Source organism: Crassostrea angulata, chromosome 8 (assembly GCF_025612915.1).
Source record: "Crassostrea angulata isolate pt1a10 chromosome 8, ASM2561291v2, whole genome shotgun sequence".
NCBI classification, from domain to species: Eukaryota; Metazoa; Mollusca; class Bivalvia; order Ostreida; family Ostreidae; genus Magallana; species Magallana angulata.
The window spans coordinates 11007990-11080078 of record NC_069118.1 but is presented as its reverse complement, the minus strand read 5'-3'; the positions used below and the strand labels follow the sequence as shown (position 1 = coordinate 11080078).

Sequence of the window (72089 nt, the reverse complement as noted above, 5' to 3'; positions counted from 1 at the left end):
CTGATTCATTGAGACAAAATTAAACGGGTCGAAATCGCCGAGAATCAACTGACATCTATACAGGCCTCATTAATAATTGTTATTTAAAAACAGAAATCAACCAAACTGTTAAAACCAATAAACTGAAGATCTTAACATTTGTCTCGATTATTAAAAGTGAATTTTGTTATCAATAAAACTCGACAAAATCGAACACAACCCGAAAACCATTTGGTACGCGATGAAATAGAATTCCGCAGCAATATTCGGTGGGGGGGGGGGGGGGGGGTGATTTTACAGTGATGTGTGAATCTCATTCATTTAAACAATAAGCTCGTGGCAAAGCGCCATATTAACTATAAATATCCTCAACACAATCACGGTGGCTTTTATGGTTAGGTTTGTTTCGGATCTAGTGTTCGCATACTAGTATTTGACAATTGTAAACTTGTATGTGAGTTGTGAGTCTGTATTTCTAAATGATGGTTACGATGATCGATGTGATTGGAGTGTGTTCGATAAGAATAAAGGTATCAATGGAATCATGTGAAGCAGGACAGTTCAAGATTTGGAAAACGGTAGATTAGTAACTATATATAGGAAAGTTCCGAAATATTTGAAAACTTCAATTATACATGTAGTTTACGAGGCAGGATATTATCAGTTGGTGATTAACACGCTAGGTAGAAATAGTTTTGGTTGATGAATTATTCATAATTATGGTTTGGCTGACGAGTAGCTATATATAAAGTATACAAAGTTGACGAATATGACCATTGATAAGAAGTTGATATACACCAGTTTGTGATATTAGGCAGTGTACTAAAATTTAGAATACTAGTTGTTGACGAGTAGCTTGGATTCGTTTGGATAAAGGTTGTTGGCCGGATGCTAGAATAGTTTATATAATGCCAAAATTTTAGTTGTTGATGCCATCCTTAAAAAAAATGTTTGGTTGAGGAGGGACAGAATTTTATTCAAAATTAAAGTTTAACTTTATTAAAAATTGTTAATAAAAAAAATAGATTTTTTTAACCAGCGAGGGGGATTTCAATCAGGCAGGGGGGGGGGGGGGTGTTCCAAACAAACAATAATTTTTATATTGGCCTGATGAGTACATGTATTTTAAATTGATATTTAATGTGTATTCAGGATAGTTGAAAAGTAGTTACGATAGTTAATGGTACATGTAGTATATTTATGTAATGATGTATGTGCATGTATTATCTGTAGCATAAAAGTGGTTATATACGGATTTGTTGCCATCTATTATCACATGTAGTAAACAAGTACGTGTATAGTTATCAAATCGATATTGACAAATTCATTCTCAGGTATTTGACGTTCATCGATATTGTTTGAACAAATACAGGTATTACCTTTACATCTGTATACCTCATCTATTGTAAGAAAGAATGATAAAACTGCATGTATGCGTTATATATATATATTGAAATATATGTCAGCGACAATTAATGATATTGTCATAATTTCTATTTGTTCCTGAATTACGAACATTGTAGTCAGATAACCCCACCCACGTTTTAGGTATGTACGGTGGCGATTGCACAGGCGTTTTCAGCTCACCTGAGCTGAAAGCTCAAGTGAGCTTTTCTGATCACATTTTGTCTGTCGTTTGTCTGTCCGTCTGTCCATAAACTTTTCACATTTTCAACATCTTCTCAAGAACTACTGGGCTAATTTCAACCAAACTTGACACAAAGAACTCTTAGGAGACGGGATTAAAAGTTGTTAAAATTAAGGATCATGCTCAGGGAAGATAATTAGGAATTATTAGATTGAAATTTTTTGAGAAATTTTTTAAAATCTTCTTCTCCAGAATCATTTGGTTTAGAAAAGCTGAAACTTGTGTGGAAGCATCCTCAGGTGGTGTAGATCAAAGTTGGGAAAATCATGACCGCCTGAGGTAGGGTGGGCCACAATGGGGGTCGATGTTTAACAAAGGAATATATAGAGAAAATTAAATCTTTAAAAATCTTCTTCTCAGAAACTAATCAGCCAGAAAAGCTGAAATTTGTGTGGAAGTGTATCCTCAGGTAGTGCAGATTCAAAGGTGTGAAAATTATAACCCCAGGGGTAGGGATTGGCCACAATGGGTGTCGAAGTTTAACAAAGGAATATATATGGTAAATCTTTAGAAATCGTCTTCAAAAAAACAAGTCAGCCAGGTGATTCTTTATAATTCTTTAGACTTTGGCCCCTAGACGATTCATTGGCATCACAAGGAGTTCAAAGTTTGATGTAGGTCTACATCCCATATATAAACAATTTTTAGGATCTTTTTGAGAACTGCAATACTCAACATGTGATATGACTATAAAATCATCCTGTAAGAAAAGGGACTAATGATTATAAACATAAGAATATCCAGGGGGAAATGAATTTTATTTATACAGGATCTACATGTATTATTGTACATTGTTCAGATAGTCTGTATTAATATGACTCCATTAAGCTGTTTTTATCATACCTATTGTTCTTCAGGTGAGCAATATGGCCAATGGGCCTCTTGTTAAGATTTAATAAATGTTTTATGTCACAGAATATCAATCTTTTTTATACAAGATATGTACTATCGATTGAAAAAAATGTTTTTTATTGAAATGATAAAATGTGCTGAACCATGTGCAGATATGCGCAGAGCAATGAAATAATTTGCGAATGTCAATCAAATTAAAAAAAAAACACTTAATGTAACATAAAGAATGTCTCGGGTCGTGTTTTACATACACATATGCTGGTACATGAACTTTTTTTTTTACATTATGTTTGTAACGTTTTTAATCAGTTCATTATAGGTTTTAGCATGAGTACACGTGTTACTTCAAAATGTTGAGAGAGAGAGAGAGAGAGAGAGAGAGAGAGAGAGAGAGAGAGAGAGAGAGAGAGAGAGAGAGAGAGAGAGAGAGATTCTTTTACATGAGTGATTGTTTTAGATTTCATGCATGTAATGAAATTAATTAAATGATGAAAATTTGTAAAGGAAGTTAGTGTTGTGTGTGGTTTTTTTTTTTAAAGTTTGACATACCGTGTAACTTATTGAATTGTATTGCGTTAAGCTGCTAGGTGAGGCGGTATAGTAGACGATCATTATACCTTATTCTAAAATGCATTCTCAAAGAAGGACTCATCTATAATTTTGTCATTCCACAGAATGAATCTTTAAAGGTTTATAGTATATATATTAATGTGATCTTCAGACCGAACTTCAAGCCCTTTACAAATGGGTGCATACATAGTAGAGTTCTACAATGAATATACAGGTAAAATCAAGGATTTATAATGCACTAATACATATGCCCTAGTAAAATCAACCAAAGTTAAAAAAGAGAACATAATACTTTCTTATCAACAATTAACTGTAATAGTTTTGTTATCTAGAAAGATATAATATCATAATTTGAAAACTTTTTTCCCGAATATGACACACCTTGGTTCAGTCGAATAATTCGATGGACGAGTTAATGTGAACAGGAAAAAATGTCAAAACAGAGTTCCACGTGCCAATGTTTATTTCAGAAAAAATGTGAACCTCTTCAAATATTTACGGATGTCAATAATGTGTTACATGAGGTAAGAGATTAGAAAATGTTCCTTGATTAAATTCAATAAATTGCAGTTGTTACTTTAATTTTATTGATACACAATGCAATGTTAAATAACATGATGGCGTAATTTACAGTTATCAGGTTATATATTTTTCAAAATATTTTATCAATAAGTATGATTCTCTGAAAATTGTATTTACATTTTCAACTTATCTCTTCAACAAATGTAGGAAACGGTGCGTTATATAGCATATGCATGCATATCACTTCTTAGACAGACCATATTCTGTATTACAGAGGAAACCTGTGATTTTGAGGGGACAGGATATTGGGAATGTCACAGAGACATGGAGTTCTGTGGATTACCTAGCAGAGAAGGGTGGGACCAAACCTGTCAAAATCCACGTGTCTCCAGTACCTCAAATGGACTTCATCAACAAAAACTTTGCATACAAGTAAACCAGCAGGGTTTTCCTTTAAATACTTCGTTGATTTGTTAATTCATTAGATCAGTGCCTGTTATAATATAAGCTGTAATTTTTAAAATCCGAGTTTATTTATGTTATGTAAAGTCTATTCCGTTAAAATAATAATCATTTACAATATTTACATTTGCAAATATTTTTCCTTATATGAACCTTTAGAAAAGCGAAAACGTTCAATTTTGTATGAACATTTTCGTGACGTCACAATGATCATAGCACACGCTTATCGCTTTTCGCTTGGATTATTGTAAACATAAAATCTCGGTTATTTTAACACTTCTGAACGATATGTCTCTTTCAAATGTAAATATATAAGTAATAAACAGCAATGTTAAAAAGTTCACCGGGATATGAATTGGTTGGTTCATGATCAAATCTACTGAGAAGCCCTTTGGGCTTCACAGGATTTGATCACGTGACCAACCAACTTCATATCCCAGTGAACTTTTAAAATTGCTGTTTATTTCTTAATAAAATTCATAATTATAAAGTATCCATATGTTCCCTTTATTACTTTTACTGTTAATTTCATTTGCGAAGAGTAATTTTGCATTCTAGGATATTCTAACAATGATTATTTGGAAAATATTGGATTGTTAGGAAGTAATTGTAGAAATTCTAACAACTAAAGAAATTTATTATGCATTTTAACATGATAAAAATGTGGATGAAGAATATATTTTCTTACTGCTGATTAGATCACTACCATTCAATGAATTTGTTAAAAGAGCAGCAGAGGAAACCCACAAAGAATTCTTCATATCAGAGGTAAATATATATATAATATTATTTATTCATAAATTTAACCTTAGGCAATACAGCCCATCAGTTTACAACAATCCATACAATACATTACAATACAATACATATAACGGTAGTAGAAAAATTTAATGACAATTCTTGAAATGCATAAAATTTTGAGATCTGAACATGTACACCATTAGACACTCATTTGTCGTGGTTAATTTCAAACTGTATAATTCAAATCTATATCCAGATGTGTTTTTAAATTATAATGACACTTTTGTGGATAATTTTTTCCTAGATTGTTAATTAGTAAATTTGTTAAGCTGTTGAATCTTTCTTGTAGGGAGAGAAGTATTATCTGCGAGCCTTAGGTGATGATGTCAGAAAGGACATAGCCGACATAAAAGTACAGTTTCCAGAGTTGGCGTCAGACCTGATTATTCCAGATCTTTTCCCAAAGGACAGGTTTTTCTCCAGTGTGTTCCGAATAGCATCCAAAGGGCTACAACTCTGGACACATTATGATGTAAAAGAATGCAGATTGTGATAATCATTGCTTTTGTTGAAATTGACAATTTTCACTCTTTTTGACCAGATATACTGATACAGTTTAGATGCTAAAGTCCTGAAAAATGTAGATATTGACGACATCTTTTCTAATTGCGATTTCATCTTAAGCATCATCAAAGAAAAAAAATGTTAACAGACTTTCCAACGGATTAGAAAAATTTGAAGTCTAATTCTAATGACAGTTTAGAGACTGGTTTCATTGATATTCCTGGGCATCTATTTTCATGGATTCAGTAAAATTAACTATTGAGGATAGGTAAATTCATTAACAGCATTCTAACAATTGCTATATATCCTTCAATGAACCACAGGGGCCTGTTATCTGCTCTGCTTTCTATGTTATACTGGGTATACATGTATTATTTATATACAATGTATATGTCATAGAGAGCAGAGCAGATAAGATGCCCCTGTGATTGAATATTTGAATTTTGTGGATCTACAGAATCCATGAAAAAAAATTGCTGTTTGATGAATATTAATTTGATGAAACCACAATATTGTCCATTCATACTAGATGTCCTTGTGACTGGGTGTAAATGGATCCTGCATTTTACTGTGTGTTTCAGGTGATGGACAACATCCTGATCCAGATCAGCGGCAGGAAGAGAGTGGTGCTATTTGATCCGGCTGATGCTCACAACCTATACCTGAATGGTAACTTCCTATTTCGGGTCTTTGCCTTGCCCTACTGGTGTCATACATTTGCAGTAAAATCAGACTTTTTTCTGGGTGCATTTTCATAGAAGCTTATTAATTTTCTTTATTATGAGTTACTAGAAAATTTCACTAAACATTTTAGCAATGCACATTTTTTTTTCAGTTTTCATATTTTGCATTTTTTACAGGTGATAAGTCAGAAGTTCTAGACATAGATAATCCTGACCCTGAAAAATTCCCAAAGTTTTATGCAGCTACGAGATACGAGGGGGAACTAGAGCCAGGGGATATTCTATTTATTCCAGGTAAAATGTTGTTTGAAAGTATTTGTACTAATTGAAATTGCCAAAAAAGTACCCTCATTGTACGGATAACTCCTCCTTCATTTTTCTAGATAGGAAGTAAATGTTGTTCTTTTGGAGATTAATTGTACATATATCAGAGGTGTGCATATTGCTAGGATTTTGATTTTTGATAATTTATGAAAAAAATACCAGCTTTTGAACTTAGTCATTTTTTTAGCAAAATACTGCATATAGGGTACTCAATTTCACTGGATACGGTAGTTATAGTGTTTATCAGTTCAGGGTTGACATGGATTTTGTATACAGTTCACATTTAAGAAAACCCGGTTTGCTGTCACATTGACAGCTTTTCACTTGTTTAACAGTGAAATTGTAATCAATATGTGCCCATTCGCAAGTTTTTTGCAATGAAAACAGAGATAAATTTAGTTCAGATATCGATCCAGAAATAAAATATTTTCAAGCATATATCAAATAAAATTCTTTGTTGAAATCCCAATAGAAACAAGAAATTGCAGGTAGATTCACATCCTCACAATGTCAGGGTCCTGTGTACCACCAAGTGGACTCAAGACCCCTGACATTGTGAGGATGGTAGATTCAGTAAGTGTGTTCATATGTTTCAGCCCTGTGGTTCCATAATGTGGTGTCTCTGGACTTCGGTGTGGCAGTGAATGTGTTTTGGAAACACCTTGAGGACAATATGTACGATAATAAGGACATTTACGGTAACAAGGACCTGCAGCCCGCAGCGAGAGCTATGCAGATAGTCGACCGCGCCATAAAAACCCTAGAGGAATTATCCCCCGTGTATAGAGACTTCTACGCCAGAAGACTGGTGTCTAAAATAGAGAGCAAATGTTATAATAAAACCCATGTCACATAACTATCAGAAGTTGATTTCATTTAATTAATAAATACTATTAGTTATCCAAGTCCAATCAAGGGTGTAGGGGGATTAACCCCGGGTTGTATTCTATACAACCGTGAGGCCGCAGGCCGAACGGTGTATAGAATACAAACCAGGGTAAATCCCCTTGACTGGACCTGGATAGTGAATTAATTCGTATTTTATACAACTTTTAAAATTATTTTGTTTTACAAATAAGTGCGTTACAAAGAACCAAAAATTAATTAATATATCAATTGAAATTGTGCTAAAAATCTTTTATTAATACCAACAGAATGTTAAGAAATAGGGATTTTGACAAATTATTTATTCATTTACTGCATTTAAGCATTACATTATTTTGCGTAAAGATCTACAGGTGCACTTGTAACCAAGAATTGCATGGTGACATCACATTTTATTTACACCTTCGCTTCAGCAGGAGGAACGGAAATTCACACCCGGCTTGTTAACCAATCAGATCTCGCGTTGTAAGCGACATGGGAAATAAACTTTAATGTATTTTATTCCTACACAGTTAAACATATACCTGGTACATACAATGGAGGGAATAAACAGGAGGTGCTATGACAACCACTGTTCTCCCCATCGTGTTGAATCAAATAAAGGGTCAATTTTTCAATACACAATTGCATGTACCAGGTAACTAAACTTTGTTATATCATTAACTTCTTGTGTTTTATTAATGCTATTACAGGATTAATTTTACAGAAAGCATGTCAAGCTAGTTAGATTGCATTAAATAATTAGTTTTACCATTTTACCCCATTAGGAGTGTAATGGGGCAAAAATAACATGTCTATATTCATTACTCTAACATGAGAACACAGATAATCCAGTCTTTTTCCAAATCTTTATTTAACTTGTACATACATTAAAAAATCTTTGGATAAGTCTACCCAGTTCTCTACAAATCATTAGAAGAATTAACCCTACTTTAAAGCACATGCAAACACTATTATCAGTTAAGCAAAAACATGAAATAGCCACAGCAACTCTGTACTCAAAATGGCATTTTCTTTTTTGGTATTTAATATAGCATAAAAGGCTTATGACACAAACAATATTCAATATTGGTGTGCATGTACAAATTTTATAATTTATCGACTATGCGCCTGTAATCGGAGAGAGAAAGTACCTTTGTAATTTCCTGTATGTTCACGACCAAACCATGTCATCATTGCAGACAATAAAATAACGAATGTGTTGAAAAATCTATAAACAATGCAAACAAATGGCTCTGCCAGACGTTATAGTAATGATAAAATATTTGGTCATTAGACATATTGCAAAACAAAAGAAAAATATAAATTGCAAACTCTTTCCTCCAAACAATCAATCCTTCTTCTCCTCTCTTTTCTAAAACAAATATCTTTTCACACAAAAGTTCAGATTCAAGTCCATTGTATTCATCAAATAAACACAAGTAAACATTAAGAACATAAGTTATTCTTTCTTCTTCTTTCTACCCTGAGTGCTGATTGAGATATAAACTTCCTGACGTAAAATGAGTGCATTACATGAACTGGTATTAACCTTAAAAAACAAGTGTTATTTATATGTTCAATTTGTAATAACATTAAAAAAAAGATTTTAGTTCAAATACATGTTGAAAGAGATATATGTATTTTCTTAAATATTAAAAAAGCCTAAAATAATTACTAAAAGTGCTACTTGTACATTATCTGTATAGAATGTTGGTGCTTAACAATATTCAAATACAAGCTCAAATACAGCATGTTTCAATATTCAAAAATCAGCTAACAGCTCAAAAAAGTGGCATTAAACCTTCTTTTAATCCAGTAATGAGGGAATAGCACACACTTGAGGAACCATGGCACAAAAAGTCAGACATCTAAAAATCACAAGACAAATTACCGTTACAAAAAAAACACCGAATGGTCCCGTAAGTTCTTGCTCCTAATAAAATACTTCCAAGGGGCAAGATATAGGTCCACTAAAAAACAAAATCACTCAGTTCAGTTGTACTACTGCCTGTTCCTATGTGACGAAAAATAATCACAGAAAATCATTTTGTGAATGTCAAAGTCATGGATCCTCCCCCCCCCCCCCCCCCCCCCCCCGGAGTTCTGTACCAGTAACCAGCAAGAGACCCACCCCTCCTTTTTCTCCTCCTCCTTCTCCTCAATCTCCTCAGGCTTCTGTGGGGAGTGTGTTAAACAAAGTCTGTACAGGGTAGTGTAGCATTTCCACCAGAAAACAATAGGACGGTTCTGAAAGAGATGTATTAAATACACAACAAATGCATTTAAATACTGGTTAATGCATACTATGTACACAACAATCATTTTTGGCCCGAAGACCTCCAATTTGTATAAAATACACATCTAAGAACTTGCTATAAATGCTGGTACATGCATATAATGTACAAAACAATTATTTTTGGGCCCAATGAACTCCAATCATTTGACAGTCCATATACCTAAGGAGTTGTCAGGACTAACAAGATATCTGTGAGCCCGTGCTCACTAGTAATACCCCGCTCTCATGTGAATATGTAAAAGAAACAGTCGTCATTTAACAGGAAGTTGACGTCCGATTGGTACAAATACAGATCCCACCATATGAACAGAAATTTTTGCTACAGACAGAAGGACAGATGGACACACCCTTCTCCTAAAATTTAATGTGATTGCATACATTTGCATGTGGTAAAAATGAATGAAAAGACCCACCATTATCAGGATTAATAATGTTGTGTCGTATAAGAAAGTCCAGAACAATGGCCGCACTATTTGGCTTGAATGAATCAAGGACAATCATTTCTTGTAACTGAAAAGAAACATACCGGGTAATCAATACATCAATTACCGGTAATTAACATTTCAATTTGTACAAAACAACAACATTCAAAACATACTGATATTATTTTTCTCTATTTTAATTCATGTACTTTTAAACAAGTTTTCAAATTGTTGAAAATTTCTCTATTACATGTATTATTTTGAAATAAGTTGAAAAATTTTTTTGTATAAAATGTTTCATTTTTTACCTGGGTCACTGGGTACAGTTTGAACTCTTGAACTTCTCCATCGGCATTGATTGGTTCAAAGTCCTCAGGGAGCTTCAAGTCATATATAAACTCCACTTCAGGGTGAACTCCCCTCTCATCTTCATGAACATAGCTATCAAATACATGAACTGCTGTAAACTTAACTGTCAAATGAAATGTACATGTACTGGTAGTGATTGTGAGTACACCATTTAAGGTGGCTCACTACACCTTGAAATATTTTCTCAAATCAGCAGAAAATTACTTGATTATGATAGATATCATAATGGATAAGAAGTATTTAAGTCAAATAGGCAAAAAATGTGCAATTTTTGGATGAAAAATTACATTTTCGAAAATTTAATTCAGTAAAGATGAACAAAACTCCAGGCGGATTCGAACTCATGATCTGAGCTACGTTGATATACAACCGAATCGAATGATATAAACAGTTTAACAAAATGTTTGAATTGCCATCTTGTGACGTAGTGTCTTAAAAAGTATAAGTCTGGGTGTAGTGAGGTACCTTAATCTATATTTACCAGAAAAATTAAAATAAACAAATCGCAATTGTTCCCATACTGTAGACTTGAGGAATAAAAATAATATTCCTAATGTCACTCAGCCAATTAAAAAGTAGAAATTCTGGAGTTATTTCCTGTTCCTTTCAACTTTCACTCCATTCATAAAATGATACTCTCTGGAAATTTTTCATTGATTTGTAAGATAACTTACCTTTTAGTCACTGCAGTTTGAGATTCTCTATGAAAATATTTTTCTTTGTAATATAATTTTTACCCAACAGAGCTTGTATACTTGAGATTCATGAGATAAATATTTTGTGAGGTAAATATTACCTGACAATCATTAAAGGCTTGAGATTTAGAAGATATTTCCCCTCTGATTTGTGATATGTTTACATGATGGTTCCTGACATTCTTGAGATATTTCCGCTTTGATTTGTGAGATATTATTTACCTTCCAGTTCTTGTATAATTGAGATTCTGGAGATATTTTCTGTGACTTGTGAGGTATAATTTACCTGACATATCCTGTAGAAATGTTTACCTGAAGGTTCATGTAAACTTGATATTCTTAAGAAAATTTCCCTTTATTTGTGAGAAAATGTTTACCTGCAAATTCCTGTACGCTTGATATTCTTGAGATATTTTCTTATATTTGTGAGATATTATTTACCTGACAGTTCCTGTAGACTTGTGATTTTTCAGATATTTGTGAGATATTAACTACCTGGCAATTCCTGTAGACTTGAGATTCTTGAGTGTTTGAGAGAGATTATTTACCTGACTGTTCCTGTAGACTTGAGATAATTGTGAGATATTATTTACCTGATGGTTCCAGTAGACTTGAGATTCTTGAGATATTATTTACCTGACAGTTCCTGTAGACTTGAGATTCTTGAATGTTTGGGAGAGAATATTTACCTGACTGTTCCTGTAGACTAGAGATATTTGTGAGATATTATTTACCTGACAGTTCCAGTAGACTTGAGATTCTTGAGATATTTGCGAGATATTATTTACCTGACAGTTCCTTTAGACTTGAGATTCTTGAGAGAGAATATTTACCTGACAGTTTCTGTAGACTTGAGATTCTTGAGATATTTGTGAGATATTATTTACCTGACAGTTCCTGTAGACTTGAGATTCTTGAGTGTTTGAGAGAGATTATTTACCTGACTGTTCCTGTAGACTTGAGATTCTTGAGATATTTTTCAGGCACAGATGCTTCTTCTTGACATTCCTTCTCAGCACACTCTCTGAATCCTAGACCGGAGCTCAGCCCCCCGGCTACCTGTCATAGATTGAAACGGGGGAGATTTAGATGTTTAGGTTCTCACTCTATTCACAAGATGCCATGCAATATTTCACGGTTAAGATCACAATTTCTAATATTTTCAAATGTCTCCAGTTTGACTTAAAGAACTTTTAAATGAGTGCAATATTAAATTCTATTTAAAAAAAATTACTAATACTGAATATAAAGTTCAAACAGGCTTATTATGGTATACAATTTAGTAATTTTATTGGTTTAAATGATGCTTCAATTAAATTATCAAGTGAGACATGTCTTCCCGTAACTCCAAAATTTGTCTTTTGTTGACTTACGAACTGGTCCAACAGATTGGGGTAGGTCTGCTTGGTTGGTGAGCGCTTGGCTACCCACATCATCATCTCCCCGTTCTTATACGTGTAACCATTGATATGACATCCATAAGTTGTCACTCCGAAAGGTCCTGTAAATGAAACATATCGTACATTGTAAATACAGGACACATTTTATATCTAAAATTGAAATCTTTTTTTTTTTAATAGTTTTAACATATAACTAAGGATGAATTAACACATATCAACACATGAGTATACAATGTATCAAGTTTAAATATAACAGCATACATGTATCAACACCCGGCCCTGGGTTCATAAAACTTAGACGAGCTCACTTTTGATCTCAGTCTCACTTTTACACAAAGGAAAATATAGCAGAAAAGGAAGACTGAGTTCAAAAGTGAGCTTGTCCAAGATTTTATGGCCCCAGGGCCTTAACTTCAAATACAGTGCAAGTATCTGTCTCACTATTTGAGAAATGTTTCAAATATAAAACATGTACAATGTATTTTATTCAAATTACACATTAAGTACATTTGTAACAAATTTTGCATATAAAGTCACTTGCAACAATAAGGCTTAACAAAATTATATATAGAATACCGCTAGATAGCTGCAGTTTTACATGAAAATAGTAGCAATATAGTGAGAATGTATAGACTTTGATGTTACAACAGAGTCATCATATAAATGCAAACAGAAAGAGGCACAAAATATTGTTCACGCAAAATTTCAAAGTTCCGACTAACAAAGAGGCTTTTCAAGTGAACTGATTCAAATAACCTTTATCTTGCCCTTTCAGGAAAATGAGCTAGTGTACATCATATTGATTTTCTTTTATTAAGGCCTAAATATTATGCAATACTATATAGGTTTAAAATACTTTTTGTGACCAAGCATCCTTTGGTTGGAGAGAGCTATATGTGGACTCTGAACATGTTCTACAACTCGCACAAGTTGGATGTGAGAGCTGGCCATAGCTACTCAGCTTTAATTATGCAGTATATCTGAAAAATCTATTTACCAGCAGCGGAGCGCTCCATTCTGAACAAGACTGGTTCACTCATGGAATGACGAATGTTGTAGGTCTATAAACAACAGGAAAAACCATTGACAGACGATATTCATAACAAGTCAGGATTAAGATAAATTGACAAAACATTATTATATCATCAATGCATAACATGTCATGATAAAGAAAAATTGACAAACATAGTTATATAATGATTCAATTCATTAAATTCTTTTATTGTCATGGCAGTCATGCAACAATGTGGTATGTGGTACAAATGTAAGATGATCAAAATGTGGATTCAAATTTTAGCTCAGATGGCCAGCTTATTCAATTCATGTACACATGCAAATTCATCAGGGGCATTTTTTATCACTCTCTCCTTGGGATATTGTACCCTGTGTTTAGATATAGAATATGCTTGCATTGATCTTGTGCAGGTTAGTGGTTGAGTTTGTATTGATTTTTTTGGCAGGGGTGAGGGACCGCAGTATATCTGTACACATGTAAACCTGGTCAGCCCAGAAATTATCTGCCTCACCTCATTTCTCCACCCCTTCAGGGCTCTGTTAAGATGCCCTGCCTCCCTCAGACCATTCAGAAATACTTTCATGATCTCGGTCCTCTCCTCGCAGGATCCATACTTGTTGTTGAGGTGTATGGCCGTGCTGCTGACTGTGAAGATTTCTGGGTGTTCCTGAAGCAGTAGGGCAACGTCTGGTTGAACTATTCCCACTTGTTTGTAATCCACGTAGAAGGGAATGCACTCGTTGCGGCTCGATGCTTAGTAAGACAAACAGTTACACCACTTTAGCACACAGTAATCAAAGGGAAAAAAATCAATAAACAACAGTTTCAAAGAAAACCTTTTGTGTTTACAGAGAAAACAAACTTATGCACCTTAGCACAAACAAATCATTAATTAATTTCACAAATAAAGTTTTGTTTCCTCATCTGTTTAACGAACAAATTAATTAATGTTTTCTTAAGAATATCTAGCTGTAAGTCAAGTGAAAACTGCTTTCTTTTCAATAAGATCTGAATCAATACAGCCAGCTTAAATCATGCATGATCTACATGAGATAAACAGAAAGCTGACTGGTAGAATAAACTGATAAGTAATAACAAAGCATTTGCATTTAGTACTCACTTGGTAAAAGAAAATTGTTTATCCTTTCCACTACTCTACACAAGTTAACTGGCTTGGTCATTCCCTTCATGTGGTTCAGACCGTTCATTTTGGCACAGCGAGGTTCTCACACCTATGAACCTGTATTTATTGGACTCTTCCCACAGATCCTTGGTCCTGCCCAGTATCTAGTGGGAGGGTTTTTTTAAGAGGTTCAACTTTTATTCTGGATTTCTATTTGACATTCCCTTTGTTGCTAAATTTTGAATGTTAAATTTCTGCAAAACAAAATACATGTATACTTGCGTGCGACCAGTTCTCGCCGGGTACCATTTCTCGCCAGTTCATTGTGATGTCATTTTATCAACACATACAATTCTGGTCGAAAAATGACGTCACAATGTACTGGCGAGAAATGGTACTCGGCAAGAACTGGTTGCATGCCAGTATAGTAACATGTATACAGTAATTTTCTTCTCCTTTATTTGGTGAAGTAATAAAGTTCAACTTAAAATAACAAATTAATATCTGGAAAGCCTTTGGCTAAAACTTCTCATAACTATAATCAATTATCTGGAAGTCTATCAAGAATCATTTTAGTAGATTAAGTAAACTTTTTGAAAACAAAAATGCTCTTGCACGATTTAAAAGTAGTATTAATTTAGGAAGAACCTTAAGATTTTGGCCAAATCTGGTTTAATATCACACTCATCTTGTCTGATTTGCAAATGACCTGCAGATGAGAACAATCTTCTTCCGACAATTTGTTACTGGGATCAAGTAGTTGTTTAATATTTATCGTTTTTTTACATTCTTGTAGCAATGAGGTTGCTAGCAAGTCTCATATATAAAAATTATCAAAAAAATATTCAATACTCGCTTCGTAGCAAATAACAAAAATATATTGAGCTGTATCTCGCCTAAATTTTCATATGATTGGCCTCAAATATCTACAATGTTGCTCTTTATAATCCCATATTACCACATTAACTGTTTTTGCAGCGAAATCACTGCCACTTTTAACATCACATTTGAAAATTCTGAGTGGGATTTCTGACAAAATTGCAGGCAAATTGAAACGCATGTTTTAACAAAATGCCATGGTACGACTCATTAAATGGATATTTTGTGGAACTAAACTACATATCCAAGTTCAAAAAGGTTCGTAATGTATAAAATGTGTTTTTCCCCTGCAGATTATTTTTAACAGACTTAAAATCGACGCGAAGCTGATCCGCTTCGCGGCTGCTACATTACAAGTATATGTGGGACGAATTCTTACTGTGACTCGAGCCTGGTCACGGTAAGATTATTCTTTCTAAGCTAAGTATTGAGAAAAAGAAGCTCCAAGCAATTAAAATGTGAAAAAGTATTGAATAAATGTTCAGATATATTAATAGTTGATACGAGCTAAGAATTTATGGCAATGAATATTGTAGTCATCACTTTTAACAAAACAATTCTACTGTAAATACCATAACAATGTAGTTCAAAATATATCAAAACTAAAAACAGTGTTAAGTGTTAATTATTGCTTCAGGAAGCAATATGTATAACAGTTACACATATATATATATACATTACAAAAAATCCCAAACCGCAACAAGCATTACCAACAAAAGACACGTTGACACCGATGAATTGATAATTTTGATTACCTGATAAATTCTTCTAATGTCACCGGATTCCAACTCTCGTTTCAACTGTCTAAGACCCAGTCGAGTCACTTTGTCAATAATGGCAGAGGTTGTGATGCAAGATGCATCGTTCTCTTGCGTGCGAATAAAACTGGTGAAGCGAACCAATGTGCTGATAGAGTGCTTTGTTTACCCACAGATGACTCTGTTACTCCCCTTTGATAGCGTCTACTTCTGTTTCATTAAACCAAACCAGAAAAATTTGGTCTGCTCTGGACTGTTTTCCTACGTTCGGAATCCTCTAAATTGTTCCCTCATTCAAAAATCTAGAGAGTAAAACGCCCAAAATTGAAAAGACAACTCGTACCTCAAATAATTCTATTATTTTTTTTTAAGTAAACGAGGTTTTAACAAACTGTTTTAAAAAAGGTCTTATTTAATGCGTTTTTTTAAACCAGCTTATAAATTTCCTGCATTAGTATTTAAAAAATTATATATAAATATATATAAAATGTAATTTCAAGAGGTAGCCTATGTGTAGCCTATGTTGTAAAAAAAAAATAGGCAGAGTAAAAAAAGATACATGTTAAAAATATGCATAACATTGGACATATCCCTCTCTTTGATATTGTTGTATTTTTGAGAGGTAAAAAGCTGAAATATTTAGACAAAACATGCTTCACGACAGTATTAGAAAAGGGAGATATCAGTGTTCGTTTCTCCGACTTTGACCTTTTTGCACTAAGATACTGGTTTCGTTGTACTTGGGCTGCTTTTTTACTATTAAAGCTAATGAATATTGTTAGTTATACACGATAAGCTAAAATTATCAGATTGAAGTTGTTAGTTTAAGAGGAAAAAAAACAGTCCTGCCAAAAGAATATGTTTCAAACATATTTACCAACTGCTGTAGTTCGTATGCATGAAAAAAAGAAAGAAAAATAAATAATTTTTTTTTCATCATTTCGATTGTACAAGTATTAGAAATACGCTTAGAAGCAACAATCGAATGGAGTTCTACGCCTAGTATAAGCACAAATGGTTCATTTTATTTGTACATTCTTACAGCATGGTTAAGAATACTTAAAAAAAAATTGACAACTCGCTGGTTTTTCATCTATTTTAAGCACTTCAATGACAGAACACATATATTAATTCTATCTAAATATAAACTTAACAAATGAACTTCGACTCATATATCATCTTAAACATTTTATACGATCTGAAAATGATTAAATTTAACCGAATGATTTCAATTATTTCTATTGTTTGTCGCTTTGTTCCACGTGTTATTAATTGGAGCAGTATACAGTATACAGAATACAGTATAAAGTGCTGAAAAGATCGACCCTAGTTTTTTATACGATTATCAGTATTTAATCAATTAAGGTTGTAGTCTCCTATGGAATTCTATGTGCAAACCGGTCATATCTACGAACCTATTTAAAGTCAATAGCGTATGTATACAGCGTGACCCAAATTAATAAACAATGTATGTTTCTAAAATTCCTCAAGCACAGTCGTGGGGGGGGGGGTGCGGAGGAATTTTTTTCCAAGTACATTGTCGCTACCAATCTTAAGCCAGTTAATATTTTTAAAGAAAACATACGTAACTGTATTTACTAATTTCAATCTGAATAGAATATCGGTCCTTATCTCATTTAAATGCAGACTACATGCACATTTTCAATTAAACCTATAGAAGATGGTAAATGATATCATTAAAATTGTATTAAAAGACTTCAGTCTGACAATGAAAGGGTCTTGGACACATATTCAAATTACAGAAGGCCAAAGAAACTTCACTCAGTCTTTTGTTTGATACTTCATGAGTTATTATACTTTTATAGATCTAAATAGATTTTCTGGATCAGCGCATGATCGATACATGTACCACACACCAGATACAATGAACTGAATTTGAAAAAAAAAATACCTGTTTTTACATTTTCTCTTACATTTTTGTGAAACTTGTAAGCGAAAATTCATGTATTACTGTTTGTGTCGCTATTGATTTCTCTAAAAAATCCGAAAAGACTCAGCTCAATAAAATTTATGTTATACCTATATGTGTACTTGGATCGTTTCATCTTTCTAAATCAATATATAATACATGTAGTTTCTGATCAATTCCTCTCATAAAAAGGAGAGATGTGGGATCGAGTGACGGATCAGAAACCTTCGAACATCAAGTTATCATAATGAATAGGCAATTCCCCCCCCCCCCCCCCACCTCCCTTTTTTCATGGACCATCGCGACGCCATCGAAGGTATATACATTGTATGTGTTTTCATAGTATTTTTAAAAATTCAATTTCAGTTGTAATTTAAACTGGTGAAATTTATCATATAATTTTTGTTAGTGAACCTCGGTCAAATTTGTCAGTATATATACATGTAATCATGGTAATTAATTTATTTTGACAGGTTAGTAATTTGACAAAATTACATTAAAACGTAAATTAAGCAGAGAAATAAATAACGTTATTCATGTTTCTGATTTAAGCAAATTAACACAGTCGATATTTTTAAAAACTATAGCAATTTTTTGCAGCAATACCATAAAATTTTCTAATCACAAGGAACCAAATGATTAGATTGACTTACAAATGTTAATAATTATTTATATACCATGGAAAGAAGAAACTATCCGATAAAACTTATCAGCCCCTAGTTTATCTTTTTAGGGGGCCACGGAGTCTCCCCATATTCATCTCCTTTTAAACATCAGTGGCGTCGGAACCATATTAAAAGTATTGGGGGGGGGGGGGGCTAGACTTATCAAAAATCTTGACAAGCAAAACAAAAAGGTTGTTGGTTATTATGGTTTTGTAAAACTTTTCAAAAAAGTGGGGGGGGGGGCTTTATCCCCCCCCCCCCCCCCCCCGCCTCCGGTTCCGACGCCTATGAATTAATGAGTAAAGAGTATCTTACGTATATATATTTGTATGATCAAAATGTGTTAAATTCTCACACAAATTAAGTGAATGGAAGACATACACCTTGAGTGGTTTCAAATACACAGGTAGATCATTTCCGTTTTGCGCAGAACCGGAAGTGTCTACAAGAAGAATGGCGGACTCCAGTAGCAGTTTTATCAAAACACATCGTATTTGAATATTCAAAATATTTTAAAATGTAAGCTGTATTTTAAATAGAGTCATGGTAAGTAACATTTTAATCTACATCATTTTCTCACATTTGGACAATACTCATTGGTGATTTAAAGAATGAGGAATGTTTGTTTATTTTCACAATCGTTATTGGCCTATGATTCATATTCTTTCATTGTCCAGTCATGCATATATAATGATAATGGGTACACAGTTTTTCTGGATAATTTTTTATTGATCTGAGATACAGGCATATTTTACTTATCCTGTAGCCTTTAAAACTATATGTATTGTAAAAATGTAAATTTTTAAGATATGAAAACGTCAAAAGATTATGAACATGAAAAAAAAATTTGAATACATCATAATTCACATTTAATAGAATATTAGTTTTATGTTGTTGTAAATATTGTAAAATTTTCAAAATCATGATAAATCTTTATGACCAGATAGATGTTGTTTGCTATGATTGTATTTGAACATGGACGTATATATATACGTCCCTGCTTTGAATTTCTATGTGATTTGTCAATGTTATTCTTCTGAAGAACGTATGCATTTAAGTACCCACGTGCTCAATGCATTTTATGTGTGGTGTTTTTGGGGATGGAGGTGGGAGGATGTGGAATATAATTGGGCATTTGACAAATATATTGCTGATCAGATTTTGGTTCGTCAAGTTTGTGTTCTTTTGCTTGTGGTTTTATATACTCAGTTCTATAACGTTAGATGTCATGCTTCATAGACCCATTTGTAAACATCTCTGAACATCTCGCCCTATATGGAATTAACTGAGGTCAACTACAAACCTTGTAACTAATAATATCATGATTGAATTTGATGAAAACAGTCATTATGTTGAGTAATATATGTTTATTTCTTCTATAATGTCAGACTGAAAATTCTTTCTTTACTGTATTAATGCATGTTGAACTGGTATATCGGACATAGTTTTCTTTAGGTGCCTTCCAATCAAGTTCATGATTGTTATTGAATAATTCAAGTGGGATACATTAATATTTGGACTGACTGTAATCAAATTAAAATTACATTTTTTTTTCAATACCTGAACTTTTTTTTTTTTTATAAAATAAAAGTTCTGAGTTACAATGTTTTTTCCAACATTAATAAAAATTGTTTTAGAAAATTTCTCCATTGTGATGATTGAATTGCCTCCCTTTCAATGTAACATTCATCTCATGGGAATATGATTATTTTGGGATGTTTCATCAATCTACCCTTAAGAATTATAATGGAAAAGAGTTGACCCACTTTGATGATACCCAGCCAGCTAAATAAATAACTAACTCGGCGAGAATTAGCGAATAATTAAGTTACAAGCACGAGGCAGAAAAAATACCACTAATACACCTTTTGATCTACATTGATGTACTTTGGGCTTGTATGAAGTCAATTGTTGTGTACTCCATTTAACCAGGCAACAAAGGTGCCCTGTTGTTCAGGTGTGTCAATACTATCTATTGGAGTGTGTCACATTGCCCCCTGCATTCCAGGTACCTCTTCACCTGGAAAGTTTATCGGTCTTCCTCGTTTATTGTTGGCTCTGGAATTTAAATCTGTCACCTTTTTAAACTTTTACGTCAAATATAGAGATAAATGAAATCTAACAACAGTTGCTTCACTTAAATTGAAACAGGAAATGGTTTTTGTATTACAAACGTATTGAAATAAGTACATTGTTTGGATGTTATATTTGTGTTGTTTTTTGTTAGATGTTTGAATGAGCAGTTTTCTGGTATTTTTTTCTTTTAGTACAGTGTACCGATAGTAAAATCATATTTATTTATAATATAGGCAAATGTGTTTAATATGTAATATTCTGAGAGTCTCAGTGAGAATCATTACCACTGTCCTATCCAATGTATGATTTTAAGCAGGATTTGAAAATTTCTTTGTATTTCATTAAATTAAAATGTGCAAAATTTAACTCATCATGCAACTGTCAGTAAAAAATACCAGGTTAAAGATCTAAACAGAGGATTAAAGTATGAAATGGATAATTTGATTAAATCAATAATTGCTTGATTAGATCTTTTGTAATGTTTAAATCATGGCAAGGGAGGCAACTAGGATTTGACCGTCACAGCCTGGAACATGCTGAATACACAATCTGTTAACAATGGTCAAACTTACAGGTGATCTTTGCATTATAAAGAAAAATATCAATATTTTGATATGGAGTTCAAAGTTCTGTATTAACTAATGATAATATTGTTGCATTAATGCATACTGCATCGTCTTAAACCACGATTTGAGTACACAAGCTCTGAAAATCAATGTAAATCACACGTGGGTTACAGATGATGCATGCAGTGGTCTTGTTAAATGCCTCAAATTTGGAGTTCAGAGTTCTGAAATAATAAATTTGTTGTAAGTACCGATATCAGGTCTTGTCAAATACCTCAGATGATACTTGTATATTAAAGATTGTTTGCAAAAGGTATTTTCTCCAAATGTAATTAATGTACACACATATTTGTGCCAGAAGATCAGGGAGTGTTTTCAAAAGATTAAGAGAGGGCTGTAGAGATGAATTGAACATAGGAGTCTGAGAATGTTAATTACATTATATGTATACACAAAAAGTCACTTTTGAACAGTAATTGATATTCAGTTGCCAAGAATCTTTTAAAGTTCTGTCAAGTCTTTTATATACAGTGTGTTATAATTATTAACAGGAACGGAGATTAGTGAAGTATTGAGAGCCAATTTATAGTCGAGTTTTCCGTCTTCCTTGTACGTTGACCTTTCATTTCCTGATACTTAGAATTCTTGAACTCTCTACCAGGTTCAGTATATTAAAGTTAGGCTGCAATATTTTTACATGTATATCTTTCCTGTGTATTGAGCATCATAATTCTTCTTCTATGCAAGGAAATTGCAGATTTGATTTGCATCAGAACACAAAGATCAATTGGCGGAATGCCTTGTTATTGTTCATTAAAGAAAAATATTTGGCATGAGATTGCAGCGAAGCACAGATTGATGCATAAATTTTTCAGAAATTATCAAGGAAAACACTTCTGATTGAATTTTTTGCATCTGGTAAATTGATTTCATATTCAGGGCATTTTACATTACCATATAATTGAATTTTTTTTGTTTTTTAATGACTTGTCTAGTACACTAATTATGTAGGAAAAACTAACAAGTAAGATTTAATAAAACACTGGTAAAAACCTACCGTAGTTTATGAACAAACAGTTTATACATGTACTATGATCAGGCCAATCTAATTAAAATTAGATCCTTCACGCGCTCTCGTATTTGATCTCGTATTTGATATGTCGCTGTGACAGCGACATATCAAATACGAGAGCGTGAAGGATCTAATTTTAATTAGATTGATGATCAGGCCTGACTATGATAGACTTGAGATTGAAATGCCCAGGTGAATTTGCTCCAAAATAATTTCTTTTCCTAATGTTGCTATTACCGTTATGTGAATGCTAGTTCTCAACAATATTGTATGTACTGGTTTTAAAAATATCCCTTTGTGGAAGGTGACCTCAGGGCTCAGGGCAAATGAGAACTTTTTTTGGAAGGTGATAGATCGGCAAGTAAAGAGTTATGATAAACTAGCAAGGCTGTTATAGTTTCCACCTCAGCGGATAGATCAGAAAGATCACCGGGATGTACGGTGATGATAAACTTGTACAAAGTTCACTGTGGAACACATATAACATGGAGCAAACCATTTTCTTTCCAGAAATCCTGCTGAGTCTGTGTTTTTTTGGCTCTATAATATCATAAAGTTACATGAGTGCAAAATAATGGATATGTTTTCCACAGGGGTTTCGTTTCATTAGGAACCTGATCTGAAGTTTTGAATGTCATAGACATTGTGGTTGGGGAACTGCTTAGCATGTGAAAGGGCTGAATGCTGGAGTCATTGTAGTCTACTATAATGGAAGTCATTTTTTGAACAGCAGAATACAATCTCTTAGAGGTACATAATGCAGCATCAAATAAAGGAGACAATGTACTGAAATATTTGGTGCTTACATTTGTCATGTCTTTATTGATACTCTAATATTTCACATGGTGTGCAGATTTGATTGTGCCTGGTGATGACAATGGAGGAGCTTTAACCACTGTGAGAAGACCGCTTCATACCTTAATGTTATTTGTTCTTTAGCTATTCACCACAGGTATGCAATTTTTGGGAAATTACTGCAGAAAAAGGAGTGCTATTCAAATGAATGGAAAAGTTTAATTGGCTTCCTTGTTCCCCGAAACTATGAAATGTGATTCATAATTCAAAAGCAGTATTACAGATTTGAGGAATCAGCAATTGACAACCAGTGGTATTAAGAAATAAGCTTCTGATCTCTGTGTGTGTGGTGATATATAGAAAAGGGTGAATGATTGTTCAGGCTCCCAATCACAGAGTTAGTATCTAATCTACTATGTGATATTCTTATGAATGAAACATAAAGCAGGAGGAACTAGTCCGTCATTTCTGGAGATAATTCTCTGTGGGAATATCCTGTGCGTATAAATAACCATGTTTACGACACCACCCTATGAGGGCAGGGTGAGAGTTTTTAGGCAACATTTATGTCCCATGATTCCAATTGCATAGTACAGACTGCTATTATCTATTGACGAGAAAGGAATTCGATAGTTAATCCCTCTTAGATTCTGGGTAGAACCACCGACCCAGGAATTTATACCTTGGTTGAGGGGAGACTTGGCAATGTGGTTGAGGCCATAAGATTTTAGGAATGTTTGAATGAAGGCAGAAGAGGCAATTTCATTTCCTGTGTGGAGGAAAGGCCACGTGGAGTTTTATTTTCCAAAATTATTGTGTAGCAAGTGTAAACAAATATCATACAGAGTCGTTGTTCTGATGTCTGACCAAGTGTTCTGTACTGATGAAAGATTAGTTACTTGTGCAGTCATGTAAAATAGCAGTCAGATTTTGAAAGGGATTTGAAATCTATACTTTATAAAGGTGTGTATTGATTTCGTGCAATATCAAAATCGTTGAACAAAACTCGACAAGCTATGAAACCATGGATTTAATGAAAAGCAACCTTTTGACAAATTCTTGAACAAGACTTTCAATAGCCTACATGGTAGAACAAGGTGTAATCTGAAAAATTGATCGTGTGAAGGCAAGTATGTGTTGTAAGCAAGAAAAAAGGAACATTGGATTACAGCAGGATTTGTTGTAATCTTTTATGTCAACAAGCAGGTGAAAGTACACATACTGTACAGCAGAGAAAGCTTTTCATTAAGAAACCCTGGGAGGAAATCAGAGTTCATTGACACGGCTCAATAGTCACACCATTAAGGCTCAAGTTTTCCTGAGATACAGTATTCAGTGTGATTGAAAATATTTACCTCTTTGTGTTGTCCTCAGATAGATATAGGAGCTAAAGAAGGGAAAAAATCTGTGTTTTCATTATAAAAACAACGAGGCGCTTCCAGGTAGCAAGAGAAACTCGTTAGCTGTACCTGGAGTGAATGACAGTTTACGAGGATCAAAGTAGGTGCTGATGGTTTTACTTAGAAGATGAACATGTCGTGTGTAACCATAAATAAGGAAACATGGCAAGCTGTACAGGGTCGCCTCGTCAGTTCTGGACCCACATCTGTCTGAGGAACACTGATCCAGAGGAGATACCTTCCATAAATCTGCTGGATGCACTTACTGTACGGAGGATGCACTGCAAAAACTGAGAGGATATTGTGCAAAAAAATTATTGATTTTTTTAGGAGGCTGATGACAAGGTACTTATAGACATATAACAGTTGGTTTTAAATGATTCAGTGATGTACAACCCTGTTGTCAAGGTTTTCTTTTGACTTTTGATTATCCACCTATAACTGTGAATATCTGAAGTGAAGGAAGTTTTGTGAATTGGTTCTCTTGTTGATTGAAAAGTATGTTCAAGGAAAATGACCACAACGGAGTTTCTTTAAGGAGTAAACTAGGAAGAAAGCACTTCAGATTTGCACCCACTTAATATTATTATAGGAAGAATTGATTTGGAAATTTTATCTAGGAAGAGAAAGGGTTCCTGCACTGTATTAACTTTTGTTGAACTGTTGCGCAATAGCCTGTTTTCACCTAATTGCCTGTGAAATATTGAAATATCGGCCATATCGATAGCAAAATCTTATTGTACACAGTGGGTTTTAGAAAAAAAGAGCAATGTTTTCCTTGTTTATTTTTTTTCCTAGAAAAACTTTGAAAAGACTTCAAAGTTTGTTCAGGAAGTGGCAATTTTGAAAAAAGGAAAAAACAAAATAAGGAAATCAAAAGACAAACTGGAAAAGTACACAGGAGAGAGAAATAGCAGCTAGTGGTAATGAAGTGGAAAAACATAGTACGAAAACTCTCTTCCTTAACCTGAAAACTTTGGCGTACAGTGCACTGTGTATTCTCAGAAATATTAAAACAGCTGATGTACACAACTGGTGATAGACAGTTGGAGAGAAAGAAATTTAATTAGGCGTGTAAGGCTGTTGCCACAGAATAAATGGTTTAACAACCTTCCAGATGAGGCATTGTTCACGTCAAGGATTACCTGTTTCCTTGCTTTTGATCTAACCTTTTGGATTTATAACCTCTTTTGACGGATTATCATGGTGTAACATACCCTCATTATAAAAATTGGGCCCTGTTTAACTTGACATGGATTATTTGTTTGGCTTTGCGACAGCTTTAATTGACCTTTTGAATTAGTGATTATTGGTACTAAGTTTACCTGTGTCCGTCTCGCGTGTATGTTCGTTGTCCCAAGGTATTGTTCCTCTGTCTGATAATTGACTTATTTGTGTATATACAGTGGTACTATTGTGTCATTGATTTGATGACAGGCGACTGAGAAGCATCCCTCAGAGGCGGACTCCAGAGTCCGAGTGTCCCGAGACAATTACGGAGGATCGCGGTAGGAATGTGGTGACACCAGCAGCCAGAGGAAGTAGGTCTTACACGAATTCACTTCTTGTGCTGCCATGAGTTTTTCCTGGATAGTTAATGGCCACTTAAATGAATTGGCCAAGTCCTTATGTTGGTTTGTGATGTGATAAAAATCAGAAGTGTTTCTTAAACATTGCAACACCCAAACTAGTTTGTATTATTGCATTACAGGAAAAGCAACAATCAAATCCTGTTTGCATACTAATTTGTTTTTGGATCTGGTTTTCATTCAAACGATTCACAAATTCCCTCAGGCGATTGTGTTGGTGTATTTTAATTGTCAAGTGGAAGTGCACAATGACTACCAATAGCCAAAAGCATGTGTATTTTGGTTAAAGTGTTAATGTAACTTGTTAAGAATGTCGACAAAATCAAGAAAAAAGGTTGGATTCGCTGAGGATGTGAAATCAGAGGAACGAGAATCTCGCAGTCGAGGGCGCTCAAAGTTTCGAGAACGACGCTCCAAGTCCCAGGATGTAAAATCCAATCGGAGCTCATCCCTGTCCAAAAAGCGAGACCACAGTCTGATTTCTTTGGTCCGCACTGGTTCCAGAGCCTCTGTAAGAAGCCTTGTCAAGCTGTTTGAAAATGTGGGAGGGGTGAGTTCTATACCTTTCTATTGATTTCAACATGTTCAATGCTTTGCCGTGTTGTATATTATACTGGTGACATTTGAGACGAGCAACATGGCTATACATTTACATGTTGCTGTGTGCAGATGATATCAATAAATTTTCTTTTGTATTATATCAGACTTCTAGGTAATATAATGCGCAGTTATGGATCTTTAATGCCAGTGTTTACAATGAAATTTGTACTTGCACCATGTTTTACTTCAGCTCAATTGATTTCAGTGGGCGAGAGTTTAAGCCTTACAACATTTCAGATAACATTATTATCTACATCGCAAAACCATTAAACAAAGCTGCTGGAATTATCATAAATATATCCAGATTCTAAATTCGAATTTATGAGCTAAATTTTTCTAATGAACTTATCAGTAAAATGAAATGAGTCTTGCAGGCTTTCAATTTCTCACCATTTCCAATAGAGCTTCACGGAACAAACTCGTTGATGAGTTTTATGGCCCTGAGGCGTCAAGTACATTAATCATATTTGGTCTACAGATTGGTTTCCAGTCTCCACAGACTTACTTGTTTAGCCAAGGTCTCCTCAGAGATGCTCTCTCATCTTTTATTAATATGATGGACTAGAACACCTCACTGGTTTGTTATAGTTGATTGATGGGTCACCATCTTTTGTATACAAGTAAATACATTATGAATTTATACAGACCACATGGTCTGTCTGTATATACCAGTATGTAACCACTCTCACCACACAATGACCCAACTCATAATTGGTTGCATAGCATTTCATTGAGTATAAGCAATAACTGTTTGTAATGCACTATTTTGGTCACCTGCAAGAATAAAGAAAGTGTGTTGTATATGCATTCTCCATAGTTGGTGAGACATAAATGATTTTGGTTTGTGGTAAGGTAGGTAGGGATGACATGGATTCTTATTCACCAGCAAGGTCATCGCTTGGAATAGCTGACATACTCCCCACCCACCCCCATATCCAGTGATACTACAACCGTTGTTGTGATATCTTGTGTATGTACACTACCATGTATGAGTTAATCTTGGCATTAATGGAGGAAATAAGAGTACAAACAACAGATTCTAGTCTGATAATGTTTTCAACAGCTAATGACAAAGTCAGAGAAGTGTACAGTAACTCAAGGCGACAGTGGAATGTGACCACGTCTTAAAGAAGTCACTGCAGGTATAAGGTACATAGATCTTGTGTGTTGGCCTAGGATTAATACAGGAAGGGAAAGTCTCTTAGCAGATTTAAAGCATGAAAATATAACTGCATGTAATCCCACTTAAGTGCTTAACATACATACTTTCTATAAATTATGTGCATGTTAGAGAAGCACTCTTTAAAACTACCACTCCAAAACGTTCTGGTGCTGACGTGAGCCAAATTTAGGTACCCTATGCTGGTACTTTGTCCTGGCAAAAAGAATAAAAAAGTTAGAAAAAATAAATGTTTCACTAAATAAGTGACTTCTGATTTCAGATGATTAGAACTTGTGCCCTTTAAAGACTACCAGTAGATTCATTTAGTTTCAATGTGCCAGATGTGGTCAGATGAAATATGAACCTTCATTTTATCTGAACCACCAACAGTTGTACAATCAATGGCAGGAGATGCAATAAAAGCAAACTCTGACCACCAGTAGACAGATGCTGTGGGTTAAAGTAGTGAAGCCTCCAAGTCTTGTAAATACAGGTGCTATATAACAATGTTAGCAGGGGAAGGCCGGGAGCCAGGGGTTCATTGGGCCTGCTTATTGTACTTCAGCAATGTTGATTAAATCTTGGAGCCCAGTTAATCTGTTATAACTTTGTTCTGGGTCTGGGTTTGATTAGTTCTAATACAAACAAGCACCTGTCTGCAGTGCATTCTGGGAGGCAAGTTTCTATTGGTCATCTGCTGATTTTGTCTGATAGTCATAAGCAGTCAAATAATTGATAAGGAATACACCTTTATCATGTTTATGAATATAAAATCTCAGATAAATGTGAAATGTTATCTCCAGTAATGGAACATCTGTTCATAGTGAGTCCTCAACATTACCTATTGATTGGTTGATACACATTTAATCTGAGAGCATATATATTGCTGAAAATCCATCTTAACATGTTCATGATGTTTGCAATAACAGGGAAAAGTTCTCTCTCAAGATTTACAACCTTCAGTATAGATTTCACGCAGTTAACTGCTCCTTTAATATTATCACCAAAAAAAAAATCAATTTCATTCTGCTGCTGAAAAAAAAAATGTGTGTATAATTTGGATTGATATTTACATTTCTGATTTGTTTATTGAAAGATTTTTTTGCGTGGTAGATATTGATGATATTATTGAACAGCATACTTTTTAACTCGTAATTGCAAATACTAATTAGTTAATTGTTTACTATGGTCTTAAGTCTGTGCCACCCATATCCCTAAAATAGCAAGAAGTTAAGACCATGGATGGATATGTCACAGTAATTAATGGCAGTTAGAAGGGGCACTTGGTCATTTGAGGAACTTGAGATGGAGAGGAACTAACTGGCTGGTATTGATTGGGGATAATTGGTCCTAGTTTTACAGAGATTGGCCAGTCTGGTGGAGCAGTTAGCAGGAACTGGTAAATCACACGATTAGTTAGCATTGATCCTGGACCTAATGTGACAGGCAGGTCAACTGGGGACTTGGTAAAACTAGGCCTTGGGGACTCTCAGTTTACACTGGCTGGTTCTCTGATCTGTAGATGCCATGACTTGGGTCATCTAGTGTTGTGTGGGATATATGATGAAATTCATTATGTATGAAGTAAATAGAGGTACTGGATATGCGTCGCTGATTAATTCAGAAGACTTTATTGCAAAAAAAAAAAAAATACAGCACAGTATACATTTTCCAAAAGTGTTAGTATATTGTAATTCATATTTATTGATGTGCAGTGTTCAATCTAGACTAAATACATGTACATGTAGTATTGTAGCTGGACTTATATGTACATTAACCTATTGATAAAAAAAATTATTCTGAATTTTGATTCTCTTACAAAAGTTTGAAATAAAACAAAATTGCCATCTTTACCGGTAATTTTTGGATTGCCACAAGTTTGTCTTTGATTACACGTCAGACTACAATACAGTATGCAATGAAGCCTTGTAATAAAACTCTACTTTCATCATTATAATTACAAATTCCACTAGATTGCAAAATAATGTACAATAAACTCGAAAGGATATTGTACTTCAGTCTGATGTACTTATAGATTAAAGAACTATGCTAAGAGAGTGAGAGATAAATGATAAGTGGTTTGTTATGAGGAGAAATCCATGGAGGGAGGGGGGGGGGGTGCAGGAGATTCGAGAATGTGTGGGTAATGTGTTACTAAGTCTGAGTCTCAAGTGATACTCAAGGGGAGGTAACTGTGAGTCATTGGTTCCTAACCATTTGACCCTGTTGTATCAAATGAATTAACATATAAAAATGTCAAGTGCTGTAATAATGTGAGAACTTTGAAATTTAAGAAGATGATTCAATTTCATGTTCCACTTATCATTTGGTTTGATTTTCCTTTGTCAATTTAATCAACAAGTGAATTTGGTGGTGAAATGATAATTTATAGTTAACCCATCTTTCCTGTATGTTGCAATTCTTTTGCTTTTTGAAAATCTCTTCACTAGAGTCAGTAGGGTGGTCCATTAAGATGCATACTGACTTCCCTAAGGGTTGTTTAGGTCCAAACATTTACTAAACTTTGAAGGTTATTGTTTGTGTAAATCCCTTAGGTTGGTAAAAGCTTTCTGTGTTAGATGAAGTAAGAACTTCCATTTACTTGGATGTGTAAAATTTAGGATCGACCACATAACAAGAAATTAATTGACCAGCAATTTGGATTTCTTTGAGTTAATGTATACATGTGAACAGTTGGTCCTTTTAAATCGTACATCTGCTACCAATATTCAGTTAAAAGAATTGGAGTTGTCTCTCTTTGAAGGCATGGATCAGAGAGAATCTCAATAAGATCCATACAAATAACTTCACAAGTAAATGCATTTTCACAAAAACAGAATTTGTATATAATAGTAACAGATATTACCTTGAGGAATGAGCAAGAGACAAATTACGAAGCATATGTTGCCTGCTGAGAGTTGAGGCCAGGGAATGCAGGCTTGTTTGTGTTCGCAGGCAAATGCTAATCACCAATTTATTTTATCAAAATTTTCTCTCTTAATAATCAGCTCCCAATCTGCAGGCTCCAGTATTTATAGACAGATACCTCTATCTGATGTGTTCGCATCACCGGGACGGTTTTGATGTGTAACCGGGCTTATATATATGCTAATTTACGCAGGATGTGCATGTCTTTGTTTTTTTTCTACACACTAGCTGCTCTACGCCCTTGCTTGGGGAATAGATATATTTATGTGAATCTGATAGAAATCTACATGATTCAGGTGTTGACCTACTAAACCCATCTTACCTGGAGTGAGCCTATGTGGGTGGATAACTATGAACTGATTGTTACAGCTATGGCCATTATTGTATGTATTGATGTGTTACTCTGTGTCAGCTGGATTTGATGGAGTGTACATACATTCAATAGGTGTTCATATTGACTGCTGTATACTGCGTAGAAGAAACTGAGAACTTTATGATCAGAGATTTGGCTGATTGTGCTATAAAAAGTGTGATTGCCATAAAAATTCAAAGTGTCTTAATTACCTGGAAATTTTTTTTCTCATGAGGATAAAGTTTAAATTGTCTTATTGTTTTCCGGATCCTTCAAGTGTGTCATCCAAACATGGAAACTTTCATGTCTGAAGATATGTGAGCACACACGAGAATTGGTCAGGTTTTGATCTTGAATTCTCTATGGTGGCAGTTCATGATTATCAAATTAAAATAACCAAAAACTTCACTAGAGTTAAGGAAAAAATTCTCAAAGAAGTGGAATATAATTGGTACATGCAATGTTGCAGATGTTGGAATTGTGTGAGGAATCGTGAGTACCCAATTGCTGGGGCATGAAGAGATTCCAAGGTCCCGTTCATACAAGTTTTAGTGGGAAGCTGATTTGAGGGGTGCCAAACTTATGAATCAGCCGTTGCTGAAAATGACGGGGTTACGATCTCGCCAGTCGCCTCTGATGATGAACAGGTCTTCATTTTACAACATGAAGCCATGTGTGTTTTTTTTCTGTGTCTGCTTTTCTTAAATTCTGATGTTCTAAAAGAAGTAAAAAAAAAAAATATCTTCAGTCATGGTGCTGTGAATTGGCTTAAACTTTGTCTCCCTTGTCAAGGTGTTTTGAGACATCCCCCTATGACTTAAAGGTAGGTACTGTACATTACAGAACTACTGGATTTAATTGTCTAAAAAAAAAAAATTGCGGTGGGAAGGGACTTTAAAAAACGTACAGTTGTTTTTACAAAGACTGTACAGAATTCATTGAGGGATTGAGTTGTCAACAGGAGACTTTAATTCTGAAACACAATGCAGGTCAGCTACATGATTATGTTTTATGTGACGGGAGTTCTTTTTAATGACGAGCGGAAATTATGCTAGTCTGTCGCCGTCCCCCTGATCGCTGCTGAACCTGACACAGGACGGAAAGGAAGGAGAAACGCACTTATATGTTGTCTATACGTCCTACTGATCACTTCTTATTAAACAACGTGGAAAACCTGATTCAGTTAGGAGATAGCAAAATATGTGATTCCCAGGTTTCGTTGAAAAAAATTTATTCATAAGGAGAATGTGCGCTAGATTTGTTAATTGTTGTTCTGTACTTGTTCGGCCCAAGTGAATCATGTCAAAAGCTGTCCGCCGGTTAAGTAAGGTTTGGGTAAGTTTTTATTGTTTTGTTGATCTGATTTCAGAATGGCTTACAGCTAAAGTAATTTGTGAGAAAAAAAAATCATAATGTATTCCAGTTGAAGCATGTCAATTCAGATAAAAATACACAATGACTGCCATTGTGCATGTAAGCCTTGGATTTTTGGAAGGTTTGAAAAACTCATTGCAGTTATGAAATAGATATTTTAGTGCTTTGATTAATATTCCTTCATGACTTGGGAAAAAATTGGCTGTATGTAAACTGTTTATCCCACACAGAAGTTGTATTTGAGCTGTAATCTTGATTATCAGGGTGAGAGAAATAATGACATACATTTTAGACTTGTGAGTTATCATTCCAACTCTTAAGAAAAACACCAAACGATACAGGGTGTACGTACTTTATTTTTAAATGAAATAATCAGTTTTCCTTGAGCTATGGAGGTTGTGTTTGAAAAAATAGGTCATTTGCAAGCTATGAGAATTTTTGTTCTTCTGCATATGAATGCAAAATTAATGTTAATTTTAGGTACTGCTTTACAGTGTAATATGCAATTTAATGTTAAAGCTTGTCAGAGCCGGGCAAGTTTCGGAGTCCTACAGTTAAATATTTAATTAAAGCACTGCCATTATTTTCTACCAATGCCACCATCTTTCTGACTGTCATGTTTTTGAAGTAGCATGTTGGACTTTAGCATGTTAGGTCAATAAACACAAAGCTGTAGCTATTGGCTAGTTTTAGTGAATTGAAGGGCTGTTTGCTACATTTTGTTTTGTTGTTGTTTTGAGATGTTTTCTTTTTGAAGTAGTATGTACAAAACTTTTAAGTAGAAACGAAGTGCTTTTTTTCAAATTGACTTACATTTAAGTGTGTTTTATGACACAGTCAGAAATTTGGGATTGGGGAAAGCAGGATGTTTAAAACTGCAGAAAAGATATCTATGTGTAATTAAGTTAATGTGGAGAAACAGAAAGACAGACAATCAAATAGAGAGGCAAAATTCACTATGACCAGAACAATATATTTAATTTTGGTGAATGAAAGTTTAACCAGTGTATGTAAATTGTGTAAGTGGGTCAACATTCCCAGAATTCAATGACAATCCCAGATAAGGGATTTATCTCTGAATGATGTTTTGTGGTAGGGTTCGGTGATGTCAATGATAAATGAAGGGGATAAACTCACCGATAAACTATTTATCATTCCAATACACAAGTTTAGAAATTTACCTGTACATTTTTATTTGTGCCTTCTAGAAACAAATAAAACTGGAGATTTATGAGGAGGAATTGTGTTTTGATATTTTATTTGCTGGATTTGGAATATCAAGCCATTCTTAGAGTGTCCATTGATACTTGTTAAGTGTTGTCCAACAGATGACGTTCATCAATCCAGTAAATTGATATTGAGTATCTGATGTTGTATAAGTTAAATTGAGGTAAACTATACAGTTGATTTATAGCTATAGTACAAATCTGATTGGCATTTAATTGATATCAAGACTTCAGATCTCATTCAATGTTATGTAATTTTTCAGTGAGGTATCAGACCGACATAGTTCTTTTATAAAATACATAATATTAAGTTTATTAAATAACAACCTTGAGATTTGTTTTGAACTCGATCTGTTGAAACTTGCAGAATAGAAATCTGAAAGAACCCCCCCCCCCCCCCCCTCCAAAAAAACCCCAAAACAAACAAAAACCCAAAAACAAAACCCAAAAAACAAAACATAGGCTGTTTTTTCAAGTCTTTAAATTCCAGCATTGTGTTTATGTATGTAATTGACTTCAGAATCTATAAATGCTTCAAATTTTAATTGGAAGAATTATATTTAATAATGTTTAGGACATTGGGTATATCTAAGATGTATCTCAACTTTAACAAACAATTGATTTCAATCAGAGAATCAGAGAATCAGACAGAGTTCAGCTTTCTGATTTTGTGCTTTACCTTCCCTGTTCATTACAGTATTTCGCTGGCTGTAATTTCAAAAAAAGTAAGCTACAGAGCTCGGATTATTTTTACTTCAGACCAGGAAGTGATGCATGTCGTGCATGATACAAAGTTTGTTGTACTTGTATTTTTATCAGGGTGCTATTTCCATTTATAGATCAAGGTTGATTTCTATTAAATGTGATAAAATCATTTCAATTTGTTACAAAAATGGGGTGTACAGTACGTTTGATGTAGATTACATAATAATAGAAGCTCCATCACTCAGACTCTCAGTTGGCAGTTTGTATTTCCATTATGTGGCGAATTATTTTGTAGTTTGTATTTCATTATGTGGTGAATTCTCTGGGTAAGACTCATCCTATTGTCTGCAGGCTTTATAATAACACTGGTATGAAGTAAACAGCTGATGATGAAAGTTTTTACCAATTTCTGCATGAGAGACAAAAGGATTCACTTAGTCTTCTTAATCTTCTCCTCTAGCTCCGTAGAATCCTGAGCTTTTATCTGAAATTACAAGAACATGGTAGAGTTCTCTGACTGCTAATCAACTGTTTCATGTGTATCATCTAATTACTCAGACTGTTTAATCTAAATTTCAGCATTCATTGACCAGTATGAAGTTTCAGAGAATCTGAAAAAAAGTCGGAGGGGGGGGGGGTGTGGAGGGTATTAAGTTTGAAAGCATTGGATATATATGATCATATACGAGAACATTTAAATGTACAGAACTTGTTTATAAAGCATGAGGTACGAGTGCATCCCAGTGATATTGCAGTGCACAGAGGAATTTATGACTGTACAGAAATTGATATAAACACCCTGCATAGTGTCACAATGGTGACATTGTAACACAGCCCCATACAGCTCAAGTTCCCATAACCCAGTCCCTTGATGTCTGTTGTAATGTTGTGAGATGTGAGGGATATAGCTGGTTCCTGGTTCATTATGGAGGGGTATAGAGGAGGCTCGGAACAGCTGAGTTTTTACTGGTTCACAGGTTCCTCCCAATGTCTCCTTCAGCAGGTACAAATTCTTCACGACTCTTCCTCAATTCACAACATTTTTGACAACCCTAGCTGTCAGAGTGCCACAGTCTGTCTGTATGTATACAGTGAATCTGTTGGACAGTCTTGTGTGTCCACTAATTGCTGCAGTGACTCAATGGCCAGGAATCTTGTGTTTATTTTTCTGGCTTGTATCGGTACTTGTTCTGATTATGGTACCACGTATTCGAATTATTTATATATAGCATCTGATTGATAGATTTGAGGTTGTGTCTGTCAGTATCAGAGTGTTGAAGCACACTTTCTCCTCTGTCTTGAATAAGCTATCAGCTGCATATCATGTCTTAAATACTAAGTACAGTGTAGAATTTCTCTCTGAACTACCTTAAATAAGTAGGATTTTTCTCCAAAATTAATTTAAACAATAGTTACTGTAACACAAGTTACACAACCATAGAGAACAAATACTTATACTATGACTTTATGTGTACCATTAACTTCAGTTTTGATGGTTGTAGACCCTTGGACTTCAAGATTGTCATCTATGAATGTAGTAAAATACTGAAACGTAGTTCATACATAAAAAATGTTATTACGCAATGATATATGTGGTTATGCTTGTGGTTTTAAACCACCAAAGTATGTAGTTTTATCAATTAGAAAACTGAATTGGTGTGCTGTGTGCAAGTATGTAGCATATTGTATAGAAAGTTCATTGTATACATGGGTATTCAATTTCTTTCAGATGAATGAGGGTCGCAAGAGTCAAATAGTCCTGCCAGACGAGCGAAGACTCGACCTTCTGATCCAGGTAAGTAATCACCTTCTAGGTGAGAAAATTAAAACAATGAACCACAAAAAATCAGGCCCACTCACAGACACTTACAGCATGGATCGAATGGCAGGGACTGTGTCAAAAGCCAAAAATACTGCTTTAATATGTGTCAGTCTGTGTGTAATTTTGGTAGAGTTGGATCATCATTTTGAAGTAGGACTATATCTGTAGCTTGATATGCTCTATAAGTTGTAGGCAGAAATTTCATCAGCAGCGTTTAAATACATATCATTATCAGTTACCATTTTATGGAAATAATTCATCAGCGCTCTTAGTGTATAAACCATTATCAGTACCATTGTGACTGATACACAGTACAGGATAAAGTACTTGTGTTCTCATAACTAACTCACTGACTCATCATTTACAAGAGATCCCATAACACTTCATGGCAATGCATATAAGTTCTCTTTTGATAAACCTATTGCAGATCTCTGCATGCAGACATCAACCTTATACTTATCCTGTTGACAGATATATATTGTAGCGTGGAGCAGCGTTGGTTCATTATATTTAGTACACACACTGTTACTAATCTCCAAAAGTACACAGGTCCCACTAACTACCAGCATGACCAGTCTGTACACACAGAACACTCTGATACCTATATCCCTGATGCATTGTCTGTGATATGGAGATAGATCCCTTACCCATGCGGGGTTCATTAGATGCTTCAATAGATATATGTCTATATTGATCCGTTCCTAACATTGTAATAGATCCAGATTATCTCCGATTTGAATGAAGATTAACTCTGGATCAAGGCATTATCAAGTTGATAAGTTCAAGATTCTGAAATTTATATTGGTATTCATTCCGTCTTGTGCAGATTTATGTCTCAATTTCCATTTTAATATCATTCTTTGCTAGCTGTCTTTATTTATTGAAAAAAATCTGACATACACGGTATCAAGTTCCAAAAAAATAAAACATAAACATTTTAGATAGGATTTATCTCTATTTTTTTTTTATACAGTGCATAAAAATTTGCTCATCTCAGTATAATGTTAAGTAAAGTCATTAGAACAGCAGTTACACAGTTAAATGTATGACAAATTTATATATATATAGCTACACAGATTTATTCTCATGCACTTGGTGCTGCCGGCAGTTTAATGAACGGAAGTCTTAGAGATAGATTTCCTATAAATGTGATGTACACTTGGAGGCTTAGACTCACAGACTAGAGATATCTGAGTCGCCTCTTACGGTGCCTGGTTAACACTAGTAGTGCTGTGCTAAGCTATCTCTGGGCGTGCTCAGCTAATTGACAAGTGGCCTGGGAACATCCTCAGTGTTTTCCATAAGCTTGCTAGAGTTATCTTTCTTTGCATTAAATCATTTTCCCTGTGCTTTCTTTGCAGCCTAAGCTAACATCAAGAGACCTGCTAGATCTGGTGGCCTCTCATTTCAAATTAAAAGAAAAAGAGTACTTTGGTCTATGTTATCAGGACGATTCGTAAGTATGAAAAAATCAGAGGTTTAAAGTTTACATAGTCACACTGAATGTGTTAGCCAATCATTTATTTTCTATGTCAAGAACATGATATTTATATACACATTTTCCTATGATTTGCTCCCTTACTAATATTTTGTAAGGATTTACAATTAGAGTTCATGTAATAGTAACAGGGCCTTTTGAATTAAGGAATAAATGGTGTATACCTTACTCTGAATGGGCCTACATTGTTAAAGAAACTTGGTCCAGAAATCATGCAAGGCTGGCTAAAAAGGTTTTATTTCTTCACCGGAAACTATTTCCGGACATTATTTCCAATGAAGCAGAAAATTAAGACAGTATCTGGTTGGTGCATCTTACTGAATCTGAAATAAGAAAATTGTCCATTGTGTACACAGACATTTAATCTTGGGGTAAAAGTTAAAACTCAGCGAGGCATGGCTAAATGTTTCAGATGTATAGAAAACACGTAAGAAAGAGCACAGAGCAATATTTAGTCACCAGCCTAGTCTGACATGAATGTTCGGTCGTAGTACCTCGTGTTTTGTTAATTCTACTGGAAAATCAAGCCAGGTAAGAGGGGGAGGGAGGCTGGGTCACTGGTTACCTACTGACAGCACTGGTGATGGGTGAGTAAGGTTCTGTGGCTTTAGGAGAGGGGTCAGTGATTACCCATAGACAACGATGACATGGGTGGAGACAAGAGGATGTCTGATATGAGGGTCAGATTCTGTAGCTGAAAGGGACTGTGGGGGTCACTGATTACCCATAGACGGCACAGGTGATGGGTGGGTGAGGTTCTGTGAGAGACAAAAGAATGTCTGATGGGTGGGTAAGGTCTGTATCTGTAGAAGACAAGAGGGTGTCTGATCTCTGAGGTCAGCTGATTATCAGGGAGTCAATGAGGAATCTGCATGGAGTAGGCATTTTTGAAATTTGAGAGGAGGAAGCATGCTTGGTTAGGGATGAGCAGATAACAGTAGGCAGGCATGGTGGACGGGTGGGGTCAAAGAATACTCTGTCTATGGAGCTATCATTGAGTCACCCTGAAGCTATAGTATTACAGATCAGATTCTGGGCCATCACAATGGGACGGGGACATTTACTGGGTCAGAGAATATAACATTGCATGGAGGTACTGATAATTAAGAATCTGCTGACATTCCACATGTAAAGAAGAAAATGGGCCCTACTTGTTTCATTTATTAGATTATGTTTCATATCAAGGATTTATTCTGTGACCTGCAAGCATTTTTGTTGGTATTAGTAATGAATCAAGAATTTAAGTGTCTGAATTGGTATGAATTCACTCCTGCCTTAGGATAATAAGATTATATGAAGATTTTATTGCATTCACTTGTGTACTTGGGTGTGAAGTGACATAGTTATCGAATTTCAAAATGGATTAAAGTTCAAAGGATTATTTCAAAATTGTTAAAATTACTGGAGTGTTAGAATGTCACTTTTCAATTGATTTTTAAAACACACAGTAAGAGGATTTAGCTCAATGAACTTTCTTCAAAGTTTCAAATATTTTAGAAATGTATGCCAAAATGAATGATAAAAAAAAAAGTAGTCGCACCCTATCTCAAAGCAGTGTGTGTAAAAGTCAGTCAAGTACATTTGTACAGTTGTGTGTGCAATGGCTGTATTAATAATGTTCTGATGAACAGAAGGACCCTTTATAAAATGTGTGCTTGATTTAATTGGTATTAACGTTATAATAAGGATAAGACTTGAGTCAGGGTTGAAGTGTGAGGTTAGTTATCGTGGCTGCACCCACGCTGACTGATGTCACCACCCAATTGTGGTCAACCTAAGTAGTCAGGTATCTTCATCCTGATTGGATGATAAGAATGATGATGTTTTCTGTGGTCAATGTTGGGGAAATTTTATGAATGGGATAGCGGTAATGCATAGATATTTCAAGTGCATTAAATACTATTTACTATCAATGAGATCATTTGCATCAGTGATATAATTACATTTACTTATTCATGAACTAGAAACAGCTTCCCCTATATAACAGTGGGAGCATTAAAGCACTGACACACAAGAAAGCTACCATCTAGTCATTTTTGCATTGGCTCTAGTGCAATAACTTATGAGTTATGATTGTTCAGTAGGATATACAGTTCTATTTTTACATAAAAGTATATACAAGTGACAAAGTATTATTAGACACATATATAATGCAAAGAGCAAGTAATAAGATCTTTTGATACATTTATGTTCTAGTAAAAAAGGGACAATATGATACTGCAGGTTTATGAGGCTGGGGGACAAACAAAAATATAGGCAGATTTTTAAAAAATGAATTTTTAGGCAAATAACAAAGGTATAAATGTTTTTGTCAAAGTTTGTTGTTGATTAATGAAAACAAGACAGGTAGCCTGTGGTAAAGTGGTATATTAAAAGTCATGAAGTAAGACAATTAATTGCCAGGCACACACAGACATGGCTGTAAGATGTTGTACACTCAGCTTATTCTGAGGCATGCACTGAAGTTTCTTCATAAATCACCTCGAACAGAGAGAACACACAAACAGATCATGTCCTCTTTATTTGACGATTTAATGTTTACAAAACTCTGGGAGAACAGAGGAGATGAAAGCGAAGGTCCTCTGACCTCCCTCACCTTTTCAAGGTGATCTGCATTAGGCTGTCTCTGTCCGTGGTGATACAGATAGAGGGCGTTCCAAGGTCATTTGATAGATGCTGCGGCCCTTTTGCTGGGGCAGTTGTTTGGTTATTACATATAAGGGCGGGGTTTTCTTTTGTTGATGAATAATTGCATAACCTTCAACATTGGAACAGCAGATAGGTATCGCCTTGGGAAATTTGAAGCCTTTCAAAACAAGACAAAATTTGACGAAAAGCCAAAAGAAAGAAAAATAGGGGAAATTCATGTATTTATTCACAAACAAGGAAAAGATATAGCTTGTTGTATTCCTGCAAAATTAATTAACTAATTACTGGTAATAACATAAGATTATAAGGACTTTTCCTCATCGTAAGTAACTATTATAATTACTTGATTTTGCAAAAATAACTATTCATTCTTGCTCTAGATCATTTTCACGCAGTTTGACAAGCATACAGCCATTGCTTTTTGAGCAGTTGTATGGTCTTTTAATTGACCAGCCAAACTAAGCTGCATTAACCTGCATGATATGAAAGGCACTTGTTTTTTATTGGCTGAACTCTATTGTAAATCATTATGGAACGTTTGAGTTAACAAGTACATGTACTCAATACATGGTAGTTGGCCTCCGCTGTGTTTGGATATAGGGACCGCATTGTTTACTAACCCCGACTGTTCTCTATTTGTAGCGGGCATCAGAATTGGCTGAATTTAGACAAGAGAGTTTTAGAACACGACTTCGCTCGCAGAGCTGGAACACTGATTCTGATTTTTGCTGTTAGGTGAGAAAGAGTACTAATTATTTACTTAAATATAAACTCTTATTATGAACTGTCAAACAATGATGTGATCGTGTTTGATTTCTGTAAGGAATGGTTGGAATTCTCTCAATATTGCTGTATATCTGTACAGCTGTATGTATCGCTATTGTTGTAATTATTTATCCTCGGTAAACTGGTCTCTGAATGGCTTATTGACAGGTTCTATGTAGAGAGTATAGCCTCACTTAGAGATATCCAGACTGTTGAAGTTTTTTTCTTGAACGCCAAGCAAGCAATATTTAAGGTGAGTACATTTTTACGTACTGTCAGTAATTATTTTATGCCTGGAATGATTAATGAACTTGTTACTGTCGTACTGTTTTTAGAAATTCCCAACTCCTAATGCAACTATAGTAAAGTCTCACAACGAATATTACAGTTTTTTATATGCAACAGACATTGTATTACTGAGTTTTACTGGTATATTTTTCCTGGAGAGCTAAATGTACTTGAAAGTGCATAAAAATCATATGTTATCAAGAAAAGTTCTTAATCATCATATTTTCTTTGGCTGTTGGTCAGTATAGAGTTATTTAATACAGACTTGTGTTAGCCGAGGAGGATTAAGTACATGTAATTGTAATGAGCAGCAGGTCTTTCCCAGACAGTCTGAATTTGTAACACATCCTTCACAGATTACATGCTCACTCAATCAATCACCCGGTGTAATGGAACATGAAATCATTAAACCATCTGCAACTTGATCATGTCTGCATTTTCTCACAATTTAGGGCTTTTAAGTTTTGTGTCATTATGCTTTCAAAATGTGAGTGCTAGTCAGAGTTTATTTGTTTGAAATGTCAAAAGTTAGTCATTTTTGAAAAGGACGTGTGAAAATTCTAAAAGTTGTTGTACATGCATTAATTAGCATTTAGAATGTTGATTGTTTTTAATAAATCATGAGGATTTAAATCTGCTAAGTGCGAACGCTTAATAAATATAACAAATACTATTGAATAGCATTGGTCAAGCTGAAAAAAAAATCTTTCAAATTTAACGCCTTCAGCTTCAGTCTATTTTAATATCCAAGGTTCTGAATCAAAAGCTTTCTCTCATTGGAATCCTGTCTGCATTTTATTGATTCTGAAGCACATGGGATTCTTCACCCAAAGCTGTTTGTGATCCTTTGTTGATATGATTAACAACAATTTTTCTTTGTTTTTTGTTCGTGAAGTAAATTCCTATGGATGGTTGACGTTGTTTCACAGTCCAGGTTTTCTTGTATGTTCCTTATCTGTACATCTACCACAGCAGGTTCAAAACAGGCACCAGAACTATTGCAGGGTTGTGTGAACATGCATTCAGTTTATCTTGTAAACACATAAAGAAATGTAACAGTTTTTACAGTCTGTTTTGTAGCAGACAGAAAAGCAGTTATTATTGAAAATTTCGATGTGCAAGCTTGTAGAGTAGTTCGGTCTGGTATTATTGAGTAAGACAAGTGATGTGTTTATGAATGTTTATGTGCTAGAATTAATCTTGATGCTACGAGTTGAGTAATGTAAAAAGTCTTGTCTGCGTTTTTCTTTCAGGGACAGATAGAGTGTGACAGTGAGACTGTGTTTGAGTTGGCAGCCCTAGTATTACAAGTCACCCACGGAGATTTCACGAGGTAAGGGGGGCTACTCTGTTCAAGCATCACAAAAAGGGCCCATCAGTCGGAAAATTTACATCTCTTTATTTAATGAAGATTATTACTCATGACTGCTTAGTGTATATTCGATACTAGAAAATTCCCGTAAGTAAAGAATACAGTGTACTTTAATTTGTAATTGGATGAAGCTCTTTTGATGTAAAGTTTAGTCCTGTGAAATTTTTTTTTTTCTGTTGGTTTATGGAATTTTTGATCCCTCAGTTGGTTAACCAGTTATGTTAAACAGCAGTTTCCTAACTTTTGTGTGATAGTCTTATATTTTCTCACAAACTAAATCGAATAATCTTTTATACATGTTAATAATTTTATTGGCAATCTGTATCATAAATTTAAAAACAGAGACCCTGAGAATGTATTGATGTGTATTTTGAGAATATAGGTTATATTTTCTGAAAATTACAAATCTCGGTTTTCAAAGCAGAGGTAATCGTTAAATCTGACATTTGAATCTACATCAAACAAATGTAATCAGAGGGTGAGAAGATAGCTGCTTATTTCTCTAAGAATTAACCGCAAGAATTAGGGGTCCCTGCTTCAGCGCTCTGTGGGAGGTGACCCATAGTGCCGCCACCTAACCCTAGCAAAATAAAGCAGGGGGGACAGAGTTTAATCCTATCCCACTGCTGTTTATAGACCCTCATCCTTTTGCTTCTTGCTTCATATGAAGTTGAAGTGTCTTGATTTTCATAACAAATTGTGTTGGTTTTTCAGTGAGGAGAATGCCAAAAATGACTTAAAGAAGCTTCCTGTGATTCCAACCTACATCCTGAGAGAGCACCCTTCTATACAGTATTGGTAAGTACCACGTAAAATGTCTAAAGAAATTGTGTGAGTGACGCTCAAATTTGACTCTAAAACATTGATCACATGGTGTAAAACTGCAGTCATGGGAATGGTAATGAGTTTGTGTGAGCCATTCAATGGATGGCTGATGCCTCAGTGTAACAAATTCCTGTATTGTAAACTGTCAGAATTAAAAAAAAAACTAGAGCAAAGCTCGTTGCAAAGCAACGAGTGGGTCTTCCGTTAATGTCGGAAGTAAAGCTGGAAGTTCCTGTAAGAAGCAGAGCTCTTAAACCAATAACAAGTGTAACTAAAATAAAAAGATAAAAAAAATCGAATTATTCCTTGTACGACCTAACAAAATCCAAATGATTTTAAGTACGACTTACCAAAACCTTCCTCATTTCAAGAACGACTTAACAAAAAAAATCCGAATGTGTTTTAGTACGACTTAACAATTATTTTTGGTACGAGTTAATTTTACTATAAATATTACGCTATTTTTTAAACCAAGGACACGGAAACAAAATTTCCGGAAAAATCAACTTTTAAACTCCGATATCTCTGTAATGCATCGTCTGATTTAAAAACGGATTTCAGTTTTTAATTAAGCTTAATAAAAGCTGCTTTGTTGCATTATAATAAATATCAAATTATTGGTCAGAAAAGAGTTATCATAAAAAGACTTAGTAGCCCTTGTACACCCTAATTTGTGGGGCCAGCCCCTTTTTCTTGATATCAAATAAAAGGTCTCGCTAATATAAACATATTTTGTTCTACAAGTGGTCATGAATTGTAAACCGTTCTCGAGATATCTGTACTACTGTGTACTACTTTTAGGGGCCGACCCTTTAACCCCTTACCAGGGCCACTAACAACAAAACTTTTGGTTTAATATTGTTCAGAACATTATTTTGAACAACTTTTGTTCTACATTGCTTTTTAAAATATTTCTCCTTTTTCAGATATTAATGATCATAGTTTTGAGTTCTGGCCCCTTGAAACCCCTACTTACGTAATATATGACTTCGGTATGGTATTGTATAGATGAACAGCTGTACAATGAACATTTTTGCTTCTAAAATTAATAACAAAATATTGTTCAGTAAAGAGTTATTGTTAAAAGAAATTAGAGCCCTTTTGGCCCCTAATTTAAGAGGCCAGCCCCTTTTTCTTGATATCAAATTTAAGGTTTTGCAAATTTAAACATATTTTGTTCAACAAGTGTTCATGAAATGTTAACCGTTCTTGAGATATCTGTACGAATGTGTTTTAGGGGCCGACCCTTTAACTCCTAAATGGGGTCATAAACAAAAGCATTTAAGGTAGCATATTGACAAGAACACCATTTTGAGCAACTTTTGTTCTACAATGCTTTTAAAAATATTTCTCCTTTTTCAGATATTAATGATCAAAGTTTTGAACTTCTGGCCCCTTAAAACCCCTAATTACCTAACATATGACTTATGTATGATACTGTATAGATAAACAGCTGTACAATAAACATTTTTGCTTATATAATTAATAACAAATTATTGTTCAGTAAAGAGTTCTTGTAAGAAGACTTTAGAGCCCCCTTGGCCCCTAATTTGAGGGGTCAGCCCCTTTTTCTTGATATCAAAGGCAAGCTCGTGAAAATTGAAACAACTTTTGCATTACATGTTTTAACAAATTATGTGCACATCGAAAGGTATTACAGAAAATGTGCAAAAATTTCGTGGAAAAATTTTGTGCTAATTTTCAGGGTCAGGCGAGCTTCGAGGCCTTGAGCAAATTTCATAATTGGAAGCATGGGGGTACATCTACAGACATTCATCTACAACCCCTGAAAATTTCAAGCTTCTATCTTGTTTAGTTTCGGAGGAGATGCGTGGACAAAATGACCCTTAAAAATTTACAAAATCATCTATATCTGAAACCGGAAGTGACGTCATCATGCAAAAATTTAATAATATGTAGCGACGATGATGTTCTATCACTCCTAAAAATTTCGTGCAAATCGGTTGGGTAGTTTTTGAGAAATAACGCTCCAAAAAAGTCAGAAAAAGAAAAAAAAGAATAATAAGAATAAAGAAAAAGAAACCGTAGAATAACAAGAGGGTCTTCCGTTGGAAACGGAAGACCCTAAAAAGGTGCATACAAAGTGTTTGCAGAAGGAGAGAGGATGGGGAGGATTTCCAAGGTCGGCCGATGAATATTGATTGGCGGTGTTTAGTGTTGGTGTTTTATGGAGAGCGGGGAGAACAGGAAAGGCTTGATGATCGCAGGGTGTCTCCACCACTTGTGGAGAGTCATCACGGCTAATTACTGCAGATTTCTGGAGGAAAATCAATTTCTGGAGCTGCATAAATTGATGTGTCATAGACTTGCATAAGGTGATTGGAGATCTTGATTGTGCAAGTCTCTACAACAGTTTCTGTTCCGTTGTGTATAGAAATGTTCTCTACTGATTCTGACCTCCAGTGTGTGCTGATACATGCCTTACTATAGTTAACAAGTCTCTCCAGAAAAAAGATTATATAAGGATGGGGAAAATAAACATAGGGATTCCTTCAGGTAAAGTTAGAAAATATAGCTGATATTGTCTTTCTTATAAATTGTTTGCCAACTTCTATTTTAAGAAGAATTGTGTGCAGATTAAAGAAATGGCCATGGAACATACTTTTAAAGTGCACATTGAATGCTAGGTGAAATAGCTGCATTTTGTAACTCCATGAGACAGATATGATCTTTTAAAACTGACATTATTGATGAAACAATCCCCTTTTTGTCACTCTAGTATAGAACAGATCTACTTGGGTCAATAAAGGAAGTATGATACAATAGGAGGAGGGGACGGGCAGGGACCCCCTGCTGTCTCTGTTTACCTGGGACAAGATTTCTGATAAGTGGCTCGATTTTGACCCCACAGGGGGTGAGAGTGGCATGTGGCCCTCTGACCCACAGTGGAATGACTAGGCGCCTTTGTATTGTGACATTTTCATCACTTATTGATTTAGACTGATTTCTACATTTTTATGGTACATTGGGTAATTAGTGATACCTGCTATGTGACGATTATGCCCCCAGTGGCAATAAATAGAGATACTATTACTAGATCAGGTGCGATTATTACCTACATGGTCGAGGGTTCTTGATACCATGTATGTGACAGTTGTTTCCTTGAAGTCAGATCAATGTAAAACATTTTTATTGCCCTGAAAATGAAATTTACTCTGCTGCAAACTGTAAAATGTTGCATACAGCACACCATCAACATATATTACTTACATAAAATCTTGAATTTTCCTTCATTCTGCACAAAGTTCATTCTTATCAAGTGCTTTTTCACTTTTCGTCAGTGCTTCATTTGATAAATCTGAAATGGGTCTTGGCAGATTGCATTTTAAAGCTTAAAAAAGTAATTGAATAATATTTACAAGCTCTGTTATCGGATACAGCGTTTTCCATTCAGAGTTTGACTGTATTAAGATAAGGAATCGGTGCTCCTTCAATAATGGTCTGATAAAAGGAATAGATCTCTCTTTGTGGGAGGTTGGGTTTGGTCTCCTGTCATCATCATCATCATCACATATTCTTTGCATGTATTCCCCAATTAAGCTTATGGCATATTTCCTTCTTCTTCATCTTTTTTTTTGGCCATTGTATTATGTTTTAATTTAATTTTAAAAGCTTCTCTGTCTCAATCTAAGATTTGATGCAGACTACTAGAGTTATTTAAATTTTTATAACAAATGTTGTGTAATATTCACACATTTGATACATGAAAGAAATCCTTAACTTTCAGCTCACTCAAATGCAATGTCATTGCAGTGGGATGAAGCCCAAGATAAGCTGACTAGATATTTTTTTTGAACAGAAAAAATATTTTTTTTGGAGGGAAGGGGGGGGGGGGATTACCATTTCCATTCAAACACATCTGCTCTCCAGGATTCTTGGTCTTTGAAAATCTGAGTGAAGATATTAGCCAGAGGGAAGCAGGGTTTCTAACATTTCCTGTGTAATTTCCAGGCCAGGCAGGTGTGTGAAGTGTTTTCTAAGTGTCATACTTACTGTTCTTAGGGGGAGGAAGGCAGATGAGAGTTAGGTAAGATTGCTGGTAGATAAATGACATGGGAAGCATCGGAGGCCTACAAATTGGCCATCAACACACATCTGGAGGCTTTGAGAAAAAAAAGTCTTAAACTCCATCTTTTAAATAAAATAAAAAAAATAAGCCAACAGTTTGAAGTAGAGAATTTCAATTATCAGTTCAAGCAGGGTTTCTGAGTTTGGAGCTATCTTTTTTAGAGATCTGCTGATTTCCTCTGTTATATCAGCGGAATCAAAGGAGAACTCGTGGGTCAGATCAGTGGAAGCACGGGTGAAGTCAGCTCTGATAGTGGTCCCCGGCTCTAATAGTTGCTGTATGCCAGCAGTGAATGCACTGTACCAATAAATCCACTGTAACGTCAGGAGTAGTTGTATAGAATGTGTTTTGTCAAAACGAGTGTCCCATGCATTCAGAAGAACTGTATTTGTGTTGGAGATTTGATCAGTAGACTACTTTTGTTAGCTGTTAACGTAGGTGTGTAGTTGAAGAACATCTTCCTGCCCCAAGGCACCACTAGGTCGTAGATCAGGTGTGTAATCGCATTCCTTCAATATCGGCAGGTAATAATTAGCTTTGATCCCTCGACAGATACCGACTTGTAATCTGTAAAATGTCTGAATTTGTCCTCTGCGACATAATTTGTGTGTAATATTCCCTGGAAGGATAGCTTACAAAATTTACATTATATCAGTTCAGCGATTTAAGTGTGAAACTTATGCTGATTTGAAATACATGGTGAAGACTGGAGGTCAGAAACAAGGTAAAAGGATTTGTGCATGTTTTGGGGTTAGAATTTAAAACAACAGAAGATAGTGTCTATTGCTGAGAGGTGTTTTGTTTAGATGGATTTTTACCTTGGGCTCCTCATTGTTGTTTTTGATAATGGATTATACATGATATGTACCTGTGTACTGCCCGCTTTAAAGGAAGTGTAATGATGCCTGAATTCATAATACCGCTATAGAGGTTGTTCTAGAATAGAAAGTTGACTTTGATATTTTATGTGGAATTATCAGAACTTTCTGGTGTGAAGGTATTTTCCTATTTCACAGTCCTGAATTCTTTCTTCAAGTCGGATTATTGATGTTCTCTTGCATGTTGATCTTATGGTCATTGCCATGTCTTGACTTGAATTCTTTGTTCATGCTTTGGTACAGAATGTTGAAGTACTCCCCTGTTGTTTATCTATCATTAAGCTGTCACCATTGTGAAATGTTTACTTTCAGTAACTTGAAGATTCTTTTTATTTTGCGATGCTCTTTACCTGTCTCGGACATCCGATTGGTTCAGTGAATTTTTCGTTACGCCTGTAAATCATTGTTAGCCGATGAGAAGCAATTGTTACTGTTTGTATAGTGTTTTTCTTTCTACAGTCTGTGATGAAATAGGTTTTTATGTCCTTTTAATTCATGCTCACTCTTTTTATAGTCATTTAATTGTCTGAATTCATTGAAATCTCCTATGATAGCAGTATACTTCTAAGGCTTTCATTTAGCTCTGCTTGACGTGTTCATAAATACAGTCCTGTCTGCATTGTGAACTTATCTGTGATACTAATATTAGTACCGTCTGAACATGCTGAATGTCCCAGTTTGTGTGTTGATATATCAGAGATACTTACATTAGTACTCTATACTGTTGTCAACAGTTTTGTGATAGTCCTAATTAATAAGTTAATTGTGTGCGTTTTTTGTGCTTTCAGTGAGGACAAGGTGATATCTTACTACAAGAAGATCGCTGGCTCAACGCGAGGTCTCGCCATTGTCAAGTAAGTTGTCAATATAAGTAAGTGTCGTAGCTCTATTTGTAGTGTTGTCAATTTAAGGAATCAAGTCTTAGAGCTCTATTTTTAGTGTCATGTATATAAGTAAGGTGTGTAGCCTTATTTCTAGTGTCATCAATTTCACAAGTATTTGAACAGCTGGGTTTTAAAATGTGCTTAACTTTATTTTAAAGTACCAGTACTTTTCACCATAGGGGAACAATTCTTTTTATAAATTTTGATACAAAATCAGATTCATTGAGGATTTTGGTCATTCAGCAATCAAAACTCATTGAGTTCATAGTTGATACTAAAGAATACAAAATACCGGTATCAATTCACACCAAATTCCATTGCACAAGAACTGCATCAAGTAAATGCATGTGTTAAGTATTTTCTGCACAATAACTAGACAATTAGGGGAGTGAGATGGGGAAAGCTTTGCTGAAACAGATTGAACTTGACAGCGGCGAGGAGCTGCATATTTCATGTGAAGAGGAGCGTTTAATATTTGTTTGGAACATTGTTTGTTTAAGAAGACATCATAAATTATCTCAGAGAGCAGTAAAGCTCAGCTTAGTTTATAAAGATATGGAGCCAAGAATTTTACAATTTATGTGTCTTTGAGATCTCTTCAAGTATTTTTTTTTAACCTGGGTGTATAAATGTCTCCATTAATTGGAATACTGATAGTTTGATCAAAGATTTATGGAGAGAATTTGCAGTTTTGTAAAATTTCACATTAATTCCTGTGTAAATGCTGCTGTTGCGGAATGATTAAATGACAGTTTATTTTTCCTTCATTTCAGTTATCTCTCTATTGTTGAAAGTCTGCCAACTTACGGAACCCATTACTATGAAGTCAAGGTATATTTTTGAAATTATCACAGTAATGTTTACAATAATCTTTTAATTGATTTTTAAGGATAAAACAATTTTCTTAATCTGAAGAATCCTGACATGCAGTTGTTTGATAAACACATAAGTATGATGCTGCTACTGATGCTGGGGGATGATAGTGGCATAGTTTTTGTGAACTGTATTTTACAAGACAGAGTTGTAAGGAGAGACAACTGTTGGGTTCATGTCAGCCAATATTGTAGGAAAAAACACCTGATCAAAGCAGCTTGCTTATCACAGCTCAGAGTGTCTGATAGGGCCTTGTATCTTACTGGAGGTGGCTGTTGGATACTTCATCAATCAATGCCTCTCCCCATACATAAAGCATGCATATGAGAGAGAGAGAGAGAGAGAGAGAGAGAGAGAGAGAGAGAGAGAGATTGATTTGTGTAGTCATTAAAAATATCAGTAACGGCTGGTAAGGAAGCATTTGAATAACCTCTCTAGACTCCTGTGGTCCACTGTGTAAGATTAAGTAATCATGTAGAATCTACACTCATCTCTATTCTGGTGCTCATCTGTTGGTCATTTACTGAGGATTGATCTATTTGTAGGATAAGAAGGACCACCCATGGTGGCTGGGACTAAGCTACAAGGGGATAGCAGTGTACGACAAGACAGACAAAACCACCCCCAGAAAGGTAGGGCTCTACTGTGTAATCAAGGGGGCTGGTAGGTGATGCCATCTGTGGTAACCTGATTCAATTAAAATCTATTGTAAGGACTTTAAACAAGAGAAACAGTGTGTAAAAGCTCACTGGTTTCAGGAATAACATTATACTTGGTATATTTGACAGGTCAACAGTGTAATATCTTAATTCTAATGGTAATCCTTTATCATCTTCATCAAGATGTCAGGTTATGTAACCAAATTGAAATCATCGTGTAATTTGTCCTGATAAGAGTGGTACAGCACAACTCCTTTGATATTTGTGACCCTGAAACTGTACATTTAGATGCTATCAGGATGGCTAGGGATCTTGTTTACTTCTGGGTTGTTTAATCTGTTAATATCTGTAATAATCTGGAGCGAGATGTTAAAACTTAGCCTTGGGCTTTTAATTAAGAGTTAAATTGATTTCAATATACACTTCCTGAATTTAAAATTATCAGGCATTAATGATATTTGTACATGTACTGCAAACCAATGTGAAGTTTTCTCCAAAACCAAGTTCGTAGAAAATATGTCATTTATTTGATTATTTTATAGTTAATTGCTATAAGCTAGCATATACTTGTAAATTGTAATCTACCGCAATGTTCTAATTTTAGAAAAATTTCTGCGAATTGGGTGATAGGCATTTAATTAAAATCCTGAAATTGTTTCATGTATTTTGATTTAACTATTAGTAAATGTCAGAAACAAGTGATAGAATCAATATCATTTTTTAGGGGAAGGGGGGGGGGGGCTATTTTCTTATGAAACAGTATTTAGGCTACATTGAAAGACCTGTTGCAAAGAAATTCTGTCAACACATCTGCACCCATTAGTGCACTCTTATATTAATGAAGATAATTAAGTAAATGAATTTCTGTGCTAGCCAATGTCTTGCTAAACAACTTTTACAGATAAAATATGCAAATAGAAGTCTGAATGAACAACCGCGATTATGAATAAAATTAGTGTCAAATTAGACATGCAGAAATGTGTGTGGGTTTCTTGAAATATTAAGCATCGAATGGCAGCAGTTTTTGATCCCATCAGTCACATCTCTCTGGTTCTGACAGGCTGTTTTTGTTATTTTTCAGGTGTTTAATTGGAAGCAGTTAGAAAACCTGTACTATAGGGACAAGAAGTTCTCCATAGAAGTCCACGACACAAAACGGTAGGTAATCTGGGAATCAGGGTGGGGGTGGGGAGGAAAGTGGGGGGGGGGGGGGGGGGGGCTGTATCGCCCAGAGCCTTCTTTGTTGTCCAGTATTTTAGAAAATCTGTCTGTTGTTCTAGAAGGTAGAAATACATGTATTAATATATTATAAAGTATGACTGTATTTTTAGTGCTAGACTTTCTGGAGCTGAACTAAAAGCTTCCATGCAGGCATGATGATTTATAGAGATATTTCTTTTTTTTATATAAAGGCATGTTGATTGATGTTGCAGAATTTCATTGAATTTAAAGTTTTGTTTTTCTGGATTATTCATTTTATCATTCATTTTATTGGATTTTTTTTTTTATAAATTATGTACTAATGACCTGATACCATTTTAACATGATACGTCTGAGTCCCCAAAGATAGAGGCATGAGTCGGTTTTATTTGCTGCTTGTAAGATGAGCATGGTTTGTGTTGTAGCATCGTACACACACTCAGCAGTTTTAACTTGTATGAGGACGCCATTCGAGAGCCCCCTGATGAGTTTGATGAACTCTCTGATGCAATATCTGACCCCACGACCCAGTAAGTAAAACATCTCAGCCTAAAAGTCTCAGTCAACTCAGCTAAATGACCGTTTTTTATTGATAGAAAAGCACTGGCTTTTTATCATAAATTTCTATAATTAATCACGGTAATAAACAAATAATTTTAGAATGTTTTATTTTAATAATCTGTTGTTGCTAACTGTGGTAAAATCTGCTTTAATTAGTTGATAACTACTTGTTAAAGCTCACTAGAGATGCTTGATTAAACAGTAAGAAATTGTATAATTGGGAAATCAGTGCAGAACTGGAAACATATAACTTTATTTTAAAAAATTGGTTGATATTGAAATTCTTCAAGCGTAGAATTATCTCACCAAAGGAGCTGAGAATTTCTCGTCCATTAACTAATTGAGCAATTCTTTTTATCTTAGAAAAAGTCTTTTGTTCTTATCCATATTTAAATCAAAACGCTGATTTTACAATTTTTTGCCATTTCAATCCTACTGGAGCCAATTTACATCTTAAAGAAGTACAAAATTAAATTGTATTGCTTTGTGAACAAGCTACTGTGAAAAAGTTGTATTAAGAAGTTCAGGTTTATTTTATGTTTAAAATTAGAATTTTACAGGGAGTAAAACAAGATCTTTTGAATGAGGATTAAAAAAATGATCCTAAACATTCAATTGATGTCCAGTATAGAGTATCGGTGTGACATTTTGTAATTGTCGTTCAGAAGCATGCTGTTGTGGTGTATTTCTGTTGTTGTTTTGGCTCCTGCTTAGCTTTGTTCAGAACTTTTGGGGTCCATCGATCAGGTCATTCACACATAATAATGGGCTTTTCTGAGTTGTAGAAATGACGCTTTCTCTTTCAGAGTCTCAGTGAGTCGCCGGACGTTTGGACCTGGGAACGTTTTAGTCCACGCCTGGTTTGGTGCATCGCCTCAAATAACGAAATGTATCTGGTGTATGGCCGTGGCCCAACATCAGTTTTATCTCGATAGGAAACATAATAAGGTAGGGGCAGACAATCCATACCCCCATATATACACAGACACAAGCCTTCTGTACAAACAATGAAAATATTTGAAGAATTTTTAGAAAATGTTACACTTAAGAGATACTGTTGACACTGAAAATACATTTTTGAGAAATTGTTCATATTTAGGCATTTATTATTAGGAAAATGTTTTTTTTTTCGTCAAACCTTAGTCTCAATTGGTACTAATTTAGCTCTCAATGATTTGAGTGTTCTTGTTGAAGATTTGATTTACATAGGAAGTATACGAAGTACCAGGAAATGATCAATAGTATAGTGTTGGATTTTCAATTGTCTTAATATAGCATACTATATAAGAACATAAAACAATGCATTTCTAGCATCTTGGGAGATGATCTCGAGATGTCCTGTATGTATATTGCATAAATCATGTTTGTTTCAGCCGTCATTACCTCAGGCTCGCAGTGTCAGCGAGATAGCGGCCGAATTATCTCGCAGCACGTCATCGTTACAAGGATCTCTTGGCTCGGACTCGATAAGTCGCAGCGGGAGTTCTGCAAGTTTACCAAGTCTGACTACATCCAGGTTTGACTGTAAGTCCATATAAAGAATATTTGTATGCAATGTGTACTAGCTATCTTAAAGTAGGTAGAGAGCAGGTCTTCCCAATTTCAAGGCCACAAAGTAACTCCAATAAATAGACAAAAGGTTTTATTGCTGCAAAGGAAAATTTGCAAAATAAAAATAACAAAATATTTTATTTGGAATAAAATTATTTAACCTTACTTCTCTCCATAAATATAAGTATATTAAAACATTTTTCATTAATACATGTATAATGATAAAAAATAAAGATATTCTAAAGGAAAATATTTTTCTAACATATCTTTAAAAAGTCTGAAAGGGCATAAATCCTAGTGTTTGTGTGGTAATTAAATGTTTTGTAAATATTTTATAGTAGACAGACAATAATTGAATAAAAATAAGTATTGTATTGTACATTAACTTCTTTTGCATAAAAATAAGTATTGTATAGTAGATTAACTTTTTCATAAAAGTTAATATTGTATGATAAAATCTTTGGATATGTCAATTAAATTTTGTATAGTAAATTAACTTCATTTGCATAAAAGTAAGCATTTATGATAGAATTTTTGGATACAAGTAAATATTGTATAATAAATTATCTTTTTTTGGATAAAAATAAATAAAATATTGTATATTAAATCAATATGTTTTGAATAAAATTAAACTTTGTAAAGAAAATTAACTTGTTTTGAATAAAAGTAAATTTTGAAAGGAAAATAAACATGTTTTGAATAAAAGTCAATACAATGTAGTAAATACACATATTTTGTATTAAATTAAATAATTAATTAAATATTAAAGATACTTGTTAATTAATTCTACTATTGATTTTGTTTGTTTGAGATTTAAGTTAAATTGGAAACTTTACTGATAAGGAAAATGAATTAGAATCAAAACTTAAAACTGTGTGTAAGCTACACCTATTAATAAGCAAAAAGAACCAAAATTGTTTACCTTGTTGGGTGCTAACACCTTATCTCTCTACAGTATTTAGATTCAGTTTTACAGAGTGAAAAACTTCTGTAATATTATAACATAGAGAAAACATGGTACCCTATGCCTACATGTATCATTATCACCAAAAGTGGAAGTCTGTCAAAAGATTGTGTAAAAATAAGTGGAAAACAAGCACTTTGTCACTTAATGATGCAACCCAGGTGTGATAAAGACTCTATTACACCTGATGCTGGCCTTGTGTCACATAGTGAAGGTCACTTATAGGTACTAATGTGTGCAGTGGACCATGTCAGGACTGTATCAGGTGAGAAATCTTCAGGGGGCACACTTCTCTCTCACCTGAACCAATGACCCCAGGGAAGGGAGCCTGCCCTAATTAGCCAATTATCTACCTATTACCTACCTCAATACCAACACACACTGTTCTGATTGACTTCTAATTGACTGAGATTTGAGGACATTAGGTAGCAAGTGTTTGTATTGCCACCCTCTACCTGTCTGTACAAACAAGAGTTAATGGCTGTGTTGTTTTGGGACTTGGGGCAGTGCTAGACTCTGGTGCTGTGTATATATAATCCCCTACTGCCTCCATGGCTGATCAGAGCATTTCCACAGCTTGGCATCTACTCTTCATTACCACAGCTCCTAATTAAGTCCTCACAGTCACTTTGTAGTGGAGATAATTTGGAGACTTTGATGACCTGCTATTGTTTTGGGGTTGTGACCTTTGAGTTTGAACTGTCAGTATGAAACATAGTTCGTTCATGATGGACAGAAGCATGATGTGTATCGACAACTCTGCCTTCTATGACATGTCACTGTGTAAGTATATAGATAGTTAGTCTGTGTGTTGGTTAGTTATAGGTGAACAGAACTCAGTCACTGAGATTGGTTCAGTTCTTGATTAGTTGTTCATGTAGTGAATTTAGTTACTTGAGTGTGTATATGTATACTAGTGACTGGATCATTTGAGTACTTCTTATTGATATAGAAACATCCTTATACAGCTAGAGTATAAATATAGGGGCAAAAGCTGTCATGTTTCTTAATTACATGATATTTATAAACTAGGTTAAAGAGACAAAAACAAGTCACTTAGGTCAAGGAATCTTTTTTTTTTTAAATTTTCCATTCATATATTTCTTACAAACAAGGATATAATACCAGATCGCATCTGATTTTTTCATATCAGTGTTACTACACAAAATTATGTGGGTGAAATAAAGACTAACAATAACTCATGATTACAATATAGTATATAACATTGTACATAGGTCAAGGGATCTTAAAATATTATATATTCAAATCTTATTTTTTTTTTATTTCAAAATTTCCCGATAAAGAAATTTAAAGTGATAAATAAGTTGAATGTTCATTTTTCCCAACATTGTTTTATAATCACTTGGGTTTAATATTTTTTAAAAATTTTATTCATTCAAATATTAAAATGCCTAAGGCATTGACTAAATGGTCAGTTTTAATGGATTTAAGTTCTTTTAAGCTTAACATCTTCAAAGACTAAACATTCATCCATCAAAGGAACTAAACAAGTAGATTTATTTTTAATGGTTTCTTCAAGATAAAAATCTTAATGTAATATGTTTAACACTAATGTGATTTTAAAACCTGCCCTTAATCGTATTGAACATTGCATGTTATTTGTCATTGAATTATCAAAGGAGTTTAATTAGCCACACCTGTGAATTTACCTGTTTATATGTGTACTTGTCCCCAGGTGTCAAAAAAGGTGTCAGTAAAATAACACTGCATATTGAATAATTAGTCTTTAATTGATGTTAAGAAGTTTGAAATTAAGTTATCTCTTTGATATATTTAGATATGACAGCAGTGTTATCTATCAATTAAGTTTTAAAAATACTTTTAATTAATTGCTAAGCATTTATAAAACTGTTCAAGAGTTGAAGTACAGTTACAATGAAATATAAAAAGTTGATATAATTCTTGGAAAGCCATTCAGTTAGACTGACTGCATATTGAGGTTTATAATCTAATCAAAAGTAATTACTGTTAATCCTTCTAAATATTGATAATTTTTATTTAAAAGCACAACTATAGTTTGTTTACACAGAAAAATTTCACCCCATTCTAGACATGAGCCCACTTAATTTGTCTGGGAAAAATCATTCTGTAATAAAGTTTATAACACAGGAATCATAAAAAACAAAAACAACAGGGGCTCCATGCTGTGGCTTGTTTATATTGGACTGTCTGTGGAGTCCCCCAGTAATGGTGTTTATAGTAGGAAATAAGGGATCAAAGGAATCAGGTGATGGTATTAATCTGCTTAACAGAGATTAAAGGAGGATTAAAACTCAAAAGAGTGGTGTGTGAAACTTGGCAGTAATTCACTAGACTGCTTAGATAGGGAGTAGTTATGAACACATGTTAGGAAGGAAGTATTAGGTATGTGGATGTCAGGTTCCATGTCGGAGTCAGAAATCTATGTAACCTGTACAGCACATGGTCAAATATATGTAAAACTGGATAGATAAGAAATTCAAGAAGTGTGTATTATTATTCTTTTTTTTTTATGTGTAGAGTATGATTATTATATTTTGATATTTATTAATTTCTTGACCTTTGTTCTTTTCAGTGAATTGTGACCCCAGTGTTGAGACTGTGAAAGCTCAGAGAGAGATGTACACAGCACTAAAGGCCCGAAAGGAGGCCTTAGAGGAGGCGGTCAACAAGAAGTTGGAGGAACTAAAGCAGCTCTGTATACAAGAGGGGGTAAGTGTCAAAGATTAAATGTTAAAGTTAAAAGTCTTCTGAAATTTCCTACAAAATGTTAAAATCAGAAAATTAATTAAATGCCAAAAAATAAATATGAAAAGTCAGCATGTAAGAAATTCAGTGTCTTAATTTAAATTTAAAAGACCAAAATGTTAATGCTTTAGACCAAACTTTTAAATGCAACACTAAAAATTTATATGACAGAATTTTTATGATGCTAATGACATCTTTTGTTGATTTGTAGGAGCTGACTGGTTGTCTGCCCTTGGACTACCCCCAGCAGTCTGGGGAGCCCCTCCCGACCATCAGGAAGAGAGTGGGAACCGCCTTCTCCCTGGCCTCCAAGGTTTCAGACAACAAGGTAAGGAATACATCAAGCATGCACTAAGTATTGTTCCATTAAGATTCAGACTACATTCTGAAGAAAAAAATGGAAAGATGATTGTATTCCTTTAAAGGCATTTCAGGAAATAGATATAACTGTTAAAAACATCTATGATTATAGTTCTAAATGTTAGTTGCATAAAGTATTTGTAAAACATATTTGTAGATTTTTATTAAGACATACTAGTGAAGTTATGCAACATTTTTAGTTAGTAATGCTGTAATTGTACTTGTTCTTATTTCATTTGTTGACTTTTACAGACTGACGATGCCCTGTCTAACCTGGAGCTGGAGTACGAACTCCAGAAGCAGATCACCAGCGCCGCCAAGAAGCTGTCCCAGGACAAGTCGGTCAGCAAGTACGTCCGCAAGCAGCGGCGCCAGTCTCTCCACAGGGCCCAGGCCAAGGTAACCACACATACACACATGTACTCATTACATAACGTATTTAATTTACAGATGTCAAAAAGGATTTGGTACAAGTTATACAACATAGATAGTCCTCACCTAATGATACAAAAAAAAATGTAAATGATGGTATCAGCAGAACTTGATAAATGTGAAAAGCAAAATCTCTTACAATTATTGTAATATGAACAGCTGATGAATAGTACAATTAAATTGATAATGATTAATAAGAAAATTATTGCATATTCTTCTTTTTGAAAGATTTTGATAATTTTAATGTTGTACTAATGAATTCTGTTTGTATTTCAGCTGAAAGAGATGGAGAAGAAACTGTGTGATACCAAGGGTGACAAGGGTCACTTCCTGCCATCAGGGGTGCCATCGTTCGATGGTATGTACAGTGTAGTTAATCAGAGCATAGTAGAGAAAGAGTACGACTTAGATCAGTGTCTTTCTAACACCTTCTGTGACGACATGCTGCTAGCCGAGAAGCGTCGAGGGAAGCGATCCGTAACGTCCCGCCTCTACAAGTCCTTCCGGGAGCGGTACTCCGTCAAAGGTCGCCTCAACAAGTCCTACCTCGACAACCCCGACCGCCACAACAACAACAGCATCCTGGAGGCCTCCTTCTTTGTCGGATCCACCCGTGAGAAAACACGATCTCTCAACCGCACCGTGCATCCTGTGTTGGAAATTCCCAAAGTTACGCCTGTGTTGAAGTCGTCGTCTTCTTCAGGGTCGACTAACTCCGCCACCTCCTCTGCCTCCTCTGGATACCACTCCATTCCGTCCCCCACTCGGGCTTCCTGGCAGTCGTACCAGTATGAGAAGATGTGCCATGAACTGACCGAGAAACCACACGTGGAAAGTCAGGTCTAGCCCCACCGTTTTATCCGGGATCCATCCCCCCTTATTTATTGTGTGCTTTAATGTGGCAGCTTTCTGTGTTAAATTTATTTGTTGTTTTAACCAGACAGAAAATGTCTTTTCAATAGTGCAAAGGGAGTACAGTGGCTTGTTGATCAATTACAAGGGAGATAACTTGTGATCTCAAAAGAACCCTCAAAGCATCATCAAAAAAATCATATCCATTATATTTATATGTGCATGTGTATGTGTGTGTGCTTGTCATGTAATCACATAATCATGCTTTGTGTGTGCTTCATTTATCATTTGTTTGCATATTATGAGCATCAAGGACTTACCATGAACTTTCAAATTGTCAATGTGATTGACAGAAACTTTGAAAATTTATGAAAAGTGATTGTCATAATATGTGTTCATTGTGTGTTGGTTCAACCATTGTCTCATTTGGCATTGTTTTGTTCCTATGCTTTGCTACTAGTTATTATTCCCTTCTGTTATTTTCACTGATGCTCCCTCATCTTTTGTTTTACCAATAAATGTTTTATAATAATCTCATTTTCATTTTGTTGGCTTTTGCGTTCTGCAATAACAGCTTAGTGTGCATTATCTGATTATCACCTTGAAGCAGCAAGCACTGCTACCTATAAAGCTTTCTAGGTCACTAGTAATTTATCATCAAAGACATTCTCTGCCTCCCATGAAAAGAATTTAATCAGAGATTTTAAAAATGCTCAAACATTGAAAAGATTAAAAAACAGCAAAAATCCTAAAAATCTATAGCCATATTTATTTGACAAGGATAAGAAAAATGTGAAAATTTAAAGAATTCAATAATTTAATAATATTAATGAGAATATTTACCATTGAAATCTTTGATATGAATAATGAAAATACCATTATAATTGAATCACACAAATTCTTTAATTTTGTTGCAAGATTGTCTAATCTCTGCAATGTTCATTTCAGTCATAAGACATTTGCAGAAAAGCAAACAAATAGACATATGATAGAATCAAGTATCTTTTATCCAGTTATGATATCAGACACAAATACAGCAGATTGACAATAGGAAGTACCTTGGTTTGAACTGAATTCACACAAAACTCACCTCATTATAATTTGCATAATTCTAAGTCTATGGATTAAGTCATTGTTGCCATTGAGAGGATGGAAACGGTGTCCTTGAGCTAATCTAGATTCTGATACCACCCCATCCACTTTAAACTTTAACACAGTAAAACTAAAACAATATGACCCTGGAAAAATCCAGATATCCCAGGATTGTAGGGTATACGCAGTTTAAAGCTTTTAAATTGCCTTTCTGAAATTCTTGAATATTTATATTAATATACATGTAATTCATAATTAATATAATCAGGATCACAGTTATACAGTGAAACAGGTGAAACACTTTTCTAGAAAGATGTAAAAATTGTCAATTTTAATTTGCACATTTATTTGAAATTGCTAAACACATCAAATATTCCAGAATGTTGCCATATTTCCACAAATAAGGGTTAAGGGGTGAAATAAGTATATAATGACTAGAAAAAGAATTAGGATTTAGGAGGAATTAGACACATTGAGATACTTGCAGTTGATACAGATGAAAGAAGATAAACCGGTATTCACTTCATGTATATCAAAACTTTGAAATATTTAACTGGTGTATGAAATAAAAAAAAAAAAACCCAGAGCGACTTTGCCTCAAACCTGCTGATTGCTGCTGGTTAAGAATATTGTAGGATAAACCATACAGTGAAAACATTTTATGATTTATTGTAAAAGGAAATTCTCCACAAAATAGCATTTTTTTTTTATTTATAAAGAAAGGACATTTTACCCATTCAAGTGGTGACAAGATTACTTGGACAAAATAAATTCTCTGAATTTCAAATCATTTAGACTTAGTACTAAAATGAAACAAATTTGAAGTTAATTTTCTGTACTAAAATGAAACAAATTTGAAGTGAATTTTCTGGTTTTTTTTTACATAGGTAAAACAATTCATCCTTGTTTGTAGGGCACATTGACTTGAACTTCTGAAAATTTCAAACATTTGTGTTAATTAGGGTATCTCAGAGTTGAAAGGTAATCTTTGATAGGTGATCGGCCACTTATGAAAACATCAGGCAGGTGGCCTAACCCTTTGATTGTTGATTTTCAAATTCCTCTCAAACATTTACACATTTCCCTGATAAAAAAAAAATGCTTTAAAGCCCATTTTCTTTGAATCACACAGCAAATCTGCCAAAATTTTTAAAAAAAGATTAAATTTCAAAGAAAGAGCGTTAAGTGTTTCACAGATCATAGAAATAGTCAGACAACGTGGCTTCGAGGGATGCAAAAATTGTCCTGGAATTTGGATGCCATGTATAAGTGAGCAAAAAGTGGGGAGACTGGGAGAGGATCAGCATTAAAAAGGTGCAGAGGAGGATTTGAATTGACTTTTATATTGCAAGGAAGTTCTGGATGAAAGGATCCGCTTGTACCTACCTCGGAATTTTCAGCTTCTCGGTTTCAGCAGCAAAAACATTTTCTTTTTTGGATGCTTCTTTTGTCAGAGAGAGAGTCTGTGTGTTACTTTAATTTCTTAAACTTTGAAGCAACATCTCTATTTTCTCTATCATGCAATGGATGAATTCAATGTGACGGATTATAAATGTGATCAGGGTTTTAGTTTGTTAGCATTTCATTTGTATTTTTGTCCTTTATTACATTTCTTTGTTCTGTATACTTCTTTTCAATGCAGTACATTCTTGATCTGAAAATGATACATTAATATATATTCAATCTATAGCATTTTTAGATGGTTTAATCTTTGAATAATGTTTGCAATACATGGTTAATGCCAGTCAAATCTATTTGTTGTTGTTCTCATTCAAAGAATAACTTGTGTGAACTTTGTTGTAGGATCTAACTCGAGTCTACAGGACACCACCTCCCCAGAACTACCCCCCAGACGGAGAATCGATGTAAGTCTAATTTGACAGTTTAATTTTGTCGAACAAGAAACAAAACTGTAAAAACTGTTAACCAAGTATAATTCATTTATAGAAGGATACATTAGAATGTGTCATATAGAATTGCTGGTAAATAAGAAATAGAAATCACAGGGCTTGAGGGGCCAAGCCTGTTTTAAAATTAATTTCACTGTAACCATAAATAAATTTATTTATGGTTGCATAGAAATTAAATTAATGTTAAAACAGACTTGGCCCCTGTGATAGAAATAAAGCATTTTAAGGCTAATTATGTAGGTAACATTGTTTTGTTGCTGTAGTTTTATCCGGGATCTCTACTTTCAGCCTTCCGGTGAGGGTAAACCCCGACAGATCACCATTTATAGGTCAGCCACAGCCAGGGAACTGTCCCCGACATCCCCACCCCCTCTCAGCCCCACCCTCAGCAGGTCAGTATCCTTCAAATGACCTTGAATAGTAATTTCATATTGTATTGAAATAGATAAGATAATAATTATTTAATAAAGTATTACTATCATCTTACTTAATTGTTGCTTTGGAGAGAAAAAGAAAAGAGAGAGAGAGAGAGACAGAGACTTTAAAGGCAATTTCTGAATTCTTTCATTTTCATGTAGTGGTTGGATTTAATCTATTCCATGAACCCAATATGGATTGAGTTGAATTTATCTTATAGCTTAAAAGGTTTTCTAATGTCTTTTTCAGTCCACAGCTGAATACTCTGAACCAAAACAACACCTATAGGAACCACATTTTCCCGCCTCCTCTGAGCAGTCGGAGCGCGTCGTCTGGTAGCAACATGTCCAGCCAATCAGAATACGAGAATGTGAAACGTTACGAGAAGGGCAGCCAGGACAGTGGCTTTAGCTCCAACAATAACATGTATAACATAAATACGCAGAGGACCTCACATTACGAGAGCACTGATGAAATCAAGACTCCCACTAATCCAGATTTCAGTGAAAAAGTGACTGCAGGGTATGGTAAATCTGATTTACATGTGCCTCCCAAATATGAAGATTACCGCAAACCAATTCCTCAGGGACACTACGGAAGTTTGGAGCGGAATATTCGACGTCGCGACCGCTGGTCATACAGAGACAGACAACTCAGTGATAGTGACAGTACTGTGTTACCTGACCTCGAACCTTCTAAATTTGGAAGCAAGAGGAATTCTCAGTCGGAGTATGACCTAGTGTCAACAAGAAGTAGTGTGATAGAAGTACCTGTGAAACATGAAGAAACAGGTACCCCAAAACACCAAAGACACAAATCGGCCCCATGGGAAGACTCAGCATTCACAGAGCCGTCTCCAATCATACAGAGTCCTGATCAGCAGGAGAACAGTTTTGAAAACAATTGTTACAGCCCTCGGTTACATGAGGGCTCCTTCTTTGGAAGCAAAGGACCAAATTCTGTGAATGACCAAAGTTTTTACCCGGGGAGATCAGACTCTCCACACTATACCAAACAGTCTAATGCTGTAGTGACAGTGACCAAAATTCAGCCTCATCGGAACGTGGAGGTGATCTCAAAACCTTTTGAAATGTCGGACTTTTATAAGTACAGTGAGAAAATGCGGCGGCAGCGGTATATAGAGCAGTACCAGCAGCAGCTGATTGGAGGATCCCGATGTAGCTCCCCCTCCCAGCAATCGACCGACTCAGGGGGAGAGAACTCCTTCTCAGGTTCAAACTCGTCTTTTGCTAACCCTCCTTCGTCATCATTACATACGAGTCCTTCTCATTCTCTATCCTCTGTTTCCTGTCGTCCCGGGCCGGGCTCTCCTGCAGCCCACCGGGGCTCTCCATTCATGTCACACAAGCGTGAAATCGACCAATCGTACGACTCCCCCCCACTTGGCTCCTCCCGATTCGAGGCCGTCAAAGAACATAGTTCTCATGTGCAATATACCATGCAGACTCCCAGTGGTACAAGAGTGTACAAATCTGTCCAAACTAAACACACTCACTATCAGCCTCTGACCCCCCAAAAGTGTGACCCCCTATCCCGCAATCAGGCCTCAACTCCCAGGACCCACAACAGGTGAGAGAGAGAGCCCTGAGGTTGTCATGGTTACCATTCAGTTTGTTTACTGTTTCCATGGAGATTACTGATGTATTTTATGTAATTTATTTTCCTAACTGCAATGCTAATTTTAACTGTTTTCTCAAACTAATTACTCAAGTATTCATAAAAGTGTGGCACATTTAAAACACATTCTACATTTTACCTTGAGCATTTTTTAAAATTTGATTTGTATATTAAATGTGGTTTTAATTTTTCCCTCACCCATATAAACTGTATGAAAATTGTATTATTAATAAGTGTACTCACATTATGTTGATCAAATCAATTCTCTGAAGATACGTTCATCTCATTGAGTAATAAACTGCAGTCGTAGACTCTTGAAATATGATTCATTGAAAGTGTTTAATAGTATATAGCAGATTGTTTACATAATTAAAATGGTTGAATGGAGTGTATATGGGCATAATTGACGTCTTAATGATTTTATTTTTGTAGAACATTTTTGAATATTTTTTATTGATTTTTTTTTATCTCTTAGCTCATTTGTCTTTATTTTTGGTATGGAGAAAGTGTTGTGAAAAGAGAAGAAAGATAACTGTTTTATTATCAGAGATTTTAATGCTAGACTAGTGTTTTATGTGAGGTCACATGATTCTAATGATGAGAGAGAGAGAGAGAGAGAGAGAGAGAGAGAGAGATAGAGAGAGAGAGAGAGAGAGAGAGTTCTTATGCTGAGTGATGTAGATGTATGTTGTGTGATATTGTGTATGTTGTACATGGCCCGTTTGGCTGGAGTTTAATGGAAAAAAAAGTACGAAAAATTCAATAAAGAAATTACAAGTAACCTGATTGTCTGTATCATTGTGCATGACACCAAGATATAATCTCAAGTAAGTCATCTATATAACAAGAGGAAACCAACATCATCATGCAAGAAACAGGACTGCAGTGCAAACTGGTGATAAAAGAAAACAAAGATGGAGGGTGATCTTTTTATGCATGAGTTTATTTTTTTTTAGCCCTTTTTTGTTGTTTGTGGAATGTTTTGCAGATTCAAGGTAGCTTTCAAATATTGTTTCATAGTATGAACATGAAATATTGTATAACAATCTACTTTCACTTTCTATTTATTATAGTCAATGTGTTATGTTGGCATGATGTTTTACTTATGTACACACTGATGAACTCTGATATTCGGCATGTTGAAATATATTTTTATTTTATAATCTTTGCCTAATTTTTATAACCTGCTGTTCTGAATGACCTGGCTTCAAGACCATAAAATGAGAACAGACTTATAATAAGTATAAGAATTTTAATATCTTGCATCATTTTCAACAAAAATACTTAAAAGTTGAATGCTTGAATACATTACAAATGCAAACACGTTATGAAAACTATGTTTTATTGACAAAACCTATATGATATTATTCTAGTTGAAATTTTCATTCAAGTCTGTTCTCAATTTATGGTTTTGTGCCCTAAATAACGAGTTATGCCCTGCTTAGTCACTATTTTATTTATTGGACACCTAATGCTCACAATGATTGAATGTGTTTTCAGCATGTCAATTTTTTTTCTGATAATTTTGCCACACTGTTAGGAAATGTTTATCGTTGCTTAGTTACATCACAATCTCCATGGTTACAGTTGCTAGGCTGATGCATGTCCTACTAATCAGCATATATCATGTCTAACTTTGTTTCATATTCAGAACTCCTTTACTTTAGCTGTATATCTGTGTCGTATTTTAATTTTTCTTTGAGTAGCAAGCACTGATAATGTTGTCGCTTCACCATATGCATTATCGTTTATTTATATTCATTTTTTAATTGTGCCAAGATAGCATTCTAAGCGTTTCTAGAGATTGACCCAGTATTGAAAATAAGTTACGTATACCATGAATATCTGAATGTAAACCATAAGAAAGCCCATGGAGTAGACTACACCCTGAATATAATTACTGTGACAGAATTTTACGCCCTCAAGTCCGTATGTGTGACACAAAATATAAAGTCCCACTCATTACCTTAGTGACTAAAACCTTGCCTGGCGGTGAAAACAGGGGTCGTGTATCATTTACTATATATATTTATGACCAATCAAGTGTTTGAATCAGGGACCTCTACGTCGTTCTAACTGCATGTTATATTTAAAATCGTTAATTTAAAATGGCATTTCCTTTATATCACAATACAACGATGAATATTGTTATAAAAATTTTGCCACGTTGCTAGTGTAGGAAACCAGAATTTAGGATGTAATTAGAAATAAATCCCGATTACTTAATTCAGTATCATGTCATGCGCGGATTCAGAATATTTTTCCAGGGAGGGTAGGGTATGAGGATAATTTTACCATGTGAATTCAATGAATTTGAATTTCCGGGGGGAGGGGCGTATTTTCATTTAAATTTCATACTGTTTATTTCTGCTAAGAACAAGGGCAATTATGATTTCTAAACCAAAAAATGGTTGACAGTTTCATTGACACTATATTATTATGAATTCTAAAAGCATGCTTATTTTATATGTTTTTTTTTTATCTTTATCCAAATTTAATCAGAGAAATCCACAAAAAAATATTTAAGATGCAAAACTTTTCCATAAATCAATAATTTTTTTGATTTAGTGAATTATATCTTATTTGATTTAGGCACCGCAAAACGCAGGTGGAAAGAGGTAGCGGTGTGAAATCGTCTCCAGTTCCGGCCAGAAGAGAGAAGCGGAAGTCTCCAAACGTTTCCATGGACGCCAGTTTCGCGTTCAGCAAGGACTCAGTAGCAGACGACTTTGGAGAGGAGATGATGGCGTGGATCGACAAGGAAAGCACCAATCAGAACCCGTCCTTTGTCTGACCAATGAAATTTGTTGTTATTTATCTGACTATAGAAATAAATTTTTAAAGAATTGCGCTCTCTTCATCCTTGGTGTCTTATTATTTGAATTATAACTGAAAACACAGACATGATGATAAAATGACAGCGTCATATTAGTTTGTCTTATTCTGGTAACAGTTATAAGACAAGGTATAGACCCCCTCGATATTTGAAATTTGCCAAACTTCTGCTTGCATATCGCACTCCTTACTCCAAAGAAACTCTGATAAATGTGATATAGACCGTGTAGATACTTTCCAGGGTTTGATAGTGTGTCTGAGGTATGAATTAGTGATTTTACATACCTAAGAGTTCAAATGTCTTATAGAATTTTATGGTTTTAAGTATTTCCACAAAATGGAAGACTATATTCGAGAATCGATTATGAAGATATACCGATTTCTCATCACTAGCTTGTTGCTATACGCAGTCCCGAGTTTTTGCTTCCACCACTTTTTGCTTGATATTTCGATAATCATTAATACCTTTGTGTTCAAACTACGTTCATCCACTAATATGAAAAATGTCCAGATTATCTGTTTTGAAACGCCCCTCTACCGCTTCAGGTTTCAACACACATCCTAAACTACATGCAGAAAGTCTACGGAGATTTAGCATTGCATCAGCCATTATGAAACCCGAATGATTACGTTGAAAAATTGTGCGAAGTATCCTGAGTAATTCCATATGGAGAAAAGATGTAAATATCTCCCATTTTAAATCTCCGTAAGAAATTTGTTTTCGTTCTTGTGAACTTTTATGAGTGAAAAATTATATATTTTTAATGAAGATATCTTGGATATATTCCCTTTCATCGATTGCAACTGTATTTCTTTCATAGGGATATGTATTTTTATTAAAAATCAAGTAGATCGATGCGGGTTCAACATTTATTGCTGAGTAAATGCTAAACATGCATAAAATAGATTTAGATGAATCTGTTGTGAGAAAGGAAATATCACACTGAAGTGCATGGATCGAAAAAGCATTGCATGCTGAATACTAGTACTATGAATAGATTAAGAGGAACATAGCCGTAAAATATATAAGGAAAACTTAAAAATCATCTCAAAGATTACAATGCATGTTACAATTAACGAAGTCGCTTAAAATGCTGTTTCTAACGTTACCAAAAATTCAGTATATACGAAAAAGTATTAACTAGACCAGGAATTGCCATATTTAAATAATGAAAATGGGAACATGTCATTTATTGAGGTCATTTTGCGAAATAAAAAAGGATTTACAATAAACAATTTTCTTTAAAGTTGGAAAAGAAAATTAAGGAATAAGGTAGTGGATGTGTGGGCTTTCTAACTGAATCGTATTATATATTAAAGCAACTTGTTCAACATTTGAAACTAAATAAAATCAATTTAGCTACAAAAATGTACATTGTAATTATCGATTCTTTGGATAATTTAGAATAAAATCTCTTTTTACCCCTCTCTTTAATTTTAAAGGGGCATGGTCATGATTTTGGTCAAATTTTATTTATCTATTTATTATTGTCTACAATTATGCATTTCTAATGATCAACAAAAATTGAGTGCCAGTCTTAGTGTTATAAGCAAGCGACACAGCTCACAATTCATTTTTAATGTTAACAAGGTTCGTGCCCTTTTTTGTTTACATTGGTTCAATAAACCGGTTAACATTCTTTTCAAGATAATTTATATCTCTTCTTATTCGTTTTAAGCATAAATAAATAGATTCTTGCGTTCATTACATTCAAAGATCTAAAACTGGAATGTATACTTCAACTTTCAAAACGTAAACAATAGTTTTGTTTACGTTAAAGAGAATTTTGAGCTCTGTATCTCGCTTATAACACGACGAATGACACTCAAATTTTGGTTGACCATTAGAAATGCCTTACTGAAGCATTTTAAACATTAAAAACGGAAATATAATTTTTTGTCCAAAATCGTGACCATGCCCCTTTAATCTTTTATTCAAAGTATTAAAGATACACTAAGATACAATATACATGTAATCTTAGTTTTTAATTCGAAATTGTTTTCGTCTTTTGTCTTCGTTAGCTCCACCTAAACTAATCTAGTCGACCTCAGATAAACTGGTTGCTGGTTCACAATTGGGAAGTTTAAATTTCATATGAATTAAGCCGCAGTTGAGTTTTTTAAATGTGGCATCAAATTTCTATACCCTGTATAATGTACTTTAAAAATGTCAGTTTGCTGAAATTATCTGAGACACCGATCAAACCCGAATTTAAGCAGAAACATGATTTCAGCCCTCTCTGTCGCTAATCTGCTACATTGGGGTCAGATTCATTGTCTACACTGCCGTTTAACATTTCACACTGTCTTAAATAATGTCATTTGTGAAAGTCTGCAACATTTCATCCTCCGATATTTTAGCAATCACCATTAATCACCACATCTTGATTAGAGTAAAGTTTCATGCCTGTGTTGTTTATATATTTAGGAACCAATTTTCTCATACGGGTAAACTTTTTATCAAAGCAAAACACATTTTGTGGCTAGAATAAAACAAATTGGTCATTACCATTATTATTTTCTCAAACAAGTATTTGATATAGGTATTGCCCAATCCCTTGGGCAGTTTGATTAAAGAACATTGAAAAAAACATGCCATGGTAATCCAAGACAGTATTACATTCTTAAATTATTTGGAATTTAAATACAGACTTCATCAAAATCTACCAGAATCAATCACTCATACCTGTAGTCATATACAGTGTATATGTTTCAATAGAACTATCACTATATGTTTCATGTGTATTGAACATAAAATAATAAACAATCACTAAATCATTGAATATGTAAAAAAAAAATATATATTTTAAAAAATTGAGGCCAACATTTTTGTAGAGGCCAAATTTGAGGCGAGGCCAAAATTTGGGGGCCAAGCAAAATTTGAGGCCAGACTGATTTTGAAACCAGACCAGGCCAGGCTTTAGAGTATGCCTATTACGTCAATTTTACAAAATTTCCTGCTGGCTTGAGTGACAACTAAGTCCGGTAAGTAGACTTCTGCTTAAGTTTAGAAAAAAATAGAATAGAGTTTCATGCATGTGTTGCTTGTATATTTAGGAAACAATTTTTCTCCTCTGGGAATTATCATTGTCAGAATTTGAACAAAGCAAAATATTTTGTGACCTTTGATGTTGGTTAGAACATGTATTGGCCTCAATTATTTTTTTTCTCAAACAAGTCGTTAGTAAAAGAAGAGTTACATAGCTTTTGTTCGATCCTTAGAGCAATTTAATTTACATATATACAAAATAATGTCATGGTTATACAATGGCAGGCAAAATCACATTCTTAAGTTCTTAAGAATTTAAAACAGACTGAATAAAAATCTATTAAGATGGATTACTCGACATACCTGTAGCCATAATTATGCATTGTTAGTACTATATTATCAATTGTAACTATTATTTTTAATAGACTATCACTATAAGACACTAAAGCCACAAAGTGGGATGTTTAATGTGCATTGAAAATAAATCAATAAAAAATCAATAAAATCATCAAATATGTAAAGAAAATATAAAAATAAATTTGAGGCCAAAAATGTTTACAGAGGCCAAATTTGAGGCCAGGCCAATTTTTGAGGCCCTGCCAAAATTTGGGGCCAGGCCAATTTTGAGGCCAAAAGTGAGCCAAGGCCAACTTTGAGGCCAGGCTAGCACAGATTTTAGAGTATGCCAGTTAGAAAAGAACCAATGTTTTCTTATGTCGACAGCTTGGTATCATCTGATTGCGGCGAAGCATGAATAATATACATATAGGAGGTTTGTAGCGATGAGCAGAACAATAGAAATCGACAAGTTATATGGCGAAAGTCGATGGTAAAATGGAAATAGTGCAATTTTATGAATTCATGCCAGCATATACATAAAGTTTAAAATCGACCTCCGGTACACTGGTTGTCAATTAGAGAGGTTAAAATTCCAATAAACGAGGCATTTTCTAACATATATCAACTGAGTCAGGGCAACTGTGCAGTTACCTCTTTCCCCTTAACCCACATTGTTGTTTATCAGTTATTCTGGCCTCATGCAGTGAATTGAGGTTTTTTTGTCTGTTTTCTAAATTATTGTAAAACTGGTGCTTTGTAAGTTTTTACAAAGTTTTGAATTAAATATAAACAAAATGATCGATGGTTTTTTGGCAGTGACCAATTTAGAAGTACCTGCATTTTGTGCTTATCAGTGATAGATTGGAAATATGGGAAAGAAATTATCATTAGTTTTATCATAAATTATTAGGATATTCATCTAGGGCAACTCCGTCTTTAAGTTATGAGTTCAACTGACAGTTTAGAAAGCTATAAACAAGCTTTGCTCC

At 34.6% G+C, this 72089-nt stretch overlaps 3 protein-coding genes across 11 annotated transcripts in view; 2 read left to right on the top strand and 1 right to left on the bottom strand.

The window, feature by feature from the left end:
- LOC128161297 (tRNA wybutosine-synthesizing protein 5-like) overlaps nt 1-7210 on the top strand; it is an 11252-nt gene extending 4042 nt beyond the window's left edge. For all 4 annotated transcript variants that reach the window (XM_052824553.1, XM_052824552.1, XM_052824554.1 and 1 more), the window contains 7 exons: nt 3520-3573; nt 3846-4003; nt 4732-4801; nt 5124-5306; nt 5920-6007; nt 6199-6315; nt 6942-7210. In XM_052824553.1, the coding sequence (XP_052680513.1) occupies nt 3520-3573; nt 3846-4003; nt 4732-4801; nt 5124-5306; nt 5920-6007; nt 6199-6315; nt 6942-7201 (930 nt within the window). In that variant the 3' untranslated portion in view covers nt 7202-7210. The remainder of the gene's footprint in view (nt 1-3519; nt 3574-3845; nt 4004-4731; nt 4802-5123; nt 5307-5919; nt 6008-6198; nt 6316-6941) is intronic.
- Nucleotides 7211-9330: 2120 nt separating this feature from the next.
- Nucleotides 9331-16460, bottom strand: LOC128160390 (uncharacterized). Its single transcript, XM_052823703.1, has 9 exons — nt 16167-16460; nt 14530-14786; nt 13921-14162; nt 13392-13455; nt 12368-12495; nt 11935-12053; nt 10239-10371; nt 9922-10018; nt 9331-9459 (listed from the first exon to the last, which is right to left on the bottom strand). Exons 2-9 carry the CDS (start codon nt 14615-14617, stop codon nt 9380-9382), a joined length of 951 nt encoding a protein of 316 aa, XP_052679663.1. The 5' UTR covers nt 14618-14786; nt 16167-16460; the 3' UTR covers nt 9331-9379.
- A 2736-nt stretch (nt 16461-19196) lies between these two features.
- Nucleotides 19197-67784, top strand: LOC128161744 (FERM domain-containing protein 4A-like). Of its 6 annotated transcripts, none has more exons than XM_052825127.1 (22): nt 19197-19310; nt 36339-36404; nt 37793-37887; nt 41221-41313; nt 41512-41596; nt 42885-42964; nt 43718-43801; nt 49585-49650; nt 50454-50511; nt 51099-51185; nt 52294-52370; nt 52838-52942; nt 53780-53921; nt 54347-54497; nt 58064-58200; nt 58448-58564; nt 58849-58995; nt 59305-59386; nt 62776-62837; nt 63171-63274; nt 63549-64889; nt 67530-67784. In XM_052825127.1, the coding sequence occupies exons 1-22, from the start codon at nt 19308-19310 to the stop codon at nt 67729-67731; spliced, it is 3384 nt and encodes a 1127-aa protein (XP_052681087.1). In that variant the 5' UTR covers nt 19197-19307; the 3' UTR covers nt 67732-67784. The 6 variants fall into 6 exon arrangements, with proteins under 6 accessions (XP_052681087.1, XP_052681084.1, XP_052681083.1 ...); XM_052825123.1 differs by lacking the exon at nt 19197-19310 and adding an exon at nt 25299-26812; XM_052825128.1 differs by lacking the exon at nt 19197-19310 and adding an exon at nt 25300-26812 and having other exon boundaries at nt 63549-64531.
- The last annotated feature ends 4305 nt before the right edge of the window (nt 67785-72089 follow it).

Coding starts and splice junctions, on each gene's coding strand:
- LOC128160390 (XM_052823703.1), bottom strand. CDS start 14,617: ATGAACGGTCTGAACCACATGAAGGGAATGACCAAGCCAGTTAACTTG. Junction 13,456..13,920: donor TGAAGGGGTGGAGAAATGAG/GTGAGGCAGATA, acceptor TGTTGTTTATAG/ACCTACAACATTCGTCATTC. Junction 12,054..12,367: donor CCAATCTGTTGGACCAGTTC/GTAAGTCAACAA, acceptor AATCTATGACAG/GTAGCCGGGGGGCTGAGCTC.
- LOC128161744 (XM_052825123.1), top strand. CDS start 26,573: ATGTCGACAAAATCAAGAAAAAAGGTTGGATTCGCTGAGGATGTGAAA. Junction 37,888..41,220: donor CTATGTTATCAGGACGATTC/GTAAGTATGAAA, acceptor CTCTATTTGTAG/CGGGCATCAGAATTGGCTGA. Junction 41,314..41,511: donor ATTCTGATTTTTGCTGTTAG/GTGAGAAAGAGT, acceptor GCTTATTGACAG/GTTCTATGTAGAGAGTATAG.